We start from the raw sequence: 72,089 nt of genomic DNA on the forward strand, positions 1-72,089 counted from the left end.
ACTTTGTGTCTAAATACCCGATTTAGCCAATATTTGTGTATAAGATATCATACAACATGAGGTGACATGGCGTAAATATTTTTGAAATTTTCCTATTATTAAACCCTCCTTTTATTCCATATCAGTTGTCACATTTTCCTTTGAGATTTTTACACTCTAACATTTGAGGGGGAACTAATTTACGTGGTTGAGCCCCTATTTCAGTTTATTACCCGATTTAGCATTAATTTCATACTTTTTCTGAAGCTAGAGTTTTGGTCGTCATCCATTATCTTAGCCTGCCATGTATGTGTGTAAACGTCAGAAAGTTAGTCGTAGGTAGAATATGTGGTTCAAACATAATCCACCTTTTTTATAGTCTCCAATAGTGATTCAACAAATGCACTGCCCCAGGAGATGGCTCCTACTAGGGGTGGGCGTTCGGTTGTTCGGTTCGATTTTTTCAAAGTTCGGTTCGGTGTTTCGGTTTTGGTTTTTTTAAAATGGAAACCGAACACCGCACCGAATTAGTTCGGTTCGGTACGGTGTTTTGAAGTTCGGTTCGGTTCGGTTTCGGTTTCCTAATTCGGTTTTTTGGCATTGGTTAAGCAATAGTCACCCGTTACTAAATGATTTGTTATACCCCACATTTTCGCATGTTCGGAAAATTCGAAATAAATTTGACTTGTAAGAATTAAGGCCATAACTTGATTTTTATTTAATATATGTGTGTTGACTATGAAATGTTGATGTGGAAATATCGAGGAAGGCTAAGGGCAAAATTGAAATTGTGGAAACTAGTTTCGGGAATTTTAAAATAGGACCCATAACTAAATGGGCTCAAGTTAAATGAAAAAACAAAGAGGCCCAAATTTGGTGAGGTGGCCGGCCATATACCCAAAGGCCCAAGCCCATGTGACATTAACCCAAGTCATAAAATAGGTAAGGGTCATAATGGTTCATTCTAGAACAAACAAGATAAAAAAAAAAAAAAACATTGAGAGCAAGAACAAGAGGGGGTATTCGGCCCTAGGAGAAAAAAAAAACTTTGAGCCATTGATCTTGAGTCCAAAATCTTACTTTCTAGAATTCCTATTAAGTTGGAAACCCTCTTCAATGTGATACAAATTTGGAGGCAAGAGAGTACTTTTTTTATCAAGTGGGAAAAATTGGAAGAGGTAAGAATTCTACTATTTTCTTATGGAAATTTATATTATTATAGTGAGTAGAATTTAATGAAAAATATGGAGATGTTGGGTGTGGTGTGTGAGCCGTGTGTGTGGGGGGGGGGGGGGGGGGGTTGTGGCCGTGTGGTGCCCTTTTTGTGAAGGGAGATGAATTGAATTTGTTTAGTATGTTAAATTATGTTGTTGTGGCCTTGTGATGTGAATGGAAGATTAATGGTTCTAGTTAGCATGAAAAATTTGTTGTTGAGTTGTTGTCGGAAAGTATGTGATTTTATTATAGTTTATGTAATTATGGGAATGGAATTGTTAAAGTGCAAATTGTGGTTGTTGTTGATGAAATTGGAAGATGAAAAATGTGTTGTGAATGTTGTGTCGAAGGTTGGAGATTTCGGATGAATTCTAGTCTTGGTGGGATTTTTGTATATTTGGTAGAATGGTATGAAATGCTTTTGAATGGCACTTGAATGATCTTGAATTGGTAGTGAATGTGTAAGTGTCGATATCGGCTTGAAAATTCGTAGTTGAATTGAATGTTGATGAATTATGTTGGAAGGAAGATTACTAATGTTAGAATGTGTTGTGAATTGATTATTGATGTTATTGGTATGGTTGTTGGTATTGTTGGTATGGTTGTTGATGAATTTGACCGAGTTTAATTCTCGGGGATGTTGAATTTACAGGGGAGATGCTGCCGAAATTTCTGTAGACAAGTACTAGTTAAAACTGAATTTCTAAGTACTTGTAGCTAATGTTCGGTAATTGATGATATTATTGTAGATATTGGAAAGCCTGAGACTTGAGTCGGGATTTGTTTGGCAAGCGATCGAGATTTGTTAGTGAGCGATCGAGGTATGTAAAGCCTACCGTTCCTTCTTTTTGGCATGATTCTTTTTGGAATAAACAAAAATGTGTATGTATGCTCATAAAGAAAATTCTATTCCTAGAGCCACTAGGATGACCTATGTCTTTAATTTCCATAAACTATCCCATATGGCTGGATACATATTTTATGACGTTCAAAGATTCTATTTGTTATGTTCCGAATGTTGTTCGAAAGAAAAACGAGAAGACTAAAGCCTTTGATGAATATTTCGATATGAAAATATGATCTTAAAGTCCCCATTTGATTTGATCCATAATGTTATCCGCAAATTTCCTGATATGAATATGTGATCCATAATGATATTCGAAAGTCCTCTAATACGAATGATACTTAAATTTCCAAGTATGACTTATGAAATATTTTCGGTTCGAAAGATTCTAGTTGGTATACTTCCGAATGATGTTCGAAAAAGATTTGATATGGATAAAGTTTTAGATACATATATTTTGATACATACATATGATCTTAAGGCTCCATTTGATTTGCTCCATAGAAATGGTTGAAAGTTCCCCTAATATGAATGTCACTTGAAATTCCGAAAAGAGCTTCTGAAATGCTTTTAGAAAGTCCCGTACTTCAAAAGTTTGTAACTTTCGTATACTAACTCCGATTGACCCGAAACTGATTTCCGAGCCTTCGGATGTCGTACATATATTTGTTCATTGAGTTTTGAAATTAACTTATTTATTTATATGCATATGGTTTCTGCACTACTCCGCTCGTGCCTACTACTATGACATCGTTCGCCGGTTCCCGGGCCGGTTTTGTGATCGTGCGCACTATGTTATATGCGGGAGTATGATGTGTTACGGTTCCCGAGGCCTCGCCATAGGGTCGGGTTCCGCTTATATACGGCGTTATGATGTGATATGACATATGATATGTTCTGATATTGTGATGTGATATGATGATACGATATGTTCGGGGATTGTACGGAGATTTGAAACCTTCTGGAGTATGATGTGTTGTGGCGCCAGTGTCGGAGTGACGACCACGTTCCTGAGCCTTATGCATGATTTCTATTTGTATTACTTATGTTTTAAAACAGGTTTGATATACTGGTTCTGTAACCGCTTTCCATACTCTTTATTTCAGTTCTGATTTGGATTACTGTACCTCATGCATTACATACTCAGTACATATTTCGTACTGACCCCCTTTCTTCGGGGGCTGCGTTTCATGCCCGCAGGTACAAACGTTTGTTCTGGTGACCCGCCAGCGTTGGATACATTCTGCTACTTGGAGTGCTCCATTGACTCGGAGCCCTTACTTTTGGTAAAGATTTTTCATGGTATATGACTCTGTATATATGTATGACTATCTGGGGTACGGCAGGGCCCTGTCCCGCCATATGTTTCTGTCATGATTTGTAGAGGCCTGTAGTCATATATGTGGGTCGTGGGTCATGTTTGTTCGTTTGTGATTATGATTTGCGTCTTAATGCGGCCCCGTTTACTATTATGGCCAAAACGGCCCATTTGTCTGTATATGTGTATATATATCTGGCGATGTATATTCCGCCAGCCTACCGGATTTGATATGATATTTCTGTACGGGCAACCGCTTAAGATGACATTTTTCCTTAGTATCTGTTTGAAATAATGTATGTTAAGTCTGAATAAATCTTTGATATGTCGATCTGGTACGTACGTCAGTTTGGGTGTCCAAATAGGGCACCAGTCGCGGCCCACGGGGCTGGGTCGTGACATGATTCATGATCAAGTATCAACAGCAGCAACCAACAGCCGCAGCAGCAGCCACCAGCAGCCGCAGCAGCTGCCCGCAACTGCAGCCAGCAACCAGCTTCTTATATTGTCGACTATATTGCCAGATGCATTCTGTTGCATTCAATTCTTTTGACGCAATGGCTGATTAGTTTGGAATAATTCCAAACTTCTTTCCAGTCATAAAACTTCTTTCTCTTGTCTTGTTATGGAATATAGAGAGGAGACAGAGGCCAAATGTGAGAAAAGAGAATTGCAATATTAAGACAAAGCCACCATATTGGAAATCAGGAGTACCACCATTTTTATGACTAACAAACTGCTTGGATAATGAATTTGGGCTTGGATAATGAATTTGGGCTTGGATATCTGTTTTGAACTTGTGATTCATGGAAGTAATTAACTAATTATGATATTGATATATATTATATATTGGTATAAAAAAATAATATATTAAATTTTCGGTAAAACCGGAAATCCGAAACCGAACACCGAATTTGCTATTTAAAAAAATCGGAACCGAACCGAAACACCGAAAAACCGAATTCATTCGGTTCGGTTCGATTTTTCAATTTTCGGTATTTATGCCCACCTCTAACTCCAACAATTAGATGTCTCAGACAAGTGGAATTGGTGGTTTCGTAAGACATGAACATGGCAGCTGGATCCTAGGCTTCTACCAACGATGACGTAGGAATCACCCACACATATATGGAACTGGGTGCCCTCCAACAGGGCCTCAAAATAGCCCATCAACAACACTTATCTCCAATGGAGATACAAACAGACTACAGAGGTAATTTATTGGGAAACTTACAAAAATGACTATATTTTAGGTTTTTATTGAACATAATTACACTTTTGCTAATTACATTTTGTGGCTACAATATATTATATTCAAAATCGGCGCAGTACAGTAAATTGTATTCAAAAATCGGTTGAGTCAGATTTCGTTGTATTCAAGTCAGATTTCATTGTATTCAACTCAGATTTTGACGTATTCAAGTGAGATGCATTCAAGTAAGATGTATTTAAGTGCGATGTATTCAACTAAGTTGTATTCAAGTTAGATGTATTCAACTAAATTGTATTCAAGTCAAATGTATTTAACTCAATTTTATTCATTTATAGCTACTTTTACAATGTATTCACTTTATTAAATTTAAAATCGATTGTATACCAAAAAAAAAAAAAAAAAACTTCAAAATACACCCCCAAACACTAAATACATAAAAATATAGATATACCAAAAATTAACAAATACACCCTAAAAAAATGAATACAATCTAAAAATTTAACCAAAAAAACTCAAAAAAGTGAACACAATCGCCGTATTCGTGAATACAACAACACCAACCACTAGTTCCGGCCAGATCAACCGAAAATTTCACAACAACAAACAATAACTACTCTTATGTGGCGCCGTGGTTGGCAGACGACGATTTCCGGCCAGATCTGCCGGAAATTTCATAACAACAACAGCCTTTATGCACTGTTGTGGTTGGTGGACGGAGTCAGAAACAGTAGAAGCTATAGATCTGGAGCTCCGTCTCCGTCGTTGCTCTGGCGTGTTTGTGGCGTTATTGGCATCATTATCGCATACGACTTTTTCGACTCCTTTTAGTCGTGATAAACCAGATATTAACAAAGAACCAGAGACAGGGAAATAAAGGCAAAAACAGAGTAGTTGTTTTTCTAAAATCGAAGAAAAAATAGTGGTTGCATTTCAAAATAGTAGTCAATATTTGAAATCTAACTAGAAATTAAAAAAAAAAAAAAACAGCATTGCGATAAAGAACAAACAAATAGCGAGCAGGCAGCAGTGGTGTGTTGTTGTTGGTCGGTGGCGGAGAGTATTCTACTTTAAATATATATGTAGCTATTAATTGTATTTAACATATTACTTTTAACTATAGGATGTAATTAGAGTCTGTTTGGATGGGCTTAAAAAAAGCAGTTTTTAAGCTGTTCTCAGCTTATAAGCTGCTTTATATAAGCTAAGCCAAACGGGCTCAAATATTTTTTTAGGCTTATTTTAAGCACAAAATGACTTTAAGCTGGCCAGCCAAACACTCAAAAAAGCTTAAAACAGCTTATAAGCAACTTATAAGCCAATCCAAACGGGCTCTTAATCTAAAACTATATCAACTAAATATAATTACCTACTAGTGTTTGTCATACTATCTAGATTTTCCTAATTTATTTCTTGCAAGAAAACTATTCACTTTATAGTGAGGGCCTCAATAACATGGAGGCCTAAAGCAAACTTTTATATGAGGCCTTATATGATTTTTTAAATAAATATAATTATTATAATTTTTATTTAAAATTTACTTTCCTAGCTTTTTATAAATTATTAATAATTCTTTTTCAATTGATAACGCAATAATCCATTTAAATATGTCTCTTGAGACATTGTTAATCTTATGTAAGAAATTATCAATTTTAATTACGATAACTTCTTTCTGCTAAGATAACTGCCATAGGATTTGTTAACATTATTCAACAAGCTATATAGGTACATATTTGAAAAAGAATCAAGACTTTTATCTGATTGAGTATATCGATTAGAGTATAATATCTACTTGTACTACTTCTCTTAATACTTTATCCGTTGAAAAATAAGTCTAAACAATCAATATCAGTGGTCATTATGTTTTACACATCATTCAAAGTTAATGAAATATCTTGCCAAATAGTCATACCCAATAAAAACTCAAAATTGTCAAACTCATATATATGTTGTGAAGTAATTAGCTTCACTTTTAGTTTTTGGATTATCACTAACTTCTTCTAATTTCAATAAAGCAATTTTTATTTGTGGACCTTGAAATATTATTGCTTTTATACTTTCGATACGACTTTCCCAATGTGTTTATGACAATAATTTAAAAGTTAGGTTGAGTACACTATCCTTTAAAACCTTCAACTGTTTATTAATTAGAAGAAAAAAAACAATAAATATATACGTTGTATCACTCCAAAAAATTATATAACATTCACACAAGAACTAGTTATGTCGCGAAGTACCAAATTTAAATTATGACGAAATTAAAAAATAAAAATAATATATATATTTATTAGAAAAAATTGGGGCCCCCAGAATTTTGGGGGGCTAAAGCACTTGCTTGAGTTGCTTTGTGGTTTTAAACAAAACTTTTTGATTCAACCATCTCTTTGTCTATTTGAATCGGATGTTTCAAATACCAACTCAGCCGGTCATGTTTATAGTAGTAACATAATTTTATTATGCAGGTACTGACTGAAGGAACTGAGAAATTCGGTGATCCGACATAACTTGCGAGAAGAAAACAAAGTAGCTCACGCTTTTGGTCAAGAAAGGAATCAAAAAGGCAACTAGCGACCAGCTAGTGTAGTTTTTGTCAAGTCTTCCACGATGGGTATTGCCAAGTCCACAAGGAGACAAAGGAAGACAATATATTATTTTAAAAAAAATAATCTCTTACTACATGTAATATTCTAGCAAAACTTGTCAATAGTAGGTCCAATTGTTTGGATTAAGATTAAGACACCTGAATTTGAATGCATATATGAATGATTATGATATTGTGTCTAGATATATATGAACACAAAATGATTTTTTTGGGGGGAAATTTCAATAATGTATAATCCAACATACAAAATTACATTCGCGTAGCCATATTTTTAAATTACACCAGCATAGCCACTTTTTCACGGTATACAACAATATACAACTTTATACACCTGGAGTGGACAATGTATCAACCTTGTATAAACGTGTATATACAATATTATACAATAGTATACAACTTTATACACTTATTGGAGACAAGATATCAACCTTGTATAAAAATGTATAAGAGATGTTTATACACACTTTTACACTGTTATACAAAAATATACAAACTTATACAAATGTTTCCCTCCTCCACCACTGTACCGATCACCACAATGGGCATCACCTATTCCCCCGCCGCCAACTCCCCACCGCCGGAACATCCAGAGATCAAACGCCTTCCTCCTCTCTGCTTCAACGCCTCTCAAATTTTAAAGATAGATCTACCCCTACTGCTGCGGCCATTGCGGTCGTAACCCCCACTCTAGAAGAAAAAGGAGAGAGAAATGAGGAAGAGGAAATAGAGAGATACGAAGAAGAAGAAGAAGAAGAAGAAGAAGAAGAAGAAGAAGAAGAAGAAGAAGAAGTTAGAAGGAGAGAGAAGAAGCAGAAGGAAACCGCCGAAAGAAAAGTTAAAAATTGGGCCTTTTAGAGTAATTTAAGAAATATGGGCTAATCCGGGTAATTATTTTCTTCAAATTGTCATACAGTTTTATTTTTTCCTTTTTTTTCCCCATCAATAAAGAATGATTAAGATGGTTTACCAACATATTAATGTGCATAATTTATTTATTTTCAAACATAAAAAATATATAATTCAAGTAAAAAATAAATAAATATTAGAAAAAATATAATTTAATAAAACAAAATTATTATTTGATAAAAGAATGAAACATTTATATTTGTTAGTGATGGTGGAGATGGTTTAAGTGGTGGTGGTGGTAATGGTTGATGCTTGTGGCTAGTAATGGTGATGATGCTAGTTGTGATGATGGTGGAGGTGGTTGATGTTGTAGTGAGTAACGCGATGGTGCCAATAGGTAGTGGTGGTGATGGTTTTGATGGTGGAGTTGGTTGATGTTAATAGTTGGCGGTGGTTATGGCTGAAGAATATGTGATGGTTGACAATGACATTGGTGGTAATTGCTGCTAGTGCTAGTTGTGATGGTGGAGCTAGTTGGTGTAGAGATTAGCATCAGCAGTGGCAGTGACTGATAATGGTGAAAAAGGGGGCAGCGAGGTGATGACGGTGGTGGTGATAGTGAATATGATTATAATGATGGAGATGATAGAAGCGACTAATAGTAGTATTGGCAGCGTCATTAGTTGCCAGTGGTGATTGTGATAACAGAGGTGATTGGTAGTGATTGTGATGGCAAAGATGGTTAATGCCGGTGACTGATGGTTGTGGTTAGAGCGATGGTGAAAATTATCCCCACAAAAATATCTCTTAATAATATTAACACTTTGTTCAACATCTTAATGATTAAGACGATAAATCAATGTAAACAAATGTACTTAATGACCAAAAGTCTGAATATTAAAATTCAGACATCCATTAAGTGAAAACAAATGAGGCTATAATCTCTAACAATGATGTAATGACTGCCTAGTCTATTAGTATTAATATAAAAATAACCTTGCAACCAAAAGTTAAAAATAGGCAATTCGCAGAAATGTCCTTATTTTGGGGTGGTTTTTAATTCTTACCCATTAAATTGGTGGTCTTCAATTTTTGCCCTTCGTTAGAACCCTTTGATTTCGGATTCGAACTCCCGCACAGCCAAAAATTAAAACAAAAAAAATCCGTAAGGTAGAGTTTGGATTCGCTCTCAGGCAGAATTTTGCTATCTTCAGGCAGAGTTTGAACCTCTTCAGTCTTGCCAAAACTCCGCCTTTAAGGCAGAGTTTTGCCCTATACCGAAATGCAAAACTCCACCTGCAGGCAGAGTTTTGCATGTGAGGTAGAGCTTTGCAAACTCTGCCTGCATGCAAAACTCTGCCTGAAGTAGAGTCTACCTTGTGATTTTTTTTTTTTTTGACTGAGCTGGAATTCGAACTCAAAATCTTAAATTATTAGGTGAAAAACAAAAATTAAAGACCACTAATTTGAGGGGCAAAAATTAAAGACCAGTGCTTTTGAAGGTCAATCCGCACAAAAAAGAAAAAAAAGAAAAAAGAAAAAGAAAAAAAGAAAAAAAGAAAAAAAGAAAAGACAAATGACTACGACTGGAACTCTGTTCAAAGTTGAAAACCAGTGTCAAGGCCATTACAGTTAGGCCTTCACCACTGGTCCAATATTCACTTCCTCTTGGGTCATTCGCACGATTGCCCTTTGTTGGTATTTAACTTTTGTCCCTCAAATGACTGGTTATTAATTTTTATTTTTCTGCGCTTTAAGCAACATAAAAATGATCGAAAATATTTCAGACATTGAAAAAATAAAAAAATCTGCCTACTCTTATGTATGACCTAATTCATATGGCATAAGTTTATAGAACTTTTACCTTGTCTGGCATAAGTTATGTAGAATTAAGCTATCCAATATAAGTTGTTTTGTATTTAATTCAATAGACATAAATTTATTTTTTCGCATCATAATATAACACTGTTATGTCTTATAGAAAACTCTTTAAACTCATGCCTAGCGAATCAGGCACTATATAATTTATGCTAGATAATTTAATTCATACAAAACTTATGAGTTATATCGGACAAGATAAAAGTTTTATCAACTTATGTCTTGCCAAATTAGATCACATAAAAAGAAGGAGAGACAAAAATTATACAGCAAGCAAAGGAACAAAAGTGCAAATGACCCACTTATATCTCCAATTTTGACTTTCACCTTTCTCCGCATTTCGAAAGATGACATTGTGAAGTTTTCCCTCTCAAACCGATTTGCCCCAACTGTATTTCCATCACAAAATAAAAAACCTAGTACACCATCTGTTTGCGAAAATGCCGCAAAGAAACTCTCGAGATCAAGAAAAACCAACACCCACTCTCAGAAGATCTCCGCGCTTTACTACAGCCACTGCTACTGAGATTTCTGCTAACAAATTCCACAATAAACACATTGAAGTTTCACAAAGCTCCGTAAAATCGAGCACCAAGTTGAGAAGGTCTCCAAGATTGAGTACTCTTGATCCACAGAATAATGATGAGGTTAATAATAATATAGAGAAAAGGGTTACTCGTAGTTCTACTCGAGATACACCTGGTCGTAGAATACCAAGCTGTGAATCCACTGACAATTCAGTTGAGAAAAGAAATAGGTCAAGGATCCCTAAAAATGCTCAGGAAACTAGCAGTGGAAAATCTTGCGTATCGAAATGCACATTAGGTGAAGTATCGGGCTGTGGAGAGGGGACCGGAAAGAAACAGGAACGATTGAAGAGGAAGAGAAATCGAGGAATAGAGGAGATTAGTGTTGCGAACGGGTGGACAAACGAACAAGAGTTGGCGTTGCAAAGTGCTTATTTTGCGGCAAAGGCAACGCCTAATTTCTGGAAGAAAGTTGCTAAGCTGGTAATTTTTGGCACTAGTTATTTCCTGTGGTTTTAAAATTAGCTTATGTTTCGTTTCGCATTTGTATAATTTTAGCATCATGGTGAACTAATCTAGCTGAGCATTTATATACTTGATATATAGGGAAAGTTGTCTTTAGGAAGTGTAAAAACCAGGTATAGCTAGGGTTTCAGGTAATACAAATTGCTTGCGTTGATGGCTTTTGGGTATTATATTCGGACCTACCAAGTGATTTCTTTCTCTTAGATTGTTTGATATGTTTGTGCATCAATGTTTCCAATGTAATAAGAAATAAATTTGCAAAGTGTAGGAGCTGATAGGTTGGGGATTGTTTAGTCAATTTAGTCTGAACTTCGACCTCTAAGAACTAAGATAATTTAGTTTAGAAGTTAAGAATGTCAAAAAAGAGTTTCGGATGGTCTTGGGATGGTCTTAAGATGCAAGATCGCTCAACATTTATCAATTTCAAAGGATTGCTTTCACTTTTTCCTCCTTTTCTTTCAAGGTTTCGCCTCCCCATTCCTCCCCTCCTCACTTGGGAAGCAAAACGGACCTGATAGCCTGCTTGCTGCAAAAAAATTGCTGTATAATTTTGGGCCTAGACAAGTAGTCTGGCTCTTGGCTTTCTACAAAGGTTAGCTTTTTATTTGTTTACTGAAGAGAAATAGTTGACAGGTAGAGACGATCTCTTTCCATATTTCCCATCGCTAAAAGTACCCATAAGAAGAAGGTCTTCCTATATAAAAAATCAATCTCAGCTCAACTACAACTATATTTTTCTCATGCTTCATTCCTTTCACGATTATCCTCTGTGGCCTTTTCATTTGTTAATATGACCTTTCTTCCATGTATGCTTCATTTATTTGGACAGTCAATGTCATCTTGTCCAGTATGAACTTCTGTTACCTTTCAAATTGCTCCCAGATCTTCAACCCACTGCTGAGTTGGTTGGTTCTGAATGGAAATGCTAAAGAGGAAATTGATGGATTTGTTTGCAGCTGGAAGAGGGAGAATGAGACAGATGGAGATTAGAAATTGCGAAAATTGTCTATTTAGGATTGGGAGGTTGTTAGTTGTTTCAGATATTCTTTTGTTACATTTTATAGACATCTAGGGCAGAAAAGTGGAAGAAACGTAATTCTTCTAATTTGAGATTTTGTGAGAGTGAAAATGAAAAGTTTCTTGTTAAAGTAGACGGCATTCTTTAGTGGCTTGATGGACATTGAGGCCTTCATTGGTATAGTTGATGGGACTGACACCATCAGATGTAGACACAACAGTGATGGTTTTTTTTCTCTGTCAACTGGGCATACAAGAGAGGTATTAGGGACGGTACTGAGGGCAATTCAGTTTTATGGAGGAATATTTGGGAAAACATAGCACCCAGAAGAAATTTGTTGTCTTTGCTATAACAAAAAAAATGCCCTCAGGCACTATTTCCCAAACAATGACTTAAAAGAAAACTTTGCAAGTACGGGCTCAGTCCGGTGATCATTCCGATCACCGGATATCTCTTTCCTCATCTCTTTTGTTTCTTTTAGTCATCATTGGATTCAATGGAAGATATCATTTATTTTGCGGTGGGTTTTAAATCATACGATGTTACGAGAACAAGTGAGTCAGCAGAAACTTGGTACGAATGGACAGAGAGAAGCAGAAATTTCATTCGAAGAACATCTTTTAGTCGAAACACAATGGTGTGGATTGGGCAGATCTTGAAAGAGGCATCTAAGGCGAATGGAAATGTGGTAAGGAGATGGAAGAGGCATCTAAGGCGAATGGACAGACTCTCCGCGATCTTTTGCTCGAGAAACTATAACAGTTACGGTAGGTACATTAGCATCATCAATGTACAAGGCAGGAGGAGGTCAGTAATAATCATCCCAGAATTGACTTTCAACGCAGGTTGGGTTTTCATAGCTGACAAGTTGGAGAGGTTCATTAATAGTCAAGGTCAGAAGAAGGTTTTGGTTCAACCGAGATTGACTGAAAAGAATTTCAAATATGCAGAAGCAGTTCAGAGGTTTAAATGGTCCAGCAGGGAGGTGAAGGGAGTTAATGCAACCACCATAATGAATGAGGGGGGTATTCTATGCATTAATGAAGAAATAGATTCTGAGAACGAAACTCTAAACAAATGTCTTGTGGGTACTTTCTCTGAGTATGCTACTGAAAAACCTATGCTTTCAGAAATAAGAAGGTGGGCGTGTAACATCTGGAAGCAGACACATGGTCTGAATGTTTATTAAATGGGCAATAACAATTTTCTTTTTGAGTTTGCAACCAAAGCCGTAGCAGAACAAGTAATGACAGGAGTTTGGGTTTGGAAAAAGACTCAATGTAAGCTTCAATGGTGGAGCCCAATTGTTGGTGTACCTTTGCATAGGTGGTTGCAAAGAGTTTTTAGGGCAATCGGCGATTTTTGCGGCGGGTGGGTGGAGACGGAGGAGGAAACACAGCTTCGCAACCATTTTAAATGGGCCAGAATTAGGGTTCATGGTGATGGCAGCAATATTCCGAAGGAAATCACCATTGAAAACGGCGGAATTCGCTTCACGACCCAAATCTGGGTTGAATCACCGGCGAGATACAGTATCGCCGGTGGAGAATGAGATAAGGCAAATACCCAACAGATATTGAGGTTCGATCCAAAGGTCAAAAGGGTGGGCAAGTACGATGATAGCAGGGAGAAGTCTGTAAATTCAACAGAGGCACGTACTTCTGCATCAATAAGGTCAGAAACAATGGGCCCAGGAAGCAATATGGGCTTAGACAATTTAATTGAAGGGGAAGGAAGTCATTTGGGCCTATCCAATATGGGCCAATTCTCAATTGAAGCTGGTGAGCCCTCAACCCCCTCATTAAATGAGGCACATGAGGAGCACGTGAGACCACAAGTGGACGAACCTCTAAAGGCTCTAAAAGACATGGCAACCAAATTTCTTGAGTCTTTTAAACAGTGGGAAAAAAAATCAGAAACACCACAAGACATTGTCAACCCGATTATGGCCAACCCTGGAAGGAAATCCATACAATCAAGCGGGGCAAGGAAAGCGAAGGAGGATGCTAATAATATATGCCACGCACTGATGATAGACCTCTGTAATAGTGAAAGTCAACCAAACCCTACTGATCAAGACATGCAGATACAACAAATTCAAGAAGTGGAGCCTGTAGCTGTGCAGAGTCAGACTAAATATCCTAATTGGGCTAATTTTAATATTCTGGAACTGAGCAACATATATGGAGCTGCGTTTGAAGGCTATGAGGAGGAAGCTCTGGCACTTCTAACCAAACTAGATGCCAGAAAAGATTTTTTGGCGAAACAAAATCAGATGGATAATGTGAAGACTCCAAAAAGCAGAGGTATCGGGAAGAATGAGCTGAAAAATTTGGCTTCAGATTTAAATGAAGAAGTTAAAGGGGTTAGAAGTAGGGGGAAAGTTCAGAACTTGACTTATCGGTGAAAGTTAATTTGATATCATGGAATGTGAGGGGGCTTAACAAATTCTATAAAAGAAAGCTTGTCAACAGTCTTATGCTGAAGTGGAGGGCTGAGGTTTATTGTCTGCAAGAAACAAAACTCGGGAAAGATGTGGAAACATATGCTAAACAATTATGGTCTTGTAGATGGATGAGAAGTGGTTTTCTTGAAGCTGAAGGAAGCAGAGGTGGTATTCTGATTATGTGGGACAGCAGAGTGTGGACTGGGGAACAGGTGGATATGGGGAAATATTCCATTTCCTATAGATTTGATTCTGTTCATCATAATTTCAGTTGGTATCTTACAGGTGTGTATGCTTCTCACACAAGATATGAAAAATTGGAGTGTTGGGAGGAAATCGCAGCAATGAGAGGTTTATGTGGGGGTCTTTGGATCACCTGTGGAGATTTTAATACTAACAGAACTATGGTGGAGAGAAGGGGATGCAATAGAATCACAAACATAATGTCCGACTTTTCCAGGTGGATTGAAGAGATGGAATTGCATGATCCACATCTTAATGGAGGAAAATTTACTTGGTTCAGAGGCTTAAATCATGTTAGTGCGGCCAGATTGGATAGATTTCTATACTCTATGGAATGGGATGAAACCTTCAAAATCTTCCTAGAACAATATCTGATCATAGTCCAATAATTTTGGAGTGTGGCAACTGGGAGAGGAAAAATTCATATTTCAAATTTGAGAACTGGTGGCTTGAGGAAGAAGGTTTTATGGTAAGGGCTTGCAGATCTGGATTTAGTACAAGAAAATAGGGTCCTAGATGAGGAAGAATTGATGGTAAGGGCTACTGTAATGGTGGAATTAGAGGAGCTAGCTAAAAAAGAGGAATCCAGTTGGAGGTAGAAATTCAGAGCTCTATGGTTACAACAGGGAGACAAAAACACAAGATTTTTCAAAGGATAGCAACTGCTCATAAGAGGTATAACATTATTGACAGGTTGGTAATTAGCGGAGAAGAAATAAAAGAACCAGAGGAGATCAAAGAGGCTATGGTTGATTTTTATAAGAATATATACTCAGAATCTGAAGCATGGATGCCATCTTTTGAATATAATGATTGTTCAGAGATAACCCCGGAAGAACAAGAGTGGATTCAAAGACCATTTACAGAGTCTGAAGTGTTGCAAGTAGTGACTCAATGTACAGTTGACAAAGCACCGGGTCCTGATGGTTCCTCCATGGGTTTTTATAAGGGTTGTTGGGAAATTCTAAAAGGCGACATTATGCAAACCATAAACAACTTTCATCAAAATGAGATATTTGAGAAATCCTTTAATGCTACCTTCATAGCTTTAATTCCTAAAAAGTTTGGAGCTGAAGAGTTAATGGATTTCAGACCTATAAGTTTGATAGGGGGCATTTACAAGATCATAGCCAAGTTAATCACAGAGAGAATGAAGACTGTCATGGAAAAGCTAGTGGATGTTCATCAAATGGCTTTTTTGAGGGGTAGACAAATCATGGATGCAGCTTTACTAGCAAATGAGTTAGTGGATTCTAGAGTAAAACAAAACAGGCCTGGGATTTTGTGCAAGCTTGATATTGAAAAGGCATATGATCATGTCAACTGGGCTTATCTGCTGAAATATGGGTTTTGGAGAAAAATGGATTAATTGGATTAAATGTTGCATATCCAATGTGAAGTTTTTTGTCCTAATCAATGGAAGTCCAGAGGGTTTTTTTCAATCCAGCAGGGGTTTGAGACAGGGGGATCCACTTTCCCCTTTCTTATTCCTATTGGCTATGGAGGGGTTAAATTACATGATCAGAAAAGCCAAAACAAATGGATGGATAAAGGGGCTTTGGAGCACAAAACAATAGGGGTGAAGGTATGGAAATAAAACATTTATTGTATGCTGATGACTCCTTGGTGTTCTGTGAGGCAGAGGTTAATCAGATCAGACATCTAAGGGCTATTTTGACCATCTTTGAAGCCATTTCTGGTCTTCACGTCAATTGGAATAAAAGTTGTTTAATCCAGTGAATCAGGTGAATGACTTACAATTGCTAGCAGGTAATTTGGGGTGTCAAACGGATTCATTGCCCACAAAATATCTGGGAATGCCTCTGGGTGCTAATCATAAGGCACAGGAGGTATGGAATGATGTGCTAGAAAGATGTGAAAAGAAATTGTCAAGATGGAAAAGTCAATACCTTTCCCTTGGAGGCAGATTGATATTGATAAATTCAGTCTTGGATGCTTTGCCTACTTACATGATGTCTCTATTCCCTATCCCTAGGGATATAGAGAAGAAGTTGAACAGAATCAGAAGGGAATTTTTGTGGCAAGGCAACAAAGAAAGCAAAGGCTACAACTTGGTGGAGTGGGAGATTGTGACCCTCAACAAGCAACATGGGGGCTTGGGGATTAAGAATCTCAGATTACACAACCAGAGTTTGCTCCAAAAGTGGTTGTGGAGGTTTTGCAAGGAAGACAGGTCTCTTTGGAAGAATTACATAGCTCATAAGTATGGGTTGATGAACCAATGGGCAACAAATGAAGTGAATACTACCTATGGATGTGGTGGTTGGAAGACTATTAGAAGAATGTGGAATGAATGCAGGGAGAATATGAGCATAAAGGTGGGGAATGGGACAAAAACTTCTTTTTGGGAAGATCATTGGATTAGTCATTGTAATCTCAGGACTTTGTTCCAAGATTTACACATCATCAGTCTCCAAAAGAATGAAAAAAATACCTCAAATGTGGACAGAACAAGGATGGAATCTTGTGTTTAGAAGGGCATTGAATGACTGGGAAATAGGGAGAGTATCAGATCTGCTTTTGTTACTGAATTCCTTCACCGGTACCACAGATACCCCAGACACCCCAGACAACCCAGTCTGGAAATTATGCAACAAAGGGAATTTCTCTGTCAAGACACTATACTGGGAGAAAAACAAGGTTGGGAACCCATCACTGATTTGGCCATGGAAACTTATCTGGAAAGTTAAAATTCCATATAAGGTTTCTGCTTTTGTTTGGTTAGTTTTGAGGAGGGCTTGTCTTACACAAGAGGCTTTACAAAGAAGAGGTCTACAGATATGCTCAAGATGCCTATTTTGCGGGAAAAATGCAGAAACAAATGAGCATTTATTCCTTCATTGTCAGACAACTGCACATCTGTGGCACGTGTTCTTTTGTATACTTGGGGTGAATTGGGTGTTACCAAGATCAACTTTAGAACTTCTATGCAACTGGGAAGCAATTGGAAGAAGAAACGCATAGGAAGACTGGTGGCAAGCCATTCCAGCTTGTATTTGGTGGACAATCTAGAAGGAGAGAAACTCAAGACAATTTGATGACAAAGCTGATTCTATACAGATATTTAAAATTAAATGTCTTAGTCTCTTATACTTTTGGTGTAAACAAGATATAGTGGGGGAGGCAGGAGATTTGGTAGATTTTCTAGGCAATATGTAAATTGTAACTAGTTTTTTACCCCCAGGCCACTGCTTGTGGTTTTACTTGTAAAGTGCCTCAGCAGCAGTCCATATGCACAAATGTTACCTTATTCGAAAAAAAAAAAAACACACATAGCACCCAAAAAGGTAAACTGTTTTTCTTGGTTAGTTGCTAGAAGGGCATGCCTTACTGCAGAAGAAAGGATTGCCAGTTGTTCCCAGATGCTTTCTGTGTATGGAAGCCATAGAAACAAACAATCACCTTTTTCTGCATTGTAGATTCACTGCCCAAATCTGGGCAATTTTTTTAGTTCACCAAAGTGAGCTGGACAATGCCAGAAAACACAGCAGATTTGCTGGATCAGAAGAGGGGGAAGTAAGAGTCAAAAGAAATGGTGGAGGATAATTCTGGCTTGTGTATGGTGGACAGTTTGGAAAGAAAGAAATGGGAGATGTTTTGAAAATAAGTCCAATTCCCTTCAGAAAGTGAAGTGGAATTTTATTGTATCTTTCTACTTTTGGTGTAAAGAACATTGTATAGAACATGTAGGGGAGATTTTTCAGTTCTTAGGATCCTTGTAATCTACTGTTTTCTGTTTTCTTCCTTTCTTTTGTCTCCTTTTGGTGGTCGCCAGCATTCCCCTAAATGCTGAGGAATACAACCGTACCAATATTTTTTTTTTTTTTTAAAAAATCTTTAGTGGCTTGAAAAGAAAATTAAAATAATCTTTATTCGGACAAAGGGAGTAGAAAATGATGCTTATTTGCATGATGATTTTATTTTCCCTGCTTATGCCATGAAATAATGGCAAGATAAATTCTTGCAGGAGTGAGAAACCGAGAGAGACAACAAGCGCTATTTGAAAAAATAAATAAAAGGAAGTGACAACAAGGTTGATCTTTTATACTTCGGACATTTTTGATGTTGCCAGAATAACTCCTCCAGTAGTTAGATATAACTTGTGGTTCACAGTTATAACAAGATTGATCTCTTAGAATAGCATCAGTGCCGTTGAAGCATCAACAATAGTTGGTCTTGGTCTTGGTCACTACCCAGTGTAATCCCACAATAGTGGGGTCTGGGGAGGGTAAGATGTACGCAGCCTTACCCCTACCTGGGTAGGGAGGCTGTTTCCGATTGACCCTCGGCAACCCTCCTCCTTTATCCGGGCTTGGGACCGGCAATGTGAGCGAGCTCACACAGGCGGAGTTAAGCATCAACAATAGTTGTCAGGATTAATTCGGATTTGGTATAGATTGCATGGGAAGACTGATTAGTGGACTTATTTCATCTTGGGAAGGTGACTTTTAACAAGAGCATTTGAAATCTGTGAGACGGCGTCTCCAAAATAAAAGCTAGGTATCAAGTTGATTGTGCATAGAACCTTTGCTGTAATAAGAGGGTGAAGGGCTTGTTCGTAATGAGGCTTGGTGATGTTTCTGAAGCCAGAAGATGAATTACATTGAATGACATCAGTTGATGAAAAAATTAATTACCGCAGTATTTCACATTATAATGTAGGACTTTAGTTTGTCCGTGAGGTTCAGCATAGTGTTGATTGATTAATACCATCTTCCTTGACCTGTTTTGTCTCTGCTTTCTGATCATATCTCTTTATATTGTACTAAGGGAAAGGATAATGTGAAGGCCAACGTGAGGCTGTCGGACTTATAGAAAGTTTGGCAGGAGCATTTCATCATTTGCGTACTCCTGGGTTGGGTGGTTGATCCTGGGCTTTTCCAGCTGTGACTGGAAGATGGAAATAGGTTCCAAAAGCTGAACTGTCGTGTCGTATTAATATTTACTCAAGCTGAAACCTATATATGAATGACATGGTAGTGGATTATCTAGAATAACTTATGGCGGTACTTTTTATTTTCTTTCCAAACCACGTTTTTCTTGATAAAAAGAAAATGGTGGTACTTTTTATTTTTATATCCAAATATTTTTGCATACCTACAGCTCATTTGGACACAAGCTGCTAGCCGAAAATCCTTGACATCTAATGTAACTTAGTATATACTTCTAATCGTCAGCTTTCAATTAGGAATTACTAGAATCGCTCTCCTGCAAATCAAATACTATAAAAATCAAAGAAGTTATGGTAGTTAACACTTCTGGCTCTTCTTCGTTTTCCTTGGCAATGTTGACATGATAAAATTAGTTTCGTAATAATTTTGAACGTTTGATCAGTGATCATCTCAGTAAACTTTGGACTTCTATTGCAGGTGCCTGGAAAATCAGCAAAGGATTGTTTTGACAAGATACATTCGGATTTCATGACCCCACCTCAGCCTCAACCACGTTCAAGGGTTAAAAAGATGAATACATCATCACTTTCTCCTTGTGCAACTAAATTGCTCCAGTCCACCGAGAAAAATACAAACAAGCGGAGATATAGCAAGCCGAAGAACCATCTCTCACGCAAGGCTGTGAGACAACTGCTGCAAAAGCAAAATGACACAGATCGAGGTAAGGAAGCAGACTTCTTCAATGCTCTGGAATCATCAACAGTTTGTCAGAACTCAAGTTTTTTCACCCCGGAGCGCAACAAGGAAGGTTTGCATTATCTTAGAAAGTGCCTGGAGAGATCTTCTTCAGCCCATAAAAAGCACCTTTCCCGGTTAAGTTGTTCATCAGGAGCAACTCTTTTTAGCCCACCAGTTCTAAAGCCAATTAAGAATAAGGCCTTACATGAGAGGTATGTTGATCAGCTACATTGCAGGGAAGCAAAGAGAAAGGCAGCCACTTCAAGGACCGCAAAGGCCCACCAAAATAAGAATGATCACAAGAATGAGAATGTCATAAAAATGGATGTGATTAAAGCTGCGAAAAATGCTCTAATATCCGAAGCAAGAGATGCAATCAACCAGTTTCAAAGTTTACAGACATGTGCAATGAACAGTTTCAATCATGATGGTGATGGTGATGATGATTATGATGAGAATCATAATTGTGATGATGACGAGGATGCCTGATGAAAGGTGGAGGACCTTGAATTTTCGCCCCATGATGCTGAGTAACATTTGTGTTAACTCGATTTTCAGTAAGCTAACCCAAATTGTATCACACTTCGTGAACCAAATGTCCCCACTTGGAGTTGGGATTCAGTCAGTCTCAGGAACATTTCTGTAATAAAGCTTGTTGTGTATATGTGAATCTGAGTCTCTTGAATTTCAGCAATTCTTTAGTTTAGGCATGTGAAGTGTATAGTGTATTTCAAGTAGAAAAAGTGCACAAAAATAGTAGAGTTTCTGCCTGGAGAATAGGCAGTTACTTTGATAATAAAAAGTAACAGTCAAATTGCTTAAGTCGCTGCAAATGTCCTCGATAGTGAAAGCCCAACAGGCAACAGGTATCTAAATGAAAATGCGGAGACCCAATGACTATGCTTAGTAGACTTTGAAAAGCAGTTTTGTCAACTAAAATTGGTATGGAAAATCTCACACTTCGTGGTAGCAAGACTCAGAAGATTTTCTATCTTGCATTTATTCAAACGGACACATTTAAATTACTGCTCCAATTTAACTAGCTTGCACTAAATTTTTCTCTGCCCAACAAACCAGCTGAATTTCAAACCACTGCACCAATGACATTCCATATACTCATTTTAGCGGAAAGATGAGAAAATTACAACGGAAATGAGAGATTCAAGAGAAATAATTGGTGGGGTTCGGATTGTGGGAGGGCAAACTTTAAAAAGATAAAAAGAACATTCATTGCATTGGAAAAAATGCAACTTTTATTTTGGTCTTGGTTAATACTTTCAAGAATTTACCCGAGCGGAAAAATCTATAATTTGATGTAAATATCAGGTGACAATAAATTTTATTTTTATTGTAATGAATTCTGCCAAATTAAATTAGACTTTCTATATTACACATAATGACATATATACCAACAATAGAAGTAGATAACCTCCCAGATATCACAATCCAAACATATTTCATGCAAAAGTTACAACAACATACCTCAATGTAATCCACAAGTGGGATCTGAGAGGATAGAGTGTACGCAGACTTTACCCCTATTTTGGAAGGTTGATAGATTTTTTTCCGATAGACAAAAGTTACAACTAATCCTAGTGAAAAGAAAGAGTCACTCCATGTATCTCATAAAATCTATATCGATATACTATATTAAAAGCACGAAGGACCTTAGAAATGTTGATTGAATTTTTGCCCTTCATTACAAGGCTCTACAATAGACAAAATTACCATTTACTATTTATCTAATATTTAAGAATTTAATTATTCTCCTAATATTAGAAATAGACATTTAATTATCTTCATATAATTTAGGACTTCTTCCAATATCTTTTAGGTTTAAAAGTTCTTTTGTTTTCAATACGCAAAAATGTCACTCACTTTTACTTTCCTTTTAGATTTAGGAGTCCTTTCCCCCCTCTATTTTACTATTTTAGTATGTTTACGCTTTACATAGTCGTTTAGGGGGCAATCTCTACAAGATACATCATACAAGGACATGAGTATTTATCTTGGATTCATTCAGAAAGTGATGTCTTCGAACTTATGAACTTTGAATTTGCAACACATTACGTAACTAGCGAAGATTAGAATAAGAAGAAGAATAGATAAAAATATTACATAATGGAAAAAGAAGACAAATTTTCCGTAGCATTCTAATTATTTGTGCAAATTGTCCGTGGTTTTTTTCACCTTCAATGGTTATTTTGTTTTTTATCTAATATTTAGGACTATGAAATCAACTAAAACATTACTCATTAAATTTTTCCTTATTTGAACTATATATGAATTCCTAATCTTTAGGACTTTAAAATCAATTTAGGTTTTGTTGTTTTCTGAAGGGTCTTTTTAAAGCTTATTCCATGTTAGAGAAATCTATTGTGTACTACTTTTATGAAAAGACTCATTAAGAATTGAATCTCTGAAATCAATCCCCGCTTTGTAATAACACTTTAATCTTCTTCCTGCTTTAATTTAAGTTCAGCAAATTACTGCACATTAGCTAATCTCTTGCCAATTAATTCTTCTAATTCTTCTCCTCACTTACCTTATATTGTTTGGGTCTTTGTAATTCAAACAACAAAGCTTATGTTAGGTAAACTTTTTTTCCTTCTCTTTACTATGAATTTACGTTAATATCTGTTATGTACTCTATTAGGCACAATTGTACGTAATTGCTCTTATATTTACGTTACACATTCTTTTATGTTTATAATTCAAACATGTCCATATGGTCTTTTTTTTTATTATTTTTTTTGCTCATAAAAGTAAAGGCAGGAAAACAGGAGTCCTTACGAAAGAAGACCATATGGACATGTTTGAATTATACTTCTGGTCTTCATGAAGTTTTTAAAGTGTTATATTATATTTAAAAAGGGTCATAAATTCACTTTTGTGATCCACTGTACATGCTATTTTTCTTGCAACATGGTTTTGAGCTGGTGTTCAGAAGTGGATCAGTGATTTGCAGACAACAGGTGCTCCAGTGGTGGTCAGAAATTTTGTTATGGGTTCAAACTTAGCTAAGTAAAATTTTCTTTTTTTAAAAAATAAATAAATGGGTGCACCAAAAGTTTTAAATCAAACTATACTATATTTAGTTAAAAATAACTTTTAAAATTTGTTTATTTGAAATAAGATTAATTAAAAAGTAAAAAAGAAAGGTCAAACAGAGACGTTGTGAATTGGTACAGGTCGTTTTGCTTTTTAAAAGAGTAACTGTATGGGTAGAAATTTGTATTACACAAATAACCATGTGAACTTGCAAAAGGAGATGAAATGAATCGGAAAGCAACGCCGAAGAAGTAGAATCAATACAACGCCGTGAACGTAAGGCAACATACCAAGAGAACCTCGGAGATGCCAGAACGCGATATACGGGATAGGGAAATAATTACGTGTTATGACCATAACGGAAACCATAACGCATGGCGAGAATCACGACATTTATTATCAGTCATTAATTCAGGAGTTAATGACATACGTTACATCACAACGGGCAAATCAACTTAGAGACCTATAAATAGCTTATCATTTGTACATTTTTGAGGCATCGAATAGATACAAGGAAATATACTGAAAGCTTTATTTTCATACTCAATCATCTAGTTCATATTAATATTATGCCAAGTTCTTATCATTAACGAAGAGAAGGAAAACTTGATTGAAGGCATCCATAACGAAAAGAATAAGTCTTCTTTCTCTTTTTATCATCGTTTAAATCTTTAACTGTTCATCTGGTTATTTTAATCCAAGTGTTTAGTCTAAATCGAATTACTACCTACTGTGGTTAACTCCTTTATTTTCTTTACATAAATTTAACTAATTGGGCAAATTACGAATTTTGACTCAAAGAGTTTGGCGCCATTTGTGGGAATTCTACAGTTGGCTTTGTAGTTTGATTTTACTTAATTCAAGCATTACTTTCCTGGTATTGTTTTTCTGTCTTTGCACTCAGGTATGACAGGAGTTACACCTCTACTCGTCGATGTTCCACACATTAATGACGGGATTAGAGATCTCAATGAAGATGTATTAGTTGATGAAACAACTAGGACGACGGAAAACACTTCAACTGCAGATCCAAATTAAGCCTTCATTCCAATCAATGAATTGCGTGATTTCCTGAAGAGATGGCGGAAGTGATGAAGCAGATGATGAGTGAATTGCGTCATAATCCCGCAAGACCATTTCCGACAACGGGGCTGCTAGTTCGAGTCAACTTGTTTTTCTCGGGCAAAGAAATGTAAACAGCGAGCCAACGGCTAATCTCGGAGTGCTCGACGTTACGTCAACAACGGGGTTGCATATTGACATTGGTGATCCCACTATCTCCGAACCAATATTGCAACGATTTGAGGAACATATGAAGAAGTTCAAAGAGCACGAGGAGCAAAGCAACAGGATTCCAGGAGCCCCACCAGCTGTTAAAAAAGAGGACGATAGTGATTACATCTATCATCCATGGAAAGATTCGGCGGATCTGGAACATGTTCCCGAAAGTCTCAAGTTATCAAAAATTAAAAAGTATGACGAAACCGCTGATCCTCAGGATCATATAACTGCTTACACTTCAGCAATTCGGGCCAGTGACTTGGGACTAAAAATGACTCGGTTTGTGATGATTAACGATTTGGTCAGGCACTAACGGAAGGAGCACTAGATTGGTACGCAAGCTTTCCTCCAAATTCAATTGAGTCCTTCGCGGACTTAGTAGATAAGTTTAAGAAGGCGCACACAGGGGCAAAAAAAGCACAGAAAAGGATGGAAGACATATTCAATATTAAACAAAGGAAGGATGAGACTCTATAAGAATTTGTTCATCATTTTCAAAAGCATCGCAACAGTCTACCTCAAATTGAAGGCAAGTGGGCGGGAATTGCTTTCCGACATGCCTTACATCCAGAAAGGACACCGGCGACGAAGGATTTTGCCAAACATTTGGTTGAATATCCACCAACTACATGGGATGATATATACTATCAATATTGCTCGAAGATACGAATAGAACAAGATATTATCAATCCAATTATAAGAAGATCACCACCAACGGTGAGGGACGTCACGGCAAGGAGCAATTTTAGAAAGACCGATGGGGATCAAAGATATAGAAGGGAACATTACGACCCTTATTATTCACGAGGGAATCAGGAAAACACAAGAAGAAACAATCAATATCGGCGAAGGACGTCGCCAACAGCAGGGTTTCCCGATTAAATCATAACCCCAGAGCCCCAAAGATCACGGAGTACAACTTCTGTGTCTCCACATCGGAGGTATTAGCTGCTTTGGATAAGTTAGGGAATCGAGTCAAATGGCCTAGTAAGATGAAATCAAATCCAAGCAAGAGGAATCCAGAACATTTATGTCAATTTCACAAAGACCATGGTCATAAAGAGTCCTTCGACTAGAAGTTGCAAACCTTTTACAACAAGGATGCCTTAAAGAGCTGCTCACAGAAAGAGGCAAGCAGACATATTCCCAGAACCGGGAACAAAGAGCTCCACTGCCGCTTCCAGAACCAAAACGGATAGTCAATTTCATTGCGGGAGGAGTACATGTCAACAAAGTCACATACACCTCAGGCATCAAATTCAAAAGGGTGACGACACGAAATGAAAAAGAGACAGAGTAGCTCTCATCGAAGACAGTATCACCTTCGACGAAGCCGATGCCAATAATATGCAATTTCCACATAATGATGGATTAGTAATTACTTTACGAACTTTAGATACTGACATTAAATGTGTTTTTGTTGATCAGGGAAACACAACCAACATCATTAACATCAGGGTAATAGAGGAAATGTAAATGGCGAACAAGATCATCCATAAATCCATCATGTTCACCGGGCTCAACAACTCGGCTGAGAGGACTCTGGGAGAAATCACGTTGCCGGTGGTAGTAGGAGGAATGGAACTAGAAACTTCCTTCTCGATCATGTCGTTAGAGATGGCTTATAACATGATAGTGGGATGCCTTTGGATTCACGCCATGAGAGCTGTGCCGTCAACATATCACCAGGTGATCAAATTTTTAACGCCGTGGGGCATTGGTGAAATTCGTGGAGAACAAAGGATTTCCCGAGATTGCTATGCTGTGGCTTTAACAAAAGGTCTGCCAAAAGTAAAATCGTTTGAACCGGCAATTGAAGTTAAGAAGGATAAACACGTTTATTAAATACTACAACAAACATAATCAAGCACTCCTGATTCTGAAAAAGAAGCTATACAGGATCCAACAGTAGAGGAAAAGCCAATAGCAATGGTTGAAGACCTCAATCTAACTACTTTAGATGAAGCATCTCTGGAAAAGCTCATCTTTCTCGATTGCAAGCTAGGCCAACCAGGTAAGTACACTTCGTTTTTACGTAATAATATAGAACTATTTGCTTTTTGCCATGCATATATGACGGGAATAGCACCGGAGATGGCAACACATAAGTTACACATCGATCCTTATCACAAACCTATGAAGTAACCACGAAGAAGGTTCCCCGAAGATAGAAGCAAATTTGTAGAGGAAGAAGTCCAAAGACTTCTAGATGCCGGATCTATTAGGCCGGTAGACCACATAGATTGGGTTTCAAATGTAGTAGTTGTTCCAAAAAAGAACGGTAAGCTACGAAGGTGCGTGGATTTCACTGACCTGAACAAAGCCTGCCCGAAGGATCCATTTCCCCTTTCTCACATAGATCAGATGATAGATGCAACTACTTGCCATGAGTTATTAAGCTTCCTTGATGCATATTCCGGATACAACCAAATCAAAATGAATCCTCCAGATCAAATGAAGACATCATTTATAACACCAAGCGGCTCACATTGCTACAATGTGATGCCGTTTGGACTCAAAAACGCCGGTGCCACATATCAACGGTCGGTTACAACAATATTCAAAAATCAATTGCGAAAGACAATGGAAGTGTACATCGATGATATGGTCGTAAAGTCTGAGAAAGTCGATGATTATCTAGAACATCTAAAAGAAACCTTCGCGATATTATGACAATTCAACATGAAGTTGAACCCTGAGAAGTGTGCATTTGGTGTATTTTCGGGAATTTTTTTACGATTCATGGTTTCGAAAAGGGGAATAGAGGTAAACCCAAATCAAATAAAGTGATAGAAAACATTCCCGATGAGCTTACAAGTAAAAAGGAGGTGCAAAGCTTGATTGGACGGCAGCACTATCTCGATTCATTTCAAGATCGTCGGAGAGATGCCACAAGTTTTTCTCTGTATTAAAGAGACAACAAGACTTTGAATGGACTCCAGAATGCAAACAAGCATTGCAAGAACTCAAGAAGTACTTGTCGAGCCCTCTGTTGCTGTCAAAACCAAATCCCGGAGAGAAGTTGCTACTATATCTCGCGGTATCAGAGGTATCGATAAGTGCAGTTCTTGTACGCGAAGAAAAAGGTAAACAATCTCTTATTTATTATGTTAGCAGAACACTCCTTGATGCTGAAACAAGGCACCCACACTTAGAGAAGTTAGCTTTAGCCTTAATACATGCTGCTAGAAAATTAAGACAATATTTTCAAAGTCACCCTATCACCGTGGTAACGACATTCCCCCTCTGGAGCATCCTCTATAGGCTGAAATTGTCGGGTAGGTTAGCCAAATGGGCGATCGAACTTAGCGAGTTCGATATAACCTACCAACCCCGAAATGCTATAAAATCATAAGTACTTGCCGATTTGTTGTCGATTTTAGTTCAAAGTTATCCTTAGAGGCAGAAAAAGAAGCCATTGCGGCTTCAGGATCATCCTTCGGGATGTGGATCTTATATACAGATGGAACATCCAATGAAAATGGCTCTAGCCTGGGATTAATCCTTAAGTTACCAACTGGAGAGGTTGTTCGCCAAGCTATTAAATGTCCAAAGATTATTAACAACGAAGACGAGTATGAGGCTGATATTGCAGGACTAAAACTTGCTTTGGAGTACGGAGTCGAGAACATCAAAGTACATTGCGATTCACAATTAGTCGTCAATCAGGTCAACGGAACTTTCAGCATAGAGGAACCACGTATGCAGAAATATCAAACGCAAATAGCTGAACTCTTTACAAAATTCAAAGAGTGGGGATTGGAGCAAGTCCCACGAGAGAGCAATGCAAAAGCGGACAGATTAGCGAAACTAGCATCAGGAGTAGATTCGGCTAAGCCAGGAAGCAATAATGTAATACATCTGTTACATCCAGTTGCTTGTGGCACTGAAATACATGCAAACAACTCAACACACGATTGGCAGAGTGAGATACTTGATTACTTGCAACATGGGACTTTGCCTACAGATCGAAAAGAAGCTAGAAAATTACGAGTGAAATCAGCCCGGTATTGCTTAGTATATGGGGAATTATAAACATTTGGGGGACCATTAGCTAAATGCTTAGGGCCCGCTGATATGGAATCTACAATGCAAGAAGCACATGGCGGATATTGCGAAAACCATTTCGGAGAAAGATCACTAGCACGATGTCTATTACGAGCAGGATATTATTGGAACACAATGGGCAAAGATTCACAAAACTTTGTTCGACGATGCAAGGAATGTCAGAAGTATGCATCAGCAATACATCAGCCAACGGAACCTCTTCACTCAGTCATCACCTCGTGGACATTCATGAAATGGGGACTCGACATCATGGGGCCATTTCCACAAGCTAAAGGTAAGGTTAAATTTTTACTTGTTGCAACTGATTATTTTTCAAAGTGAGTTGAAGCAGGATCTTATGCAAAATTTGGACAAGAAAAAGTAATCCACTTTCTCTGGAAAGACATTATATGCCGCTTTGGCATTCTGAAAGAAATCAGCTGCGATAATGGAACATAGTTCATTAGAGCAGAAATCACCAATTTTCTCCATAATCTTGGGATCAAGAGAATAACTTCTTCACCATACCATCCATCTGACAATGGACAGGCTGAATCAACAAACAAAACAATACTCAAAATCTTGAAGAGGAGAATCGGTAATGCAAAAGGATATTGGCCAGACATCCTTCCCGAAGCTCTTTGGTCTTACCGAGTGACACATAAAACTAGCACTGGGGAGACATCTTTTTCATTGGTATATGGAGAAGAAGCCTTGGTACCCATTGAAATGATGGAACCAAGCATAAGATATGATCATGCCGTGGAAGAAAAAAATATAGAGGCAATGAAAGACGAACTTGATTTGCTTGAAGAGCACCGTGAATTGGCTTTGATTAAATTAACAACACATAATCAACAAATGGAAACTTATTATAACAATAGAGCCAAGTTGCGAAGAATTAAACCTGGGGACTTGGTTTTGAGAATGGTAACTCAAGCAACCAAGATCTCAAATGAAGATCAGCTAAGTGCAAATTGGGAATGACCATACCGAGTTGCGGCTGATGCAGGAAAATAAGCATTTCAGTTGGAAACTTTGGATGGCAAGATCATCTCCAATAATCAAAATATAAGCAATCTGAAGCTCTTCCATTCCTAACACATAGTTGCATTCCACAGACTGTACTCTTTTTTCCTTACCCGGGTTTTATCCCAGTTGGGTTTTATCTGGAAGGTTTTCAATGAGGCAGTAAGTAGAATGAACGAGAATAGGTTTCGGGCATCATTGCTTGGTTCCTCATACTTCACACCTAAACAATGGGGGACTATCATTAGGGACTGTCAGTAAAGATTATCAGTCTAAAGATTTATGTATCACAAAAAGCTTCCGGGCTTAACGTATAAACAAAAGTTGTAGTCACATCATCAATAATATTGCAAGCCTTTTGGATACCCTATCATCGTTATTACACTTGTTTGGTTTCAATGTTATTATACTTGTTTGATTTCGATGAATCGTGATTTCGATCACTGAAATAACTTTACTTGTGATTTCGATCACGTATGAATGATCCCAATTTTTACAACAATCTTACTCTTGTTTGACTCTGATGAATGGCGATTCCGATCACCAAAACAGTTTTACTTGTGATTCCGATCACACTAGAATAATCTCGATTGGTTTAATGATTTTACTCGTGATTCTACTGATGATTCTGATTACACATATAAGATTCTGGAAAAAGTTCTTCACAATGGACTTAGCGTAAAAATTGAATCTCAGCAGTATACTTATATGGAATCTTTAGGTCGGCATCAGGCGAGATGTAAAGATATTTTCATATCTACTCGATCCGAATTATTTAAATGATACATTTTTTAGATCATATTATCTTGGAAATACCCTTTTATAAAGGATGACAAAATCATTCGTACTAAACGAAATGACCATAACGACTTCCCAAAAAAGGAGTTATGAAAATTTAAATCTACCCGGGAAAGATTATAATCGGAGAGGTCTTCCAAGAGACTTTTTCTTTTACATAGAAGCAAAACATGAAAGTTTATTCATAAATAAAGGCATGACGTTACAAAAACCAAAAGGCCAAACAACTAAAGAAAAACAAAACACTAATTATGTAAGGAAGTATCAACTGAAGAAGCGGGAAGGTCAACATCCCCGGTAGTGCGCTCAACATTGGAGTCAACATCTTGATCTTCAACGGAAAAATAATTTCCATCCTTGTTTTTGTCAGGAATCGCAGGAACGTCCACATTTGGATCACCGTCAGCTGAACCTGCTTCTTTGGAGACTGCATCCTCAGGAATAGGTGCGACCACATCCTCGGATATTTCCTCCATTCCCTAAGATACTACGATATCATCCTCCTTTTCAGTAAAATCCTCTCCTTCAACGGCGTCCTCTTCGAGATCATAGACGAGTAGTTCACGAGCTTCATTCATTTCTTACTCGGCAACATCAAGAGCTTGGGTATGATCGAAGGAAGAAGGATCAAGACCTTTTAAAAATTCATGATGAGCCCGAAGAACCGCCCAACTTAAGATCTTCTATTTTTCAACAGCAAAGTCTCTCTCCAGCCTCTCGACATCTTATTTATATTTGTTTTTCCGTCCTTGGAGTTGCTTTACGAATTCAAGCAATCCCTTTGCATAGTTCATAGCATCAGAAATTTTTCTGTCTCTGTCCACCAACATAGCATTTTTCTTTGAAGTTCGCGATCTTTCTCCGTGAACTCTTTCTGAATGGCCTTAATATCCTCTTTACTTTGATTCAAATCAATCAAAGCTCTAGTAAGATCCCCGGAATCTTTAACACTTTCCAATTTTAATTCCATAAAATCGGCATCAAGGTTTCTGTATTGAGCACTCTGAGACGACAATTTGTTTTGAAGCTCACGAATTAACTTGTTTGATTCAACCAGCTTCTTCTCATTCGCCGATACCCTTTCCTTCAACTCGCCGATGACCATGTCATCTTTCCTGGCTTTCTTAAGAGCCTCTGTTTTCCCCTTCTCAAGATAATCCATTTGTTTTTTTAAATATTTAACATCAGCTCGATACACCGTGATCTCGGTTTTAGCTTTTTCCAACTCCTCAGTAGGATGATTCCGATCTGCTTTTAAAATTTCCAATTCTTGAGATAGAACGGCGTTGTCATCTTTCAGCTTCTGAATGAGCTTAGCCTCACCTTCAGATCGCTCAAGGCTCCCCGACAGATACGTTTGGGCCTACATTACTGCCAATAGAAGCTATAGTATATGTAACGAGGAAAAGGTAAGAGGAAGTATGAAGAAACTCAAAACATATATACTTGAATCATAAGCCCAAGAGCAACCATATCCATTTGATAAGTCGACATGTCCTTTAGAATGAAATGTTCTTTGGGGCCGATGTAATTACGAGCGAAACGGCTCATCACATGAGGATTGGCTAATAAATTTTCTTCATCAGATAATTCAAAAGACCGATCATGATTAACGGATAGGGGAACAAAATACTTCATCCACTTAGCTACGGGATCGTCTGCTTGAAGAAGCTGCGCTCGAGGGTCAACCCCATGTAAATAATTACCCGTCCTGATGGTTTTCCCCTTGTCTTGATCGGAAAATCGTGATACGGTTTGAGCAGTTTTGAAAGGAATAGTTGGAGTACATGTTCCTTTTCTTTGAAAGGGAATAAAAGCCTCTATGGAAGTATCAATAGCAGTAGTCTCGGAGACTTTAACAGCTGCATCACCAGATTGATTTCCTAAATCAGTGGTGACATCTCCTTGTAAAGAAACATTGGGAAGGGCCTCACGATCCTCTCTATGTAAAGTATGTTCGCTAATATCCGCTTCATCTTGGAGAAGCATCATGACATTCTCTTCCCGACGAGAAACCTTAGGAATCACCGTGGATTTCTCAATATCCTTCACTGGGGAATCATCTGAAACATTCCCAACATCAGAAAAAATAGAAAGATCAACTCTTTTCCTTCGTCTTAAAATTAAGGAAAACTCTTCCTCGGAATCGGTACTCTCGTTGATTAAACCAAAACCACTTTGCGTACCTACTATCTTTTCAGGTACAATAACGGGAGAGTCCGTAGAGAATTGTTCCCAATTTTCCCTTCTTATGAGCAGGCTCGTCAACATCTTTAGAACCTCCAGTTTCTGAAGTTGGTCTCTTCCAGGCAAGAGATTGAAGACGCTCTAACGCCGATCCACCATCACTCGGGAGGACCAGTTTTTTCTTCACTGAGGTTTTCTTCTTTTTAGAAGGGCCTAACACAAAGAAAAATTGTAAGACAAAGTTGTAATTGTAAAAACAAGGCAAAAGTTCTTCTCTTTTGTTTTTACCTTTGCCCCTCACGGAGACTCCGCTTGGTTTCACATCCTTGAGGGTACGAATACCTCGTGAAACGGCATAAGCTCCGCAAGTTCTAACCCTTGCCGAAGGTTGAATTATAGCCTCAGTAAATTCCTTTATGTTTGAAGGCCTGACCAGATCGGGGTTAACAGCTGCCAAAGAAAAGAGAAAAGGGTAAGGACACAAAAGCAAATAAAATAGAAGATGAAGAAGAAAAGAATACCTCTGGCAAAGAAAAGAATACCTCTGGCATTCCACTTCTCGGGAAAGCTATCGGCATGACTTCCCACTAAACGAGAAGTGCGGATAAACACGAATTCTTCAAACCAAAGGCGATCATGACCATCTTCGGGATCTTCAAACAGTTTGTTGACTCCCTGAGCCCTGAACATTATCATGGAACCTTGAAGAAAACGAATGGAGTTCATATATAAAATATGATCGAGGTTAAGTTCCATCCCGGTAAACTGAGCAATATGCTTGTATAGCTGTATGCAACGCCAAACCCCAGGAGTAATTTGTGCCACACAAATTTTCAAAGGACGACAAAGTTCATCCACTAACGGAGAGAGTGGCAATGAGAACTCGATGGTGAAAGGATAAATATACACAGTTGAGAATCCGAGAAGGTATGAAGTTGCAGACATATCCATACCAGGAACTAGGATTTCAGGGGAACGATCCATCTAATGACATTCTCGCGGATCGAATCGACGAGATCCTCAATGATACGAGATTTGATCGCGGAAATCTCCGCCATTCTTTCTTCATCCAATTCCTCCACTGGTTGATCATCACCCTTTCTTTGATGAATTCTCAAATCACTAAGATGAGAAGGATACTTGGGAATGACATTATCAACGGAGGGAAGAACAACAACACCAACTTCTTCCTCATCCACATCGGAGTTGACTGAGATAGAAGATTTAGTAGAAGTAGCAGCAGAAATTGCATCTCCCATCAACTTCTTCTTTGGAGCAGTATTCTTTTTAGGTTTCTCGGGAACAATGCTTGAAGGAAACTCGTTAACAATGATGGTTTTTTCTGGTGAAGCACCTTGATCAAGTGAAGGAGAAGACATGGTTACGAGAAAGATTTCAAGAAAATCAATGAAAAAGACAGAGAAAGCTAAAATTTGAAGCTTGAGTAGAGATAACAAGATTTTGAAAAGTGAAGAAGAAAGGAGTGAGATTCGACTTTTACAGATAAAGAAATCTTCATCATTACCTTAGGAAACGGCGAGAAAATAAAGGGTGTAGTAACGGCCACGTACACCACATCTGACTCCTTCATTAATACGCGTCTAATCAACTTCTGCAGTTACGCCACGTAATTGCTTCATTTACGGCCCACGATTTCCCACCATGTACCACTTCGCCGAAAACGATTCAAATTTCAAAGCCAAGGCTTGATTCTTGAATGTCAATAGGGAAATTTATCGGGAACATCACTGTACTGAACCCAAAAAATTGAGAGACTATCTGTATGGGTAGAAATTTGGATTACACAAATAACCATGTGAACTCGCAAAAGGAGATGAAATGAATCGGAAAGCAATGCCGAAGAAGTAGAATCGATACAACGCCGTGAACGTTTATGGTAACATACCAAGAAAACTTCGGAGATGCCAGAACGTGATATACGGGATAGGGACATAATTACGTGTTATGACCATAACGGAAACCATAACGTATGGCGAGAATCACGACATTTATTATCAGTCATTAATTCAGGAGTTAATGACATACGTTACATCAGAATGGGCAGATCAACTTAGAGACCTATAAATAGCTTATCATTTGTACATTTTTGAGGCATCGAATAGATACAAGGAAATATACTGAAAGCTTTATTTTCATACTCAATCTTCTAGTTCATATTAATATTTATGCCAAGTTCTTATCATTAACGAAGAGAAGGAAAACTTGATTGAAGGCATCCATAACGAAAAGAATAAGTTTTCTTTCTCTTTTTATCATCGTTTAAATCTTTAACTGTTCATCTGGTTATTTTAATCCAAGTGTTTAGTCTAAATCGAATTACTACCTACTATGGTTAACTCCTTTATTTTCTTTACATAAATTTAACTAATTGGGCAAAGTACGAATTTTGACTCAAACAGTAACATTGTTGCTGTTGAGAATCGAACTTGGGCCCTGCAAGATTTTCTGAACAGCCGTCACTGCTGGACCAACTTCTCCAGTTGTTTCAAGGGCTTTCTGAATATCATATATCATGATATAAGACAATATTTCACCTACATACACAGTATAATTTTTCGGCGAAGGATGTTCGCCTGAATAGCTCCGCCCCTGAGGTGCTCCAAACACCGGCAAAACTTTCGATGACTAATCAACGGTAACGACGTGGCAGATTGATGGCGTGAGAAGCTGGATATGAAATTTGATGAAGGATTTCGAAGTTTTGTTCCTTATAACGTGGAGAGAAGTGATTTGGAGTTTTTTGAGGGAGGGGAGGCAAAACGTGAAGTCACAACTAGACATAGGCAGATTTGTTCCTTTATTAAGCTAGATGAATCGGATCAATTATATATGACCAGTTTTAAGATTTTTTTTTGTTTTTTTGATATTATGTTGTAACTCAAATATATTATAATAATATTTACATAATTTTTTAAAGTTGTGTACTCAATAGTATGAGATACAGGACAACAATTGTTATTTTGTGTACATTTTTATCGATTGACGCGATACACACGTGCAACGCACGTACGCTGAAATTAGTATAAAATACTAATTACATAATATAAGAGTAAATCATAGAAAAAGCAGTAAAAAGGGATAGAAGGAACTCAAAGTAAATCGTAGAAAAAAGTGTAAAAAGGGATAGAAGAAACTCAATGTAGAGGAGGAAATAGGTGAACCTGAACATTTACTATTTGTATTGAAGAAAATGTTTCTACAAGTCTAAAATAGGATATGTAAAGCGTTATTTAGATGAAAATAAACAGAACTCGCTAATAAATCATTTCAATCACATGCAACTGTCTGTATTCATATATAATTAACCTAATCATTCACCTTACATACACTTAATTTTCACACTCGATCCAATAAGCTCAATTTTTATAATACTAGATCTATGTTTGTGAAATGGAAGAAGTATCCTTAATATATCATCATCATTTATAAAATATTGAGTTGCTTTTCATTTCTAAACTCACGTTTTATTTGGTGTGCTTCGTTTTCAGACGAGGCAATTTCAACTTATAAGCATTAATTAATGACGAGATCAACTCGAATCATAATACTAATTTAAAAAATGCCTTACCCTAATTATTTATGGTTCCCCCTAATGTATTTTTTTTTCTACTTCCAAAAGAAATTCTATGTGTTCTAGATTGAAGACTGAATAAAACTATTGAATATTAGAGTATTTGTGTATATCTTAGATTCAAAAGTAAGGCAGTTTTTAAATTAGTATTATGATTCGAGTTGATCTCGTAATTAATTAATGCTTATAAGTTGAAATTGCCTCGTCTGAAAACGAAGCACACCAAATAAAACGTGAGTCTAGAAATGAAATGCAACTCAATACTTTATAAATGATGATGATATATTAAGGATACTTTTTCTATTTCACATTGTAACATAGATCTAGTATTATAAAAATTGATCTTATTGGATCGATCGCATGTGAAAATTAAGTGTATGTAAGGTGAATGATTAGGTTAATTATATATGAATACAGAAAGTTGCATGTGATTTTTAACAAAATATAAGAGATTGACAGTATATAAAATTACGTAGCACTCAGGTGTTCTACATGCAAGTGAATATAATTTGTTTTTGTGTCTGAAGCTTATATAACGTCATGCGTCAACTTTCTAACCTTGCTCACTTTCTGAATTATTTTTCCGATCCCTTATCCCTCATCTTCCCATTCCTTTACCTCTCTGCCATTTTCCCATCCCTTATCCCTCATCTTCCCTTTCCTTTACCTCTCTGCAATTTTCCCAATCCCTTATCCCTCATCTTCGATTGAATTGATGACTAGTCCGCACCATTTAGACTAAAATAGAACCAAGATGGGCTCAAATGATTATTAATTTATCTTCTGACAATGATTTCACATCTCGGAGATTATATAACCTTCACGTGAAAAAGATTTGGAATTGTATTGAGAATATATACAACCACAACATACTCAATATAATCCAACGAATGTACTGACAATATATAAATAAGGAAATTAAAATAATGAATATGAATATTAAATAAGAGTTGTCTAAAAATTACGGTTCTACCGTGAGAAAGAAAAGGAATTTAAATACTGTAGATATATATAAAATTTCTTATTCCATCCGGTTAAATTAAACGTATGATAAAAAAATTCTTTATTCTCGATATATAATTTGAATTAAAAAATATTAAAAATGAGAAAGAAGAAGCATGGATTACAGATAGCCCTTCTATGTTCTCATTATAGTTTCTATAAATATACATCTCCTTGGTGGCTTTAGATGACAACTCTAAGCAAAATAAGTTCCTAATTAGAAATGTCAACAAGTGAGAGTACTTCCACGGAGCTTCTTCACGCTCAAGCTCAAATTTGGAACTATATTTTCAACTTCATTAGTTCTTCAGCAGTAAGATGTGCACTTCAACTAGGCATTCCTGATGTCCTCTACAAGCATGGTAAGCCCATGTGTCTTTCCGATCTCTCTGCTGAACTTTCTATCGTCAATTCTTCAAAGGTTTCCATCTTTCCAATTTTAATTCGCTTTTTAGTGCATATTGGTTTCCTAAACCAACATGAAGATCACTATTTTCTTACCCCAACTAGTCGCCTTCTTGCGAAAAATGAGCCCTTCAATGTTAGGTCACTCTTGCTACTCAACCACGATCCAGTCTTTTCAAAAGCTTGGTTCGAGTTAAGTGCTTGGTTCCAAAATGATTCTGCCACTGCTTTTCATACTGCTCATGGAAAATCTTTCTGGGATTATGTTATGGAAGAAGAACCCAGAGTACTAGGTGATATTTTCAACGATGCATTGGCTAGTGACTCGAGGTTGAATACCAATGTGATCATTGCGGAGTGTAATTATGTGTTTGAGGGGTTAACGTCGCTGGTGGACGTAGGTGGTGGCACTGGTACTATGTCAATTGCTATAGCCAAAGCTTTTCCTAAAATAGAGTGCACTGTACTTGATCTCCCTCATGTTATAGGAGACTGCAAAGGAAGTGGGAATTTGGAATTTGTTGGAGGAGATATGTTCGATGAGATTCCCCATGCTAATGCCATCTTACTCAAGGTACAATTTAGCTACCAAAAACATTTGGCGTTCCTATAATTTAATTAAACTATCGTTGCTCGAAGTTTCCTTACCATTATTTACAACTTTTATTAATAACATATTACAATGCAGCATTCATTCACAAGATTTTGACCATGAAAACAACTTACTTCCACAATTTCCAATTATTAATTAAATCTAGCTATAGTACTTTTCCTTTCTAACATTTTGTCTCTCTTTCTTCTGGATCCATCGTTATACTCAGAGGGTGTTCAACTAAGCTTATAAGTTGGTTAAAATGGCCTACAAGTATTTTTTGTCTTATTTAGGCGTTTCGTAGACGCTCAAAGTACTTATAAGCTAAAGTCAATCAAAAGTCATAAGTTGATCACCCATAACTTATGGTTTCTCAATTTATAATCACTTTTTGTTTGACTAAGACTTTTATTAATTTATCCTTAATATTTATTTTAGTTCTCAAAATATCTTTCCCAAAATAAAACCCCTGACTTCATTTTCATTCTATAGTCATCATCTCTCATTTTCTTTAAAAATATACTTCTGGATTTGTATTTTTTTTGGAAAAATTAAGGATATTTTAATCATTCTAACAAACTAGCTCATCAACATTGTTACCAAACACGTCGATTGTTTTATCAGTTTCAATCTTCTACTCAAACACGTAGCTATTTATATTAAAGTCAGGTTAAACACGTAAAAATGATTTTCAGCACCTAAAACTTATTAGCTAATCCAAACGGGCTCTTAACATAATTCCTCATGGTTGAACAGTGCATTCTGCACGATTGGAGGGACGACGATTGTGTGAAGATACTAAAGAAATGCAAAGAGTCAATTCCAAGTAGGGAGAAAGGAGGGAAAGTGATAATCATAGATACAGTGATGGAGGACGATTCGAAGCAGAACAATGATCAGATTGTTCGAGCACAACATAATATGAATATGCTGATGATGGTTCTTTTTGCTGCCAAAGAGAGAACTAAAAAGGAGTGGGAGAAGCTCTTCACTGAAGCTGGTTTTACTGAATACAAAATAATTTCGGCTTTGGGTTTAAGGTCTCTCATTGAAATTTATCCTTAGCTTGAACAAGAAGTCTCAGCAGGGAAATGCATTATGCACATGTGAGTTTATAAAAATGCATAATCTTACGGTTACTTTAATTTGTAATGGTCTTGGTTTCACCAACGCTCTGTTTGAATTGTGTATGTTTTTTAACCCAAAAAAGGAAGAATTGCGTACGTTTTCGTTGTATTATATTGGATTACTTTAAATACATACTTTGTGTTGATCGTAACTTAAAATTCAATGTACTGTAGAAATGTTCTCTTATTTTTTGTTTAATCATTCGATTTCCCAAATTCATAAGCACGACTAATTAATTTAAATTTGTGTAACATGGTGCCTGTTAAAGGGGAAAGCGTTTCCTATTAAGAATTTCTTCATTCGGGATACTCAAACTCGAAACCCTTGATTAAAGTGGACGGAGGTCCTGGAGGGATCCCATACATCCCACCATGCGCATCCCTTAGTATTGTATTAATCACCACAAGAAAAATGGCTATTAGGGACAAGAAAAATTTTCCCTAAAAAAGTCTGATTCCAGTCTAAAAGTCAATCCCGAAGGGAAAAATCTGGTCACCACCCATCGCTATAGGCTCTACCATCAAATACTAGTCGAGGTATGTTTTGATAACTAGTTGGTGACAGTGTTTTAAAAGGCGGGGTGTTTTACATACACCTCGACGAGGCGTAAGCCTCTAGGCACGGGGCGTAAGCCCATAGGTATTTAATTTTTAGTATTTCTTAAAATAATATAATTACAATAAATATTTTTAAATAGGTAAAATTACATAAAAAAATAAAAGAAAACTGTAAATAAATGAAATATATATATGTATATATATATATATATATATGTGTATGTGCGCACGCGCGCGCGAGTGCGTGTATGTGTGTGCGTGTGCGCGCGCTTGATCCTCACAAAAAAATAATCAAAGCAATCCATTATACACCGCTTATAACTTGTAATTATATATAACATAATTTTACAAGTATAAACAATACAATGAAATAAAAGCTATTATGAAATGCAAATCAATTCTAACATTTTAACTTTCAAACACGGAAAAAAAACATAGTTTCTTAAAACACTATTACTATCATACTATTCATTTTATCTCCCTATAAGCAAATAATCAATAAAATTTATCAATATTACAATTAAAACATAACTTCTTCATGAACAAAAAATAAAATTATATGATAATTCTGATACATAGGACTTATGACCAATGACAAGTGAAAATGTACAATTCCGCTATGTGTTTTTTTTTTTTTTAAAAAGTAAGTGATATTTACCCTCATGACGTTCTCAAATAGTAAATATCCAATACTACGACTTGTTATATGAGTTACACCCAATCTTCTATTTCTATAGATGAAAAACTATTAAGTATTATTATTTTGTTAAACAATTATGAGGGTGAATGATTTTAATTAAGGAATTTAAAATATAATTTGTGTAAAAACTGTTAGGCGAGCCCCGGGCGTTGGGCATTAGGTGTGTTTAAGGCGTACGGTTGGGCGCTTAGGGCGTAAGCCTCCTAGGTACTAAGCCCTGCACGTTAGCCCCAAGGAGTTTTGCCACTGCCCTGCCCCGAGGCTCGCCTCGGGGCGAGTCCTGACACTGCCTTTTAAAACAATGGTTGGTGATAATTCAGGTAGGTAAAACATTTGATAATTCAGGTAGGAAACTCGTAATAAAATGATACTTCAGGCCTTTTTTTTTTACCATTAGCTCAATTTTTATATGCAGGAGATATTAAATAAAACACAAGAAATCTTTGTAGGATCACTTTCTTTTATTCAAATTATAAAGAGTTATGTTGAATCATTTCCTATTCAGATTTATTTTGGGAGAGCCACACACACTTTGGTGACCAACATATGTATAGGCAACATTAATAGTACAACATGTTACATTGTAGTCATCAACTTCAGCGGCAGATTAAGGATTTTCACAAATAGAATTTAAAATATAAAAAATTAAATACGAAGAGATTAAGAAATTCAACATTTATTATATATACAAAAAGCATAATTTTAACTTTATTATATAATGAATTTTTTTGATGAAAGGAGTTCGGATGAACCCCCTTGTCAAAATAAGTTGGAAGTGTGTCATCCTTTTCAAACCAATACTTGCAAACCAGCCCCAGTTCAAAATTTGTTGATACTACAAGAAGTTGATTGTCCATATGGTCACTCAACTAATGATAATTGTGCAAATAAATCATTTTTCTTATTTCGTAACAGAAAAGTCAGCATTTGTCATGTTACAATACACATAGTTCCTCTAAACATTCAAATGATATTTCCGTGCACTTTAGAAATGGGACTTTTTATTTTTTATGTTTTGTGATTTTGATTTAAAAAAAATTACCACGTCAGCAAAAGTGGTCGGAAATATCATATGAATATTTAGAGTGATTTTGTGTATGCATGGAATGACAAAAATATAATGATTTTTCTGCTATAAAAAAAAGTTAGTTACGTGATCATTTAAGCAATTAACTAGTACTACTAGAAAACTTAACTCCACCTTACTGGGTTAAAATCCAAGATAAAAAAACATAGCTCATCGCTTAGAAACGACAAGATTTGGCAGAAGATGGACTATGTTCTTTGTTCATCAGACGCAGAGTTTTATTTATTGCCATGATATGATAATCGATGTGAGTTGTTTCCCCGCCCGCAAGTGATTGGTGTGATTGTTTACCCCTGAAAAGGGTACAATTGAATTTGTACGCGGTTTAAAGGATATGTGATTTGATTTGTCAAAGTTAGTATTTAAATATGAAATAACTAAGTATGAAATAACTAGTATAAAATACAGAAATTGTAAGGTTAAAACTAAAGAACAAGCCTGGGCCTCTGTGTGCTTTCGGACTGAATTCCGTGAAAAGGAATGCCTCCGAATAATATCGTAGTCCTCTTCTTTGGTTCGTTAAAATGACTCGGCGCTTCCTACTCTAATGGCCACGTGTTTTGCTAACTGGACGCCACGTGTAAAGCTGCGTTTTACCATGTATATAGATAGTCCCTCCATTTCCCGGTGGAAAGCATTGACTCCGGGGAATGGATTTGAACCGTTACTGAAGTTGCTTAATGGCGGGAACACAAAATGCCTGGTTCTGCCTCCTGGAAGGACAGCCATCGACTTCAGCTTTAATGCTCTCTGCACGATGCAGAATATTAATAATTGCACCATTGATTTGATCTGTCTTGGAAATTGCTACCATTTGAACTTCCATCTTTTCAACTTCCCAATTCGAGTGTATATAAGGAAAGGATCTCATCCATTCTTGTCACTCACTCACTTTCCTTCTACAACAAACCCTACATTATAATCTTTGCAATTTCCTTCTCTTAAAGTTTTAGCCACTAACCATATCTTCTCTTCCATTGTTAACTCAATCACCAGTAAACTCTGCATCACCAGTTCATCACTCAGAACATTTTTGATGTCTTCCCCTAACTTGAAAGAAGAACTCGAGTTTCTCGCCACCGATATTCTTCCCGCCGACTTCAAGTTCCATGATGATTGCCGCATCTTTACCCATCTTGAGTTCGTTGAAAGAATGGAATCCTTTATCGATGTAACAATTTTTCCCAAGGTTCGAGAGGAGTGCCAATTTGCTGCCGACATTGACGTTGTCAATATTGATAAGGAGATGAGAATGACTCATCATGTTGAGGGTTTTTCTATGACCTACACTTACCCTTTTGCAATTGGCTATTCCTTCCCCATTCCGCAAATCATAGAGGACTTCTGTCGTCGCTACAGAGTTTGCGTCGGGCAAATTGCCCCGCAAGTTTGGAGATTGATTTACTGTATTCAGCTCCTAGCTAACATAGCTAATGTCTCCTTTACTTTAGATCACTTGATTCACATATACGTTCCTCGAGTTATTCGAGGTGGTTTAGTGCATCTTTACCCTCGTGGGAGGTGTGGTTTAATTGATCCGGAGGATGATTATGACAGAGGTTGGCTACATTGGTTTGTCATGAACCAGACAAACCAACTCCACCATCAACTATCTGAGCCCTTTCTTGAATCATGGAATCCTACTTGTAAGTTTTTCACATTTTTTCTTCTTCTCATGATCTAGCGTCGTATAGCACTAATTTCTGTAAACAAACTTTTCTTTCGGAGTGGTTTTAGTCGAACCAGAGCTCGTGATTAAAATCTTTGATTGGGTCATTGCATTGCTTGATGCTTCTCCCAATGTAACCGCCTCCTGGAGAAAGTATCACCTTCGAATGATGGAGAGGAAAACACCATGGTAAGTTTAAATCCTCCTATGAATTTATTAATGTTTTAAAATCATAACTGTATCTTTATTTCCAGGACTTCCTACGAAGAAGGCCATTTCAAAGAAGACCCCTTCTCAGGTTGACGCCACCGCAAAAGTTGCTTCCTCTAGTCGAAAACGCAAACAAAGAGATGTTCCAGCCGTCCCAACTCCTTCTATGGGTATTGGTTCTCGGTTACTAACCCGACGTCTTCTTTCAGAGACTATGAATCAAACTCAACAACATACAACACCCCCAGTAATCATACTTGATGAAGACAAGTAGATTAATGAAGCTAATGACCCAACGGCTAACAGTTTCGAGGCTGAAAAACTCTCTGAGGATCACATGACTCCTTTCACCGAACAACCTACGACTCCTTTGAGCTCTCCAACCAAAGGGTCAAATTCAAGGAATTCTGATCCTCAAGACGAAACCTCTTGGGGAACATCACCCGGTCCCAAATCTTTTGTCGCCAAGTTAGAGTCATCTCTAACTCAATTGGCCGAAGTACTCCTTTAGGTACGTATTTCCTTTATTTGTATCTTTCTTTCGAATTTTCCACCCTTTCTTCGTTTTCTCATACATTTTTGTTTTCTTTTTCCTAGGTACATGCTGTTGCAACCTCAGCTATAGGCACTTCTCACTCCTTCGCTTCATCTCAACAAGATATGGACCTTCATGAAGAAATCGAACGCCTCAAGGCTGAAAATAGACGATTAAAGTCTAATCTTCAGGATTCTGATTCTCTCGAAGCTTCCATTATGATGCGCTTGAATGATACGACCAACTCTTTAAAAGAGCGAAAGGATTTCCTTCAATCCATGACCACTTCTGACATGGGTCTTCAAAACAAGAATGCTAAATTAGAAGCAGAAATTGCCAATATACAAGAACAGCTTGTTAGTGTCGAAGTTTCCCGCGATCGTTTCAAGATCCGGTGTAAAGAACTACGTCTTCGTCACAACTCCTCGGCAAAAAGGACCCACGAAGACATGGAAACATTCGGTCCTGTTCAGCCTGAGGCGAAAGACTTAGAGACTGCTAAGGCTGCTAACATTGCTCCATAGGCCTAGCCTTTTTCTTTTAATGATTTAGATTCTAAGGGGAATTGTTTTGTTCTCCCTATCATGTTTTATCCGGTATTTTAATCGAAATCTTGACCTAATTATTGGCAATATATTCGGATGAGATAACAATTGTCTTGCTATCCATTTTTGCTTTCTTTTGAATTTTTGTCCTATTACGATTTGCTTATATACAAATCTTCCGGAACAAATTTCGTTGAATCAATAACAAACCGAAACAATTGCGTCGGTAACTTCTCTTGGAAGTTTCACTTTTTTTAAAAACAATAACTTCTGAATTAAGCAGGATAACCAAACGCCTCCACCTCTCCATATTCTGACGCATATCTTGTCACATTGTGACTCCGGACACGTGTCAACTTTCGAATGGCAAATTGAAACGGTACAGGTTCCCGAAGCGTCACCGTAATTATGAAAACCTCCGCTATAACCTCTCCACCATTTTCACTTTTACTGATTTAACTTCAATCTTAAAGTTTCAATTCTCCAAAAAACCTCAAAACCTCTTCTTCCTTTTACGATAATCACCTATCATGATCAACTTTCCAATCACTTCTTCCGCCGGAATTCTTTCACTAATTCTCGTCATAATGGCCAAAACCACCAAGAAAAGTACAAACGCCGCTTCTACTTCGGCAGGAAATTCTTCTCCGCCTTCTTCTCCGTCAATGGTTGCTGGCGCCAGTAGAAATACTGAGCCCATAACCTTCAACATGCTCTCTTCCTCTTTTAATTTTTCTAAAGAATTTACAGTTAGTAAGGCCAAGTCCAAAGGTGACCGAGGGGCATCAGTTGAAGTTTACCCTTCCTCTATTAAACCCGATTCTGAGAAAAAAGTCTGGGAAGAATGTTCTTGGGAAATGCCACCGGAAGATAACTCTAATGTTGTTCCCTAACCGAACTTTAGAAGAGTAATTTCCCAAATTATTTTTCCATCGGACGATGAATCTATCCTTACTCACTGACCAGGTTTCTCCAATGTATTTACCTACCCTTTCACTCTCAAATTTAATCCTCCAATCAACACCATAATCCTCTACTTGTGTCGTACCTACAACGTGTGTTTAGCAGAAGTTGGTCCATCTGTATGGAGGCTAGTTGCATGCCTTTGTTTTTTTACCACGGATGTCGAGGTTCCTTTTACCTTGGATCATTTGATTCGTTTACACATCCCCACATTTTTTCGAGGCGGTGTGATCTGTCTTCTGAAACGGGGGAAAAGCCCCCATTATTTCCAATCTCGATGAAGATTATGACCGGGTTGTACAGAATGCTTTATAGCAGTCCCAATTGCCGAGATTATTCCGGCAACTCATATGCCCTTTCCAGAGGCATGGAACTTATCTCGTAAGTAACCTCATTTTTTTTAACTTATCGTCCTTTTATGCAGCTACGACCTGGACCCGTACAACCATCTCAGATATACATGAGTGGGTTCAGGCCATTTTGTCCATTTCAACCAAACCTAACCTCTATTGGAAAGTTATCTCCAAGGACCGATGGAAGGATACTAATCACGGTTAGTTTTGCTTGAAAGGGTTTTCGAAAGAATTTATTTCTCTCCCTTTTTTTATAACTTAAATTATCTTTCTTCTGTCAGGTCTTCCGAAGGGATCTTCTATTCCAAGGGTCATGGATGACCCTGAATTAGATCCGGCTTCATCTTCCCATTTAATCGCTCGAGTTGCAGTTCCAAGGAAAATGACTGCTAGACCACATCTCGTTCCATCTTCTCCTTCAGCTCCCAAGAGAAAAAGAAAGCCGAGGGCAACCACTCACTCCGACTCCGCTGCAGAAACTAACGAGTCAGTTGAAGAAGCTGAGGGTCCTCCCCCACAACAGCCTGTAGATGTGGTGGAAACTGATGAGGAAGAAACGGATGATGATGTTCCTCTCAAGAGGGTACGAATCTCCTCTTCCCAAACTCCTATTCATGCAGCTGGTCCAGCAGTTACTCCAACTGCCATTCCATCAGATGCTTCATCTTCACCAACTGGTCTAGATGACCTTGATCAATATTTCGAAAAACCTGGGACTATCGGGGGGCCGAAGCCTTTTGTGAATGCCTCGGGTTTTGAGCATCTTACAATTCCACAAGGATTCCTCTCATCTTTAAGATAGACCAGGAGCCAAACTTCTTCGCGTGCCCATCTAGTTAATATTTTTCCAGCTCTAAGTGTGGATCCAGCTCGGCGTAGATCGACTACTATTTATTTCCTGAAGATACAAACTTCCTTGGTCGACCAGTTGAAGTTGCTAGCAATTTAAGGCCTCTGGTACCTGAGTCCGATAAAGAGAAGATGAGTGGAGTCTCTTGGAGGTGTTGGATTAACGAAGGGATGCACACATCTCACAAAGTAAGTTTTTAACTTTCCTTTTGTTTACACTATTGTATTTCTATAAAAAGATTTTTTTCTAATTTTTTCGGTTTTTTCCACACAGTCATCTATCTTAATCGGGGAAGTCTTTCACCTTTGTCTCGAAGAGAATGATGATTTGAGAGCTCAGCTGGATGCTCAAGAGAGAGAGAGAGATTCTTCATCTCAAGCAAGAACTTGAGCGAAGAAACAATCAATCCGCAGAAGTGCTTCCCTCAGTAAAAGCCGAACTAACCAAGTTCAACAATGATGACTCCCGAGCTAAGGAAGATCTTGAACAAGTTTGGAATGAAAAGGTCCGTTTGGAGAGAGAGGCAGATCAATTTTTTAATGACCTCGAGGACCTCCGAAATGAACTTGATTTCAATGTGGAGGCTTTTTTTCTTAAAGAAAAGAACGAAGCCTTTATCTTTACTGAGGTTGATAGGCTCACTAACGAGCTCTCCGTGATTGCTGACGAATGGATAGCTGAGCTAACCGATGCTTCCCTGAGCTTCGAACAGAGCCTTATGCAGTCCCAAGCCGAGAATAGCCAATAAGCTGGCATTATTACCAAATTGAAATCTGATCTTGATGCCTCCGTTAAGGAAAATGAAGAAATTTCATCTCGCCTGGAATAGGCTCGTGCCAATTTAATTGCTGAAAAGGCTTTATCCGTTCTAAGGATTGACTATACTAAATGGAATGTTCGTAGGTTTATCATAGAACTAACTCGAAATGGCCTTCAGGATTGGGACGCAAACATTGTCGAGGCCAAGAAACTCGAGGTTCAAGCTTACCAACGGATGGCTACTGCTGAAAGCTCCGAAAATGACCCTAAATATTTTGACCCCGAAAATTCAAGCTTACTAACGGATGGCCCGAGCTTGTTATTTCCCTCTCTGATTACCCATTTATGCCAAAGGGCGGGTGTGATCGAAGAGCCTGGCGACCGATATGTTGAGTGTGATGTTCCTTTCGACCCTTTGAAAGTGAAGGGGTCATAGGGTAGAGGTAAGAGGAGGAGGACTGACTCGGACGACGATGAGGCCAGCGAGGGCCAAGAGGGAGGTGGCGACGGTAGTGGTCCTTCACAGGCTCCAGGCACTTTAGAGCGTATGGAGGCGGACATTGCAGTGTTAAAGGATGCTATGATGGGGTTTGCACGGCCTTCCATGGAGGTCGGGTTGTCTAGTGCTGGTGCTGGTTATTTCACTCCAGACGATATGAAGGGCTACATGGACACTCAGACCAAAATGGGTGATGTTGTGGATGCCTTGCATGGTGCTTTTGGATCTCTGGCCCAGGCACACGTGGATCTTCGGGAAAGCTTGGACCGGGAGAAGAAGAAGAACCGGGCTAGGGATAAGCTATTTATGAGGATGTGGAAGGGCATTAAGAGCCTTCTGAAGACCCTAGCCCCGAAGGAGAGACTTCCCGAGTTGACCACTTGAGAGGCCCCGCAGTTCTCCTTTCTGAGTGCGTTCGGGCTAGGCAGCGAAGACTCCAGCGACTCAGATGCCGAAGGTGACGAGGCGACCAGCAAAAGAGTGTCTTAGAGACCCCCCCTCCCTTTTAAATATCACTTTGGTTCCCATTTTCCCTTGTAGGGCTTGTTTTAAAGACAATCTACTTGCTTTGGTTTGTTTTGAATGTTGGGATAATTTCTTTTTCGTTTTAGTGCGGGTGTCCCGGTTTAAGGACACTCGTATGACAATTGCCCTAGTTGGGCAAGATGCTTCTATTTAGGTTTTGCTTTGAAAATTGGCTTTCCTTTGAATTTTGTTGATGGATGAACAGGTTGAGAAAAGCGAAACAATATGGAACAGGAGAGCTCACTGGTCAGAGGCATTGCTGCGGCGGTTACTTGTCCGCTGCAGTGATAGCGCTATAGCGGGGAGAGTCTCGCTATAGCAAGAATGTGGAAAGGTCTGGGTCCACTGTAGCGGACAGTGATCCGCTATTGCGAGCCTACTGTAGCGGTTCCCACACCGCTGCGGCGAGACTACAGTGTCAGTGGACGAATTTTAATGCCCACCAACTCAGGGTGCGCAGGGACTCGTTCGTGTGCTTATCCCGTACAAACACGGATTTCGCTCAACGAGTACGAACGCATCCTCAACTTACTAACCTATACGTACACATTTTATACCACTTAAAGTAGGCAACAGACTTCCATTTATTCACATAATTAGCACACAGAATTTCCACCGAAGGTCTTCATTGGGAAATTATAATTAGATACCAATTGGGATCGACAGATACCAATTAGCCCGTCAAGATATCAATTGAAATTGCCCAGATACCAATCGGATTCAACTAGGAGATTGAGTATAGGAGTAGCACTATAGAATGAACGAAGGGAAACTTCTAGATGTCCTATAGCCTCTTGTGGATGGGTATGGATGTCATCGTACCATTCCACAAGACTCTACTAGACATTTGCTCTTGTACTTGTGAGACCGGTAACCTAGACTCTGATACCAACTGTCACGACCCAAATTACGGGCCGTGCAGGCACCTAATGTATTATTACCTAGTATGCGAATCCTTATCAATCAACAACAATTTTTTATTACTAGCAATATAATTAATGATGAAAATTGAAAATAAATATTCATAAGGACTCTGCTATCAATACAAGAAGACTGAAAATTTCCTGGGATCTAGTCTAGACAGGTACAAGAGCTTCTATTACACAAGAATAAAACCAAAATAAACGATACAACCTCTGTCTGGAATGAGATGAGCAACGCTGTAGAAAGATGTCCGATAATCCACTAGGAGGAACTTCAAGTAATAACCTGCAACACATCTACACCCAAAAAGGATCTAGGAAGGGTAATATCAGTACACCACACATACTGGTAAGCATCATAGGTCGATTAAGATTAGTTCACACAACACAATATAAGATCAACAAGATAAACAGTTAAGTCAACGTACACCCTCAAGATTCCCAATATAGACACCCATTCCGGTACGAACTCACCTCTCTAATTCCTGGTTATTCCGATTCCCTTACTACCACAACAACACCAGCTACCCGACTAGTCAAAGTGTAATCCCACTTCGCATTTCTTTTAGGGCCAATTAATTATTCTTGATCCCAACAATGCCATTAACGACTACCCTTTCAATTATTAGCCCTAGAGTTTTCTATTGGGTTCACTCGCTAGGGTATGATGCATCCATGAAAACGTACTCAACACACTTTTACCACACTCTGTGACGCCCCCCCCCCCAAACCTACCAGAATTAACACCGAAATCCTGGAATTCAATAATTCATTCTTACGCCAACATCTTCGTGCATGATCAGAATTTCTCAGACAGTTCAACACAAATATAGGGAATGCATAATGCAAATGTAGTAGAATGGAAGCATGTAAATATGAGGATATGAAGGTATGTTATGCAATGCAATGCCCCAATACACAACTGTACATACATGCTAATTAGTGTCTTTGCCCAATATTCATGACCTGTAGGGGACCATGGTGTTCATGTACCACTCGTTCTGGAACGAACCTCGGACCACGAGCTCACAATTAGGCCACATCCTCACCCTCGGTCAAATGTACCTTTTCTTATGTATATTTATTATCACATCACTTTCAATGATCTCTTTTCAAGTAGTACCTCATATTCAACCCAACTCGGTCATAAATTCGAGTAGTACAACTGATATTTACTCAGACTTTCTGCTTCATGCAGTATCCAATAACTATACGTAAATATATGCAATGATGCTCCCTTGGCGAGCGTAACACTATTATGCCTTCACTTCCACTCACCCAATACAACCCTTTTTATTGACAAGAATGAACATCCGTATAAATATTGCAAATAACTCAACAATTTATTGCAGGAACTAGATATACCTTGGAATAATTACCCTAACCTATGGGGTAACCTTCTTTAATAGCGACAAGTGATTACTTCCAATCAGTAACACACATACATCAACAACCTTAGGACTTAATATCTATTTATACACTCGTTGTTATTCTAGTCACAATATATACTGGTGGGAAAAAGCGTATTGTTACACCTCGTATTTTCAGGGGAACGTTCGCCAAGCCTAAGTACAAGCACGTGGAATTTTGATCAAGAAGGGTCACCTTCAGATTTTAGGAACGACACAAGTGGTAAGCATATTTATGGATAAAGTGATATATGAGATTGTATGCACCTATATTATGGTTATGAGGGTTTAAGATCATGTATAAGAAGTGTCGGAAGGATTGGAGGTCGATCGGGTGAAGAACGAAAATCTGGTTGAACCGGGCAGAATTGCCCTACGCGTTCGCGACAGGGTCTCGAATTCGCGATGGCCATGAATATTCTAGACCATCGCGTTCACGAGGGTCCCTCGCGTTAGCGAAGGCCACTTTTTAAGTCGGTTCCACCGACTTTGGCTACCTATATAAAGGGGTAAAACCCCAATTTTTATCAGATTTGGTCCAAGAAAAATCCATAAAACAGTTGAGGGTTTAGGATACCACTAAATTGAGTGGATTTTAAGCGGAGAAGTGTTGTTTTAGGTTCGGATAACGCTTAGCTATGATTGTAGTATCGTTTTACGGTGGACTTCGGTTTGGATTGTAGGCGAAAACTGAAGATATTGCTGTTTTAGTAGGAACAAGGTATGAATCTATTCCTATTGATATTACCTTTGGTTTATTTATGAAGATAGAGTGATTAAATGATCATATAATAAAGTTGTTGGTTGAGAAGTTGGGTAAACATCATATATGATTTTTCATGGAATATTTTGATATTGATGATGGTGTTGATGATGTTAGTATTGTTGTTGTTATTGTTGTTGGTTGTTGGTATTGCAATTTCGGGCTAGGGATATAAACAAGGGAGGTGCTGCTGAAATTTCGGCAGATTCTAGGAAGAGTTAATTTAAAGGCTTAAGATAAGCACTTGATAACGGGCCTACCAATACTATGAATTTCCTTGATTGTAGATTTGCGAGTTCGAGAAGTAGAAATTGGGCGAATAGATAAGCTTCAAGGTATGTAAGGCTGGTCCCTTTCCTTTTCAAAGGCATGACTCCTATACTATGATTCCTATATATTTCCATGACTTCATCATATCCCAAAGTTGAAGGCTAAATATTTCTAAGAGCTCCCTATGCGAAAGAGATGAGATATGTTCTATGATAAGGATGTTGATTATGATGATTTTATTCATAGAGATTCTAAAGCTTATGAAATGATGCTATGATGAGACTATTGATTCTATTACATGATTTTCTTGAATTTAGTTATTGTTGATAGTCTCACCTCATAATACTAGTTCCTTCAAGGTGAGACATGGCGATCATGATTGTTCCATAATATAATCGGAGGCTACCAACCTTACGTCACTCCGATAGAGTTGTAGCCTTCACATAAGCTTTCATGCATGCTATTTACATTATGTATATGTACATATGATATATATGGATCAGGTCGTACGTTCTTCGGCACTAACTTATATAGATCGGGCCGTACGTTCCTTGGCACTAACTTATATGGATCGGGCCGTACGTTTCTCGACACTAACATATATGGATCGGGTCGTATGTTCCTCGGCACTGACATATGATAATTAAGGATCGGGCCGTTCGTTCCACGGCAAAATGATATACTTTTGGATCGGGCTATACGCTCCACAGCGTTAACATTTATGGTTCGGGTTGCGCATTCCGCAATACTAGTACTTATGTTATATGTGTATATATATGTAGGTGCTTGTGTACATATGATTTTAAGATGTACAGGTTATCCCTCCTACTCCATGTTACCTTTCATATCTATATATGTTGTTATTTATGTCTTACACACTCAGTTCATTATTCGTACTGACTCCCTTTTTTCGGGGATGCGTTTCATACCCGCAGGTACAGATTCTCAGTTTGGTGATCCTCCGGCTTAGGACTTCTGCTCAGCTACTTGGAGAGCTCCATTTTTCCGGAGCTATAGTCATTTTGGTACAGATCCATTTGACATAGACTTTGTTATACTCTTAGAGGTCTGTAGACATATGTGGGTTGTATATATGATTTGGTCAGCTATACAGATGTAGTTCATTTTGGATATTCCCGCGTATTGTGGCAGCCTTGTCGGCTTACATATTTTGTTATGTTTGGTTAACTGTGACTCCTCAGGAGACAGGTTCATTTTGATATATAGCATTATGAGTTTACAACATGTTTTTGCAAATTTTCCACATTGCCCTAGTATCAGTCTGATTATAGCTAGCAAGTTCGTACACGAGTGTCCAGCTCGAGCACTAGTCATGGCCCATCGGTTTGGGTCGTGACACGTATACTGGTCCGCTATGTCCGCTGCGGCGGACAAAGTCTCGTTACTGCGAGACCGCTGCTGCGGACCAAGCCTCGCTACAACGAGACCGCTGTGGCGGCGCCGTGTCCGCTGCGGGTGGACCAAGCTTACCCGGGGCCACGACTTTTAACTCTTTCCGAAATTTATTTTTCCAACTATTATTCAATTCAGACACCCCATAAGGCTTACCTTTTAAGAACTTAGTCCTCGCTTTGGTACGGGTTCCCGAAGTATTCAATAACGACTGGGCGGGTCGTTACATAAACTTCATAGACTAAACACTTCTATTTGAGGGTATCCCCACTAGCATTTGTGTTTGAAGTATGAAAAGTCAAATGCTATGATAAGCTGTCACTTGCCGAACAGTTCCGAGTTCCTCTTGATAGTAACACGCTTTACATTGTTGCCTCATTAAAAACCTTGCCGGAAAAACCCTTTTTGGGACAAAAATGGGTCTAAGGGAAAAAGAGTGCAACACATGTTTTCAGTTCTTTGATCGCCTTTTGCTTATGTGGATTTACTATGAGTTTTCATCTTTCTTCCTACAAAAACTCGAAAAACCTCAAAATGAACTTATTAAATAATCATAAATCATACCTTTTCTTTTCTTCAACAATAATACCTTTCGTTACATAAAATTCATAGACTAAACACTTTTATCCGAGGGTATCCCCACTAGCATTTGAGTTTGAAGTATGAAAAGTCAAATGCTTTGATAAGCTGTCATTTGCCGAAAAGTTCTGAGTTCCTCTTGATAGTAACACGCTTTACATTGTTGCCTCATTAAAAACCTTAACAGAAAAACCCTTTTTGGGACAAAAACGGGTCTAAGGGAAAAAGAGTGCAACACATGATTTCAGTTCTTGGATCGCTTTTTGCTCATGTGGATTTACTATGAGTTTTCATCTTTCTTCCTACAAAAAATCGAAAAACCTCAAAATGAACTTATTAAATAATCATAAATCATACCTTTTCTTTTCTTCAACAATAATACCGCTTCAGATGACTGACATTCCAATTGTCAGCAACTTACGCCTGTTACAGTTTTCTTTTATGCGGGCGCATAAAAGCTACTACGAGATTGTTGGTGCTCTAATTGGATTTAGTACTTTTTAGTCTCCACCTATTTTATTAAGGGAAATTAGGTAAAACTAGGTTTAAAGATTTTTTCAAGCGAGAGAAAAAGTCTTATTGAATCAAAGTTTGAGGTAAGGGTTCTGGTGATCTCCTTGGGAAGGTTTAACGCACCTTAGTATTAAAGATCCATATAATATGGTTGACCTACTAGCTTCAATGTATGATTTTGTAATTACTTGCTTAAAAATTGTTTAAAATCCCGCAAAGTGTCATTTCACTCATATCATTAATTCAAGAAAATTTTGGCAAAAAGTCCCCTTTAAAAAAGGGTTTTTGGGTTTAGAAATCCGCGTAAGTATTCAACTCACTTTATTGCCGGACTAGGACACACCCAGAATTTCTCCCGAGTAGAGTCACTACTATTCTAGTCCTAATACGATGAGTTTAGTTCTTACGGGTTTTTATTGTTTGTATAAAAATATGGAGTATTCTCCTATATTTATATATATCTATATAAATATGTATGGAGTATATCTCCTATTTTGATACATATATATTAAGCAAAGGAAAATTTCATTAAGTCTCAATTTTACTCATTTGAAGCTCATATCAAGTCAACTCATAGTCTAGTCCAGAGTCTATCTCGTCTCAAACTTGGCCCAAAAAATTATCTCGTTTTTAGTCCAGATTCAACATTGGGCTTCCAGGCCCAAAATGCTCGTTCTTTTTCAATTCTTTAGTTTGGTGGGCTTTTGGTCCAATAATCTCAAAATTCTTTAAAGTTCAAAAGAGATCCATTTCCATTTTTTAAAACAGAACTCAGTTCTTAACTTCCTAATCATCCGATTTTCGCATAGTATTTGAAGAGTTTACTATCAAAACAAGTTCTACCATCTAAACAATATTTATGCTAATCATTGAAATCCCATTTTTTGGTCTAATAAAACAGTTATTTTTAGTAGTGGGCTTAAGGGCCAAAACAGTCCAAATACTTGTTATTTTACTATTGAATTCTACAAAGGGCCAGCAAGCCTGAACCATTTTAATTCTCAATCTTTATTTTTGAAATTGTTTTGCCCTTTATTTGAAATGGTGAACCAGTTTTACAATTAGCCAAAATCGGGTTAAGTTCCATTTCATGCAAAGCTGATCACTATTCGACCTTTTGAAAATAGTTTGGCGACTTTCCTAAGATACTAAGTGTTTTTCCCAAGTTCTACATCCACATGGGTTTCAATATACTACAGATTTGTTTACATATACAACACAAATATACATATAAATAAAGGGAGATAGAGGAACGAGAATTTTATTTGGTGGGCCTACCAAAGCCCACCAATGACCATTTTCACCCATGGTTGGGCCTTCGATATATTTTCTTTTCTCAGACTCGATAAAAAAAATGATGTTGGGCCTCTGGGCCAACAAGGCTTAATGCAAGAGACGACCCAAGTGGCCCGAGGTTGAATCACATGGAGCATAAAAAGAAATGGATTAGAGTGTGTCTAAGACCTATGTGTTAAATCAAAGTGCTTATAATCCATACTAAAGTGATTTAATTGTACTAACAAACAACTAATAAGAAAGTAGTGCAAAACAAAAGAAAATAGAAGATAAGTCTTAGGCCCAATTTCAATAATGTAAGTATAGTCCAGACCCACACAGTTTATTCAAAGTCTACAAACTAGCCCAAATCACAAATCAAAATATGGCGTGAAAGACAAACTGGACCCAAACAAATTCTAATGAAAATTGGGCCCAATAAGGCACAAGGATTAAACTCATCAATAGAGCAATTTAACATGTAGAGCTTTTGACGATTAAGGCATTTTCAAAGGTGATATACCTATGATATACCTGATATACCAAACTTCTACATATGCAGCATATGCAGAGTTTGAATATACGAGGTATACATGGCTATATTCCAGTATATCATGAAGAAGAAAAACCAACTTATTTAAGGCAATGACATAACACAGGAGCACACAAGATTTCAGGACAGTTTTGAAGTTATTTGAATGCCATTCACAAGGAAAAATGCACAAAGGAAATAGACCCCAACACCATATAAACTAGAAGCTCACGGGATTAAAAAATATACACCTAGAGAGATGAAGTGCCGCAAAATCAGTTTAGACCTTAAAAGAACAACTCAACACCTATTTTAATTGTTTCAAACTTTTGGAGGGTCCCATGGAATGTGGATTTCCATGAGGGAACCCCAACAACTCAGAAGATAGACATCGAGACTGAGTTAGCTAGAAACTCCAAGTCCTCTATCCTTCTTCTAAGTCCTAGGTAAGTCACACTCATAGTTGTCCACGTTTCAAGTGTCATCCTTCTTACTTACACCTTTCAACACTTAAAGAAGTCATAGACCCAACACATAGCACCACAATACAGATTCAGACCTCTGATTTACAAAAATCAACACATAGAGACCAAATAAAGCAACTACTAAGTTATTCCCAACAAACTAGATCCTTATCAGTATATTTAACCCCTTTCCAACTTCATCTTATTATAAGTCCCCGATCTTAACCTCTTAGTTCATAACATATTTCAAATCTTTCATAGTTAGGGTAGTTGTCAACAAATGGTTTTCAAACAAAAGGATTCAGTTCAGCAAAGGGACACAACGATAAAATCTCTTTATACTTAAGCACCCAGGACATCATATCCATTTTTAGGCAGTTTTAGTTTCAAAAGTGTATTACAGGACAGTCTGAGTATTTTACTGTGACTTAGTATACCAAACAACATCAAACAATACCAAACCAACACTCAGTAGAGGAAACTAGAATCTTTACAGTTTACTTGAGTCGAAACATGTGCAACTTTAAAGCAATAGGGGGTACAGTTTCTTTCTAAGACATAAGTATTAAAGGAACACATAGATTTAGCCATAGGTGATTCTCCAACTTACAAACGAATTCTATGTATTCAACATTAATAGATAGCAAAGTCATATAACTCAACAGACCTAGGCAAATTCAGAAAGACAAGAACAGGACTAACAGTCTAATATTACTAAGCTTTAGGGCACAACCAAGTATTCAAAATAATTATCAATTCATAATCTCTCAAATGGATAGGTGAAGGATAATAGTACATGTTACCAAAGAGTTAATCAAGTTCAAGTAGGACTAGTGTTATACCACATCAAATAAAGCATTACTAGACAGGATTTAACAATCTTCTACATCTCTAATGCTATCTAAACAAGACGGAAATGAGCTAATAACCCCTTTTTTAGAACTAAATAACTCAACTTGACTTAACTAAGCTAACTAAATGATTATAAAAGCATATAATTAACAAAGAGATAAGCCTAAACTAAACCATATTAAACATGAATCACACATAAACAACAAGTTAACACATAACAAATGAGAACATATAACTAACACATATCCAAAAAAAAAAACCAAACTAAAATGAGGCAAATTTACCTTTTTGTTGCGCAACCTTGGTCGAGTGTTGAACTTGGAGAATTCCTATGCTCCTTCAACTCACACTCAGCCACAATAACAAGAGCAATAATTAAAACTTTAAAAAATTAACTTAATCGGAAAAAATTAAAGGTTTTAAGCAAAATGTAGAAACCCTAGGTATTTTCAATTTTTTTGAATATCGTGATATATTCGATGTTGCAAACTTTGTGTTACAATGCAAGTTGGGGTCCTTTAAATAGAAACCCCCCAAACCCCAAACCCTAATTTGATTTCGATATGGGACAATTCCCAATTTCTGAGAATCGTCTCTTCACACGACAAGCAATGGCTGAGATCAATCACAACAAAGCAAAGAAGGGTCAGATTGACCCAAAAATATCAATCCGACTTGGTTCATCTTAAACCAATGGCAATCGAGGATTTCGAACACAACGCAACAAAAACCATTAAGGAATTACAGTGTTTTGACCATTGATGCACAAAAAATAAAGAACAAATAGATAAATGTACCGTGTTTGGGTTGTGTTTGGTGAGAGACGGGGGAAATAGTTAATGCTTTGCCTTATACGGTCACACAGGCCTGGAAAAAGCATGGTTCGCCTAAAAATTTGCCATAAATAGCGATGCTGATGAGGAGAGAAGAGGCGGCGCTTAGGGTTTCCTTAGGGAAACCCTCCCCTCCTCTTAAGGGTTGTTTGGAACGAAGTGAAGAGGAGAGGGGTATTACCCCTTTCCTTAAATGAAATATTGGGCCGGGTCTAGCCTTAGTGGGCTGGACTCGGCTCAACTCAAAAATAAAAGAGGGGAGGGGAAATATACGTACATACACGTGATATGCATGCATACACATGTATATCTGTGTATATGTGTGTATATCTGGGACAACTTTTTAAATAAATGGCCCTAATTTAAGAAACTAGTTAATTATGCCTTAATCGTGACTAAATCACGATTAATTAACCAATTAACAAAAATAAAGGTGCGGCTAATTATGCAACAAGTCCAAATTTGAAATCATGGCCTTAATTGATTAGGTCGTTTTAATTTTTGGCCACATTTGCAACAATGACTTCAATTGACCTAAGCCATAAACCGGAATTAAACTAATTAAAAAATTAAAGGTTAATTTTACAATAATGACTTTAATTGACTTAAACCAATGAATTTGGTTATTCCAATTAAGGCCAGAATTAGGCTAACAAATTATTTCAGTTGTAGCCACTATTAGCCATATAGCAAACAATTTATGAAATTTTAACCACAATTAAACACATAATTAATTATGATTAACTTCAATAAATTGGGACATGCAAAATTTAGAATTGAGGGGTGAAAATGATCAATTTATTAATCAGTCAGATTCCATGAATTTAAACGGAGTAAGATACTTGCTAATTTGGACAATTAATTAAACAAGGTAACTCTTATAAATTTAGAAAATGCCATAATTGTTGCAACAATATGTAAATTAATTCTCAAATGATTTATAATATTATAGAAATTGTTTTACCAACTAAGAATGGTAAAATATTATTTAAATAATTTTATAAAATAATTTTGACTTCTAAAAATGTATATTTCACTCCATTTGATATCCAAAGACTCTGGGTAATTAAATAAATTATGGGAGGTCAAAAATTAGGTGTCAACAATGCCCATCTGCATCTTCCAACTGATACGAGCCTTTACCCGTGATTTCCAATACTTTCTAAGGCCCTTCTCAATTTGGACCTAGCTTTCCTTCGTTGGGATTTTTAGTATTCAGAGTTACTTTTCGGAGGACCAAATCTCCCACTTAAAAGTGTCTAAGATTTGTCCGCCGATTATAATATTTCTCCATTCTTTGCTTTTGAGCTACAACTCGCAGGAATGCTTTTTCTCGGTGCTCCTCCTTAAAACTAACTTTACTGCCATGGCTTCGTTATTCGATTCTTTAGTGGCACGAGTGAACCTTAGACTGGGTTCACCCACTTCGACCGGAATCAATGCCTCCGTGCCATACACTAGAGAAAACGAAGTCTCTCCAGTACTAGTCTTCGGTGTGGTTCTGTATGCTCACAACACTTCTGGTAAAGTTTCTCTCCATTTTCCTTTTGCTGAATCCAACCTTTTCTTCAAATTTTGAATGATTGTTTTGTTCGTTTACTCAGCCTAACCATTTGCACTAGGGTGATACGGAGTAGACACAATCCTTTTAATTTTGAGTCCCTCAAGGAATTCCGTGACTTTTCTACCAACAAACAATGGCCCATTGTTGCAAGTAATTTCTCTCGGTATTCCGAACCGACAAATGATGTGATCCCAAATGAAATCGATCACTTGTCTTTCTCTAATTTTCTTGAAAGTCCCTGCTTCAATCCATTTAGAGAAATAATCAGTCATAATTAAAATGATTTTTACCTGACCGAGAGCCGCAGACAATGGCGCCACAATGTCCATTCCCTATTTCATGAAAGTTCAAAGTGAAATGACCGGATGTAGTAATTCTGTCAGTTGGTGAATTAAGTGGGCATGCCTTTGATATTCGTCACATTTTTGGAAGAAGTTCTTGGAGTCCTCCTCCATCGTCGACCAGTAGTACCCCGCTCTAATTAACTTTCGTGCTAATAGTTCTACCCCAGAGTGATTTTTCACAATGCCCTTTGTGTACTTCACGCATTACATAATCAGTATCTCCCGGACCCAAACATCTTGTCAAAGGACCATAAAATGACCTCCTGTATAATTGACTGTCGACTATGCAATATCTAGCAGCCTTCGTACGAAGTGCTCTTGATTCCTTTGGATCAATTGGAAGCTTACCACTTCAAGTAATCGACATATTTGTTTCGCCAGTCCCAAGTAAAGTTTGTGAAATTTATTTTTCCGTGGCAGTTATCTACGGCCGAATTTAGGAGTTGCACACTTTCCCGGAACCTACACCATATCCACTGATGATCCTAAATTTACCAAGGCATCTGCCTCGCCATTTTTCTCTCGGGTCACATGCTCTATTTTGCATTCCTTAAACCGACGCATTAATACCTTGGATTCTATCCAAGTACTTCTGCATCCTTTCTTCTTTTGCATCGAAAATCCTATTAACTTGATTCACTACCAAGAGCAAATCGCATTTGGCTTCGACTGACGTAGATTTTAAGCTTTTTGACAATTCCAAACCTACAATCAAAGCATCATACTCAGCTTCATTGTTAGTCAATTTCACAGTTCTTATTGCCTATGTAATAACTTCGCCCGTAGGTGTTCTAAGCACTATTCCCAATCCGGACCCTTTTGACTTGGATGCATCATCCGTAAATAAGGTCCAAACTCCTGATATAACCCCAGAAGCTAATACAAGCTCCTTCTCTACTTCTGGAATTAGGTCCGGAGTAAAGTCTGCTATAAAATCGGCCAAAACTTGGGATTTTATTGTTGTTCGGGGCTTATATTCTGCATCATACCCGCTAATTTCTACAGCCCATTTGGCCAACCTACCCGACAACTCAGGTTTATGCATTATGTTTCTTAAGGGATAGGTTGTTACAACACAAACAAGATGACATTGGAAATATGACCTTAATTTTCTAGCCGAAATTATTAATGCTAAAGCCAATTTTTCTAAATGGGGGTATCTAGTTTCTGCACTAGCCAGTGTTCTACTGACATAATAAATTGGAAATTGCATATCTTGGTCCTCTTGGACTAATACAACACTTACAACAACCTCTGAAATGTCCAAGTATAGAACCAATTGTTCGTCCGCTTTTGGTTTACGCAGCAACGGCGGACTAGAAAGGTATTTCTTCAGATCTCTTAATGCTTGTTGGCATTCTGGAGTCCAGTTGAAGTCCTTCTTCTTTTTCAAAAGCGAAAGAACTTGTGACATTTTTTCAAGGACCTGGAAATGAATCGACTTAAGGCTGCTATTCTTTCGGTAAGGCTTTGCACAGTTTTCACATCCCCAATGACTTCTGAAATTTCTTCAATAGCCTTAATTTTATTCGGATTTATTTCAATCCCTCTGTTTGACACCAAAAAACCTAGGAACTTGCTCGAGCCTACTCCAAAAGCGCATTTCTCCGGATTCAATTTCATGTTGTATTTTCGGAGAACATCAAATGTTTCCTGCAAATGCTTAAGATGGTCTCCTGTTTCCAGGGACTTAACCAACATATCATCTATATAAACTTTCATTGTATTACCAATTTGTTTTTCAAACATGTGATTAACTGAACGATGATATGTTGCTCCAGCATTTTTTAAACCAAATGGCATTACATTATAACAATAGGTTCCATACTTGGTAATAAAATAAGTTTTCTCTTGATCCTCTGGGTTCATCCTTAATTGGTTGTACCCGGAGTAAGCGTCAAGAAAACTCAAAATCTCATGCCCTGCCGTAGCATCGATCATACGATCGATATGAGGCAAAGGAAAAGAATCCTTTAGGCAGGCTTTATTTAAATCTTTGAAATCTATACACATCCTAAATTTATTGCCTTTTTTAGGTACTACCACCACATTTGCCAACCATTCAAGATATTCAACTTCCCGAATAGAACTAGGTATTTAATATCTTGGTTACCTCTTCCTGAACAAACCTATTTTTGACCTCTGCAATGAGTCTCCGTTTTTGTTTTACTGGCAGAAAACTTAGATCTAGGCTCAACTTATGAGTTGTGATTTCTGATGGTATACCTGTCATGTCTAAATGGGACTATGCAAAACAATCTGAGATAGATTTAAGAAATTCAATAAACTTAATCCTGAGCTCCGGAGTTAATCCGGTGCCCTGGTATACCTTCCTTTCGGGCCATTGGATGAACAAGACCACTTGCTCGAGTTCCTCTATGGTTGATTTCGTTGCATCCGAATCATCGAGCACTACAAACGATCTGGGAACTCGATATAAATCTTCTTCTTCATCTAAATCTTCAATTTTGCCTTCCAACTTCTCTGAGTTTATAGCAGTTCCTGTTTCCTCCGATTTTCCGGAATCACATCCTTTATTTTTTGTAATTGCTATTTTTCCAACGTTTCCTTACTCTTTGTGTCTTTTTTTTTTCCAAGGTTCCCTCAATGGAAAACATCTCCATGGCCGCTGGTTGATCCCTTCGGATTTCTTTAATCCCTTCCGGAGTTGGAAACTTTAGCGTCATATGCAAAGTTTTTGTAATGCGTTGTATCTCATCACTCCATCTATGACATGAAACTTCGTCAATCGGATCGTTCTTGCTGCATCTACCGGTAGGAGGATTTCTCCTTTTGTAGTTTCACTCGCCATGTTAAAACCATTCAAAACTCTAACTGCCGGAACAATTTGATCGAGTAGAGCCATTTTTTCTAACACCTTCCATTGGATTATATTAGCTGAGCTACCTAGATCAATTAAAATACGTTTACAAGAAATTTATTAATTTTAACAGAAATTACTAGCGCGAAATTATGCGGATGGACAATATCCTCAACGTCCTCGTGGTTAAATATGATCGCTTTGTTGCATAAGTAATCCTTGGATCTTTTCTCTCGGATCACCAACACCTTGGTTTTCTTTGATGCCACGATAGTGGTTTCTGCCACGTCGGTTCCTCTGATAATTATGTTAATAACATGTTGTGGATTGACTGGTTCCACCCGTTTGTTTGCATCTTTAGTTTTGCCATAGTTTTCCTTGGTCTGCTCACTTAAGAATTCCCTCAGGTGACCCTCTTTCAGTAATCATGCCACTTCATCCCTCAAATGACGACAATCCTTTATTCGATGACCATGCGTTTGATGAAATGCACAGATCAGTCTCTGATCCCTCAAATTAGGATCTGTCCGGATATCCTTCGGAAATTTAACACCTTCTATGCATCCAATCGCTAACACAACTCTTTAGCATCTATGCAGAAATTATACTCGGACAGGCTGGGACTATCAACATGATTAGCAAAGGAAGTCCCAACGGCAATTTTATCTTGCAATCCTCTGCTTGAAGGTCTGGGATCCTAAATCCTGTCACCACCGCTTCTATCGGATGAAAAGGATCGATTATTTTACCTTCGATCTGATCAGAAATTCGATCGTTCTGAAGTTCCATAGGGTTGATATCTATCCTTTAACGCCTTCAAGTCCGAATCTGCTACTCTTTTCTACTTTTCTCGTCCCTTAACTCTTCTTGCAGTCACAACTAGAAGCTCGGACTGATCATCTTCTACCCGTATCTTTGATTTATATCGGTTGTGCACATCTGCCCACGTCACTGCTGGATATTCCAACAAATTTTCCTTCAATTTCTGCGACGCACTAGAACTTCTTGGATTTAAGCCCTTAGTAAAAGCTTCTGTTGCCCATCCATCTGCTACTGCGGGGAGGAGCATTCGTTCCTTTTGAAATCTTGTCACGAATTCCCTGTCACGACCCGAATAGGGGCCATGACGGTTACCCGGGGCTAACCACCCAGCACCGCTCATTCTATTACTCATCATACTCGTTAAGCGTACATTCATATTTCTTATGCTCATAATCATAGGAAAAACCATTTTTCATTGGAAACATATTTACCTTTATATACATAAGCTCTTTGGCTATCCACATAATACATATATACACGTGGAAAATCGTGAGACCATACTACCCACACATACGTATCTACGAGCCTCTACTAGAGTACTAGACATATGGACGGGACAGGACCCCGTCGTGCCCAAAACATATATGTACATAAAATAGTAAATCAATGGCACCTCCGGAATAATGGAGTGCTCTCAAAAGTCTGCTTAACGGCTTCTATAAATCTGGGTATGAATGAAATGAACATAATGGAGAAATCATAAGACTACCTGTGGGCATGAACACAACATCCAAAGAAAACGGACGTCAGTACGAATATTGTACTGAGTATGTAAGGCATGAATGAAATGAACATAATGGAGAAATCATAAGACATAAGATGAAGATAACCTGCATAGCTTTTAAGGATGGATACCTTTATGCCTATATCGTATATAACCATAGTACATGTATCATCATAGCGCATATATCGTCGTATCATATATGTATATCATAGTACCGTATCTGCTCATACACATTAAACATTATCCGTAATCGGCCACATAGTGGCTCGACAGTATCACATAAATATCCTCTGGGCTTTTCATACATTCTAATACATAGTAGTATCGTACCCGACTATATAGGCTCGGTGTCTTACGTACCCAGCTATAATAATGCCTGGTGTTATACGTGCCTGGCCCTACCAAGGCTCAGTGTTATCCGTACCAGGCCCTACCAAGGCTCAGTGGTATCCGTACCCAACTGAAGTGGTGCGCGCGTATCATCATATATATATATATATATATATATATAATATTCTACCCGGCCATATAAGCTCGAGGTTTCATAATAGCCATACATAGACACATATACATAAAAGCCCATAAATATCTTTAGCGTCATCACTATTATCATCGTCATCATTATCATCATCACTATCAACATCGTCATCGTTATCATCACATATATCTCATAAGCTTATCATAACTTTTCATAGAGCATGCATTTGAATTTAAAGACAATCTATGAAAATCGTATCATATTCATAGCTTGAGCTTCGTAAAAAAATCGCATGATAGACTTTATAATCTCTAACTCAGGCTCATTACTACCATCATCGTATCTATGGCATATCTCTTACCTTTATCTCATATGAAACCCTCTATGAACATAGACTCGTAATTTTTCGGAACATTGGTCATAGGACATGCATTAGAGCTTATAGACAATATATAACAATGTCGGGGTGACATAAGGTCGAGAACCCCCGATTACATTATGGAGTAATCATATTCATCATATCTCACCTTGAAGGAACTAACATTTTAAGGTGAGTGTACACCATGAACAACATCAAGGGATTGTAAGTAGGATCTTTAACTTCATGGACATCGTATCTTGCTTTAGAATCTCTAGGCTTATACTTATCATCATTATTATCGCATTCGTGATATTTTTCTCATCTTTATCTCACAAGAATCTCTTTCTCAACTTTAACTCATAGTTCCCGGAATGTAAGAAGGTCATGGAAGAGTAGGGAAAATAATATCGTAGGAATCATATATAAGGATCATTGGTTTCGTAGGAATGTCGTATCATGAGCTTTAGGACTTCTAGACTTAAATTCATCATCGTTATTGTCATGCTCGTAACATATCTCTTTTCTTTATCTTATATGAAGCTCTTTATAGTCGTAGACTCATAATTTCCGATATGTGGCAAAATCATGGAAAGATAGAAGGATTCATACCATAAGAGTCATGCCTTTGAAAGAAAGGACTGGCCTTACATACCTCTTTCGTTTAACAATTTCCATCGCTTGATTGTTCTCCTTTAAAACTCACGTTTCTACCTTCAAGAGAATTCGCATTCATATTAGCTAATCGATTATATGAACGTGCGTACTAAAGTTAGAGAAAATTGGGCAGCATTTCCTTTATTTATACAACCTTCCCTATATTTTATATCAACTTCCAGACATTTATAATAGTGTTCACAATATCATAACCAACAATCTTTATTCATCTACATTACCCTCATTTCACAATTCCACTTCAATTTATCCATATTCATGGTCATAGTATACTAGTACGTTTTCTCACATATAATGCTTATCCCATGTCCTTAATATCATTTATAGCGTACTTATAATCACCACATCTCAATATTCATGATTCATTCCAAACTACTACTCAAAATGTCACTATTCACACATTCATGACCCATTTTCTATCTCCTTCTACTATCCAAGTGTTTTAACTTTTCAATACCTTAAATAACATGGAAATACCATAAAACTTACCTTCGATAGTGTAGAAATAATCCTTGAGTTGAAATACTTCTGTTGCACCAAAACCCTAGTTCACTCCCATTGATATTCCTTGACTTGGATGAGCTTTAATGTGTTTCTTACACTTAATTTTGTGGGTTTGATGAAGTGGATCTTTAGTTTCACTTGGATTCTTGTATATGAAGTGTTTGGAAGGTTTTAGAGAACTCTTGAGTCGTGGAGGAGAAATGGGAATGAAAATAATGAACTTGGGTTTCTTATTTAAAAACTTAAAATCTGTCCCGACATAATTATACGGACACTTATACGGTTCGTATAAATTTATACGGACCGTATAAGTGACCGTGAAATCACCCCGTCAAATTCTCGCTTCTGTGTTCATTATACGACACATTATACGGGCCGTATAAAGTTATACGGCCCGTATTCGGGTCGTGACATTCCCACAGTAACTCGTCATCCTTCTGGGCTATCCTGAATATGTCGGCCTTCCTTGCTTGCACCTTTTTCTCTCCGGCATGGGCCTTGATGAACGCATCTGAAAGCATAGCAAAAGACATAATAGAATGTTCGGGTAAGTGATGATACCAAGTCATAGCTCCTTTGGCCAACGTTTTACCCAATTTTTTAGCATAACCGACTCAATTTCATCCGGCTGCATGTCGTTGCCTTTGATTTGGCACGTATATGCCGTCACGTGTTATTATGGATCCGTAGTCCCATCATAATTTGGAAGGTCTGACATCTTGAATCGTTTCGGGATCAGCTTCAGAGCAACACTTGGTGGGAATGGCAATTGAACATATTTCTTGGAATTTGGACCTTTCAAAATCGGTGGTGCTCCAGGAATCTGGTCCACTCGTGAATTGAAAATATCCACTTTTTTTTCATTCTTCTCCAGTTCTTGGAGCAATTTTAAGATCTCTAAGGATTCGTTCGATTCCGAACCTTTGCCGTTCCTATCACCCCGACCTTCAGTACGAGCCTCAACATCCTTATTTGACATATTCACCCCGTTATCTTGCAACCGAGTAATTGCTTGTTGTTGCTTATCCAAAATGTCAAATATTTTGTCCAAATCAGTTCTGGCCACTCGCACCACGTTCTCTACTTTGTCCTCGTTGTTGTTTCTTCTAGACCCTCGAGGTGAAACAATTTGTTCATTCCTAGTTTCACCAATTACTGGATCAAGAGTCGGTGCCTCGTTATTGCTGATAACGTCGTTGTTGTTGTTAGCATCGTTGTGATCCGAGCTCCCAGACATTCTTGATGAAATCCCGGTTACAAGAAAACTTCAAATGAAATAAGTGAGATTTGAACAAACCACCACAATTATCCTTAGCTCCACGGTGGGTGCCAAACTGTTTACCCCTAAAAAGGGTACAATTGAATTTGTACGCGGTTTAAAGGATATGTGATTTGATTTGTCAGAGTTAGTATTTAAATATGAAATAACTAAGTATGAAATAACTAGTATGAAATACAGAAATGGTAATATTAAAACTAAAGAACAAGCTTGGGCGTCTATGAGCTTTCAGACTGAATTCCGTGAATAGGAATGCCTCCGAATAATATTTAAGCTTTAAATGACTAATAGAAAACGAAGTGAATTGAACTGCTAAAAGATAAAAAGAGCTTTTGAGTAATGCGATCTGAAGTTTATGTGTAATATAATAGTGTTGCCTTGTATCTCCTGATGCTAGATTACAAGTAACTTGTCCTTGAATGCCAATTGTAATATCTGCACTGAATCTGGTCTGGTTGAATAACGGCTGCAAGTCATGATATCCTCATTTAATGAGCTTGTCGGGCTGCCACTTCAGAGTGGATTTACTACGGTGGATTTGCCTCGGGTAAAATCGTAGTCCTCTTCTTTGGTTCGCTGAAATGACTTGACGCTTCCTACTCTAACCGTCACGTGTTTTGCTAGCTGGACGCCACGTGTAAAGCTGCGTTTTACCATGTATACAGTGATGAATTGGAATGAGGAATAATTTACCATTAAAAAAAATGAAAAAGAAAGGAATAAAAGAATATAAAAATATAAGAGAATCTCGTGGGACTAAAAGAGAGAGGGGGGGGGGGGGGGGGGGCTAGGATTTGACAGCAAAACTCACCAATGAATTTTAGTGATACCAATATCGAACCAAATATTGCTGTTCTGGATCCGATCTGCATCTACCGGACTTGCCATATTACCGATTTACTTAAATATGAAGGGAATCTCCGGATTCACACTTTAATTTATAATTATTACTGGTTAAATTATTTAATTTGGTACAAGCATTAAGCAGGTAAATATTTACTAATTCTGTAGGCCGTTTAAGAATTATTGATGTGTAGAGAGCTTAATCCACTGATGATAGCTACTTTTTTTTTTTTTTTTTTTTTTTTTTTTTAAAATCAAACGGCGCATACACAAATTTAATTGTTATGCACTAACCGCATAAATTGTATTAGCTATATAATCAGTTTATCATAAGATAGTTACAAGTGAAATTTTTGGTATAATTATAATATTTGGCAACCTAATAAAAATGATAACTCATCTACCATCATAAAATAAAGGGAAAAGGTGTAAATATACCCCTCAACTATGATTTAGAGCAGATATACCCCTCGTTATAAAAGTGGTTTATATATATTCCTGTCGTTACAAAATGGTGCAAATATACCCTGCTAGTACAAAATGGTGCAAATATACCCTTTTCGCTGACGGTTTTTTTTTAAAAAATCATTTAGGTTATTTGTTAATTAAAAATATGTCACGTGACTTTAAAAAAAAGTCTACCTTTTTTTTAGTAGACATATTTTTCTAAAGCCAGTGATAATTTTTTTTTCTGGTGTGTTGGGTCTGGTTCGTTTAAAAAAATATCTCTGTGACTTTTAAAAAAATAAATCTACCCATTTTTTAAAACGAACTAGATCCGCCCCACCAGAAAAAAATTACTATGTAGCTTTAGAAAAGTATGTCTACTCAAAAAAAAAAAAATGAGTAAACTTTTTATTTAAGTCACCTGGCATTTTTTAATTAAAAAAATAACCTAAATGATTTAAAAAAAAAAATCCGTCAGCGAAAAGGGTATATTTGCACCATTTTGTAATGGCAGAGGTATATTTGCACCATTTTGTAACGGTAGGGGTATATTTGCACCATTTTGTAACGGCAATGGGTAATATATACACTACTTTTATAACAAAGGATATATTTGCTTTAAATCGCAAAGTTAAGGGGTATATTTACACTTTTGTCCTAAAATAAATAACGTTAATAGTATAAAAAAGTATTTAATATATATATATATATATATATATATATATATATATATATATATATATATATATATAATGAGTTTCAAGTACAAGCCGATTGGGACCATTTCATCTTGATCAAAAGTTAATTCTTCATCAATTAAAGATGTAATGTTCGACTATTTTACCACTCGATCACTGAACTCATAAAAAGTCAAATATAGCTCTTGACGATTGACACAGTGAAAGAAGCATAAAAGGTCTCATTAGTTATTATGATCGTACGACTTTTCTCGTTCCTTAATTAATTTATCCTTTAGCTTGCCATTTTTGACAAATTTAAATGTCGACAACGTTTTTTTTTATGCTTGTGTCTTACCCCCTTAACACCCCCCCACCCCGTCCCTCTCCATGAGGTTCTTTATGCATAACATGTACTTTTGCAGATTATTTATTAGTGTGAATGATTGAAGAATATCTTATCATAGATATACAAAAGAAAAAAAAGGAGGGGGGTGGGGGATATCGTGGGAATAATGAAAAAAGGGATCTCGTCTGAAGAAATCACGAGATCATATGCACATTAACATGGGCGGAGCCAAGAAGGGCTAGAGGGTTCATCCGAATTCCCTTCGACAGAAAATTACTCTGTTTATACATGGTTAAAATTATTTTTTATGTATATATAGTAGATGTTGAACGGTTGAACACCTTTTGACTTCTTCGTGTATATGTAATTTTTTATATTTTGAACCCTCTTAGTAATAATCCCAACTCCGCAGCACATATTTAAACTACTGCTCCAATTTAACTAGCTTGCACTAAGTTTTTTACTCTCCCAAACAAACCAGCTAAATTATGAACTATTGCACCAATAATACTCCATACTCATTGTGATGGAAAAATGAGAAAAGTACAACAACGGGAATGAGAGACTCAAGCTAAGAGAAATAATTAGAGGGGTTAGGATTGTAGGAGGGCAAACTTTATAAAAAGATAAAAAAGAACACTGCAAATTGAAAAAGATGCTACTTTTATTTGATCTTGGTAAATACTTTCGAGAATCTACCTCAGCAGCAAAATCTATAGTTTGATATAAACATCGGGCGTCCGGTAAATATTTACCTAAATGAATTCCGCCAAATTAAATTAAATGAATTCCGCCAAATTAAATTAGACTTTCTATATTAACATGCGTTTGGTTAGGATTGGGCCCTAGCCCCTAAAACTAATAACATATATGACCAACAATGGAAGTAGATCAGACATAGACATTATGATCCAAACATATTTCATACAGAAGTTTCAACTAATCCTAATATATGGTGTTACGGTTCGCTTTTATGCGGGTTAAGACATAAAAGCTGCTACGAGGTTGTTGGTGCTCTAATTGAATTTTAGTATTCTTTAGAGTCGCCACTTAATTTATTATGGAAAACTAGAAAAACCGGGTTTAATTTTTTTTCAGAAAATAAGAAAAAATCTTTTGGACCAGAGTTCGAGGTAAGGGTTCTGATGATTCCCTAGGGAAGGTTTTACGCACCCTAGTATTAAAGATCCGTAGAATACGGTTGACCTAGGAGCTGCAATGTGTGATTAATGTGATTATTTGCCAAAAGATAATGTTTTGATTTTTTCGCAACAAAGTCATTCTTTCCATATCATAATTATGGTCCCAAAAAAAATTGGAAAAAATTCCCCCCCTTTTTTTGGAGGGATTTTGTTTCGACGCAAGTGTTCAACTCACTTCGTTGCCGGACTAGGACACACCCGAGATTTCTCTCGAGTAGAATCGCTACTATTCCAGTCCTAACGAGATGGGTTCAGTACTTACGGGTTATATATATATATACGGAAAGTATAGAGTATATCTTCGATTTTTATACTTATATATATATATATATATATATATATATATATATATGAAAGAAAAACACGAGTTGTTTTATTCAAACTCATTTTTTAGTTCTTGAAGCCCATGAAATCAAACCGCATTCTACGTTTCCAGATTTGTCAAAACCCAGCCCACTAAGCAGTCAATTTTTAGCCCAGTTTTTAGTGTTGGGCTTCCAGGCCCAGAAT

General features: G+C 37.4%; 2 protein-coding genes across 2 annotated transcripts; both read left to right on the forward strand.

Annotated features, from left to right (window-relative positions):
• The first annotated feature begins 10,021 nt into the window (after positions 1-10,021).
• LOC132644872 (uncharacterized) lies at positions 10,022-20,987 on the forward strand. The gene is made up of 2 exons (XM_060361519.1): positions 10,022-10,902; positions 20,042-20,987. Exons 1-2 carry the CDS (start codon positions 10,333-10,335, stop codon positions 20,789-20,791), a joined length of 1,320 nt encoding a protein of 439 aa, XP_060217502.1. The 5' UTR covers positions 10,022-10,332; the 3' UTR covers positions 20,792-20,987.
• Positions 20,988-37,512: 16,525 nt separating this feature from the next.
• Positions 37,513-39,351, forward strand: LOC132599818 (myricetin 7/4'-O-methyltransferase 2-like). Its single transcript, XM_060313012.1, has 2 exons — positions 37,513-38,268; positions 39,043-39,351. The coding sequence occupies exons 1-2, from the start codon at positions 37,513-37,515 to the stop codon at positions 39,349-39,351; spliced, it is 1,065 nt and encodes a 354-aa protein (XP_060168995.1).
• The last annotated feature ends 32,738 nt before the right edge of the window (positions 39,352-72,089 follow it).

Source organism: Lycium barbarum, chromosome 6 (genome assembly GCF_019175385.1).
Source record: "Lycium barbarum isolate Lr01 chromosome 6, ASM1917538v2, whole genome shotgun sequence".
In the NCBI taxonomy this organism is placed as follows: domain Eukaryota; kingdom Viridiplantae; phylum Streptophyta; class Magnoliopsida; order Solanales; family Solanaceae; genus Lycium; species Lycium barbarum.

Coding starts and splice junctions, on each gene's coding strand:
- LOC132644872 (XM_060361519.1), top strand. CDS start 10,333: ATGCCGCAAAGAAACTCTCGAGATCAAGAAAAACCAACACCCACTCTC. Junction 10,903..20,041: donor GGAAGAAAGTTGCTAAGCTG/GTAATTTTTGGC, acceptor CTTCTATTGCAG/GTGCCTGGAAAATCAGCAAA.
- LOC132599818 (XM_060313012.1), top strand. CDS start 37,513: ATGTCAACAAGTGAGAGTACTTCCACGGAGCTTCTTCACGCTCAAGCT. Junction 38,269..39,042: donor CTAATGCCATCTTACTCAAG/GTACAATTTAGC, acceptor ATGGTTGAACAG/TGCATTCTGCACGATTGGAG.